The sequence below is a fragment of the Rhipicephalus sanguineus genome, chromosome 3 (assembly GCF_013339695.2).
Source record: "Rhipicephalus sanguineus isolate Rsan-2018 chromosome 3, BIME_Rsan_1.4, whole genome shotgun sequence".
In the NCBI taxonomy this organism is placed as follows: Eukaryota; Metazoa; Arthropoda; class Arachnida; order Ixodida; family Ixodidae; genus Rhipicephalus; species Rhipicephalus sanguineus.
In genome coordinates, this window is record NC_051178.1 from 87,842,325 (window position 1) to 87,914,413 (window position 72,089).

The window sequence follows — 72,089 nt, forward strand, 5'->3', positions numbered from 1 at the left end:
ACTGACACGGTCATTACTCCGAAGCAGACCAAGCATACTGAGTAGACGAACCACGTAAAAAGCTGGAAGAAGCTAGGTATCACAAGCTCCTCCGATGGCTCCAGCCTTGCACAAGTAGTGCAAGCTGACCAAATTATTTTATGTGCAAAGAAGCTGCTGAGTAGCGTCCACCGCATGAAACACTTGACAGGCACACCGGTTGAACTGGGGCCTTTTCAGAATCAACGAGTTTGTGCCCGAGTACGCGCGTCAATCAATTTGATTGACAGACGCCCGCGGCGAAGATCGGGTCCGCCCAGCGCGTTTCCTCTTGCCGAGGAGCAGTACTCACGCCGCAACGCCAGCGAGCGGCACGATTCATATATGAGCTTAATCGCACAAACTATGCACACACGCACGAAGAACTAAAGGTTACATCATCACGTGGCTACGATGTCTCGCATTCACTTTCACCGCTCTCACGACGTACCATTCACAGCTATGAAGCAAGCGCTCCTGGTGGGATTTGCGGCGAGAAATGTTACTATTTACTTGTTTGTGGAGACATTGTTTCTACCGGTTCGCTACTACAGAAAAATCTTTAGACGTGTAATGTAAGTATAGCAGTAACCTGTCCATTTATTTATCTGTAATATTCCAGAGAAGCGAAACGAGCTGCACCAGAGTGCTGCATGTGCGCTCTTGTTGCCTTCGAGAGTGGAAATTTCCATGCTGCAGGTGGAACGAAAGAATTTTCTGAAAGAGGACAAACGCCCACGAACACGCCCGTGGGAGGCGCCATGATCAGTTGGCAAAAGATAGCGCGACAATCACGCTGACATCGCTGCACTGCCAAAATGTTGACTGAGTGACGGCGCTGACGCGTTCGCACGCGGTGTTCCTTTGATAACCGCCGCAAATGCCGCACATACGTTTGTGACGCCATTATCGTTCTTGTAGCCGTTTTTATCAACGCTGCTATCGCGTGCTCCGCACTGTCTTCCTGTCATGAGCGCCCTAATGCAAGCTCGGAGCAAACTCGTGTGCCCGAGAAGTTCGGGCCATCCTGCATAGCACCCCTGCTGAGGTAAGTCATGACTCGATCCGATGTGCATTACACTTATACGTAAGAAGTATTTTAGTTAACACAGCTTCTCTTTGATAAGAAGCTGTCGAGATAACGCGAAATTTGAGGGGCATGTTTCTTGTGGTCAGCAGAAAAAAAGGTGGCGTGATCAAGCTCTGGTAGTTCAGTCATCCTGGTAGTGTGAGTGTTTGCCTGGAAATGCAATTTGTAGCGAGCAGCGAATATTTGTATATTCCAGATCTCATGTATACGGAAGTAAATGTGCGCTGGTTCAATTTAATTGTCGCCCAACCTTTAGCTTTATTTCAACCCCTCGAGAACGCGTTGACGAAAAAAATAGACTTCGTTTCGCCGCAGAGGTGAAGCATGAGCAACAAATTGGAATGTTATACGAAGTAAGGCTGGCATCTCACTACTTCAGCATGTGACCTAGTGTAATTCAACAAAACGCTGGTGTAAGGAAATGCGGCCGCTGCAGCGAGCGAAGCGACCTTTGTGCTTGCTGTCGCTTCAACGCGAGCAGAACGTACAAAGGCATGAGCCGTCTGCTGATCCCTGTCAAGATAGTGCGCACGACAGAAGCTATTGCTTAACTACCTGCAATTTGCCGTTTATTGCTCGCGCAAGATGGAGTAAATTGAAGATCGCTAAAATAGCCCTTCGTCCTGCAGTGGACAAAAAGAGACTATTGCTGCTGCTGCTGATGATGATGATAATGCTGAGTTCTCTTTTTTTCTTTTTTTTTTGTAGCTTGTGATGCGGCTTCTTACGAGGACACATCGACAAGATGAGGATCAGGATTTGTCGACCCGTTATCTCGCTAAGACTAACAGCTCTCTTCATATAGTTGGTTTTGTTTTGCGCTGTATTTTGCCTTTTCTGGTTATCCATGTACAAGTCCCCGGACAAGCTTCCGTTTCCACTGCAGAAAGGCTGGTCGATATGGCTTTCATTATTTCGGGTGAGTGTATGCACGCAGTGTCAAATGCATTTCGCCGCAGGAGGCTCCTTTATTAATGCATAAGGGCAGCGTATGCTATATCCACTTTGTTCGCTTGAAATGCCTTAAAATGATTAATTTACAGAAATTCGATATAATCCTTTATTGCCGAGTCATTCTGTTGCAAACATGGCACTCCAATCTGTTCATGTTCGTGTAAGTTCTGCGGGGTCATTGTACAACTGACAGCCTTAAAAAATTTGGCAGACAAGTCAAACATTCAATTGAAATTGAATGAAGACAATATTCCGTTTGTGATAGCCAACACTAGCCAAAAATAGCCATTATGCTGTTAGTCAGCACCATATAGCAATAGCCAACACGAGTGTCCGAGAGCATCGTATGCATTACGGCATATGGAACGAATTTGTGCACGCTGTCGTGTCACGTGTGCTGTTGCCTCGAACTCAGCAGCGTGGTGCCGTAACCACTAGCATACCGCAGGTTGTATGGTCCAATAAGGAGTTATGTATGCACCATCGCTAAGACTGGAATCCTTGTCTTGCAACAAGCTGGCACTTTGATGCGCCTCTCTACTGAAATTTTCCGTATGCCGTTCAAATAATTCCGTGTGTTTTCTTATGGAATCCATACGGTGCCTGATCAACCGCAAAAATTGATCGTCGGAATGAGTATGCGTGATGCAAGAAGTAAAATGACGTCACAGATTGCCAGAATTTGTGCCTTCATCATGACGTCACTATGACGTCACATAACTTTGACATCCCGCAGACAGTGCAAGACTTCGTAATGTGCAGAGGGCTTTCGGGGGGATCTGTACACTCAGATGAAAAACAAGATGGCTTTCGCCTTCGAGTCGTCTTAGGCGAATGCATAAGGGACCATTTGGGACCATGTTTAAATACGCATGCGCTTCAATAGAGCTTGAAAACTTGTCGTAATTGGCAGCAGCTTTTGTTCGTAATACCACCCCTGAAAACGACGTTGTGTCTTATTATGACGAACTCAATGAGAGACGGTGAGAATAGCTTGGTCACTTAAGCTCCTCAGATTTTGGTTCGCATAAAAATGACAAGACAACGTAGCACATCTAATTTCGCGCGGAATAGCGAGCCCTTTATCGCTTCGCACTACGCGCCTTAATTAGCTTTTGTGCAACTATACGGAAGCAACGCGCCAAGAATAGGTAGCTCGTCCCGACAAATACACGACCACAAATGAAGTCATCGACCTGTTACTCTGAGGCATCTAATGGATTTTCGCAAACATGATGTCTCTGACTTCTCATCCTCTTGCGTTTCATGAAGATTTTAGATAATTAAAGTCAGAGTGGTAGTACGGGAAAGCTACAGAGTTATCTAAATAACTTCGTTTAATGTTTGTAGGGCTTTGCGGCTGCAGCCAGCCCTGAACCCTTTAGGGATGTGGCCGAGACCCGAAGAGACACGTCTTTACTGGTGTAAGGCTCGCCCGCAACTGCTCGCTGCCAGCGGCTGCCGCGTGACACGAGCGCACATGCAATCGTCTTTGTCTTCTACGCACTCACAGCCGCCGAGCGCCCACATACTGCCCCCTCCCCTCGGGAAAAGCGGGAAAGAAGGACGTGGGCTACTTAGCGCCGGTAGCCCGCACAACTGTCCTGGCTACCCTTGGCCACGGCGGACAGCACGTGGCGTACACGACCACATGCCGGCACGGGTCGTCCACCACGTCACCAAGCTCCCGGAGTTGTCCATGGCAACTGGAGACTCCGCTTCCACTTTTGGGTCAGTGGTCGTCGTGGCAGTCGTCTAGCTGCCACTGTCTGTGGTTGGCTCATCTTGCGTGTTGTTGACCTCCGGTTGCGCCTTGCAATCGGCGTTGGCATCCTCAGAATCTTCTTGCCGTGCCTCGCCTGTATCCTCGACGTTAATCACCCTGTCCTTCTCGTCCTTCTCTATGCTGCCTGCTGACCCGTCCTCGTAGACGGCTGTCGTCAAGGCCTCCTCAGCATAGGCTGCCTCTTCTTCCTCCTCCTCTTCACTCTTTCTTCTTACTACGCTTGGAGGCCGCACCCTTCTTGGCACCGCGTGCTGGCTTGGCAGGGGTCTTCCGTGCAGGCTGCCGTGCAGCGGGAGCAGCCGTGGTGCAGCGCGTCTGCGAGCGTGTCCACCTGCAACCACTTTCTGGGACGCTGCTCTCCTTGTGGCTGAGTTTCCTGAGAAGGGCCTCGCCCTCCTTGGCGGCTGCCTCCAGGCTGCGCACGCGACGCGCACCCGCTGAGTTGGTCTCACACTGGAGACGCGTCCTGGCCGGTTCAGCCTTGGCCTTCTTGGCGCACGGAACAGCATCCCCCTTTGTCTCTTCCTCCTCAGAGTCTGCGACAGGCTTCTCCACCTCGGCCTTCTTTGTCTCTTCCTCAGTGGGATCTTCCCTCTCGCTGTCCGGGTTGGGTTCAGACATATTTTCGCGAACGTGTACCACTGCGTCCACAATGAACGCCTCGTCCACGATCGTCTTGTTCTCCTTGTCCCCCACACCACCGCGCTGTTCGTCGTGGTTTCTCTTTTTCTTCCTTTTCCGCCTCTGTCTCGTCTTCTCCGCCTTTCCATCTTGTGCTTCTCGCCCTGCAAGATCTTTTGTCGCACCGTCCAGTGCCCGCATGCTGGCGTCGTCCCGGAAATCAACCAGCGCAAAAGCAGAGCCCACCTTGTCGTCAGCTGGCTCGTCTCCTTCCTCGCCAAACTCCTCAGCGATCTCCTCGTCCGCCTTCGGTGCCGTGTCGTGACACGCTCCTTCTGAAGGGGACGCGCCATGCGGGTTCTCTTCGACGCCGACCTCGAAATTTCCTCCGGCGCACTCTCTTTCGCCGTCCTGGGAGTCCTCGGCCTCGTTCTCGGCGATCTCCTCGTCCATCGCTGTGTACTCCTCGCCGATCACGTTCCTTTCGCCCTCGTTGGCGGACGACGCGTTGCCACCGCGTCGCTTGTCGTCCCGCGGAGCCGGCCCGCCGCACGAGCCCGCACGAGCCTCGACGCCGACCTCGTCAGCGCACGCATCGTCGCCGCCTTCGTTGTCAGGCACAGGTTCCACCTCGCCGCACGAGCGCGCCACAGCCTCCATGGCCTGCGCGGGCAGCGGGACGCCGAGGTAAGCACAGAGGTGCTCGAGGGCGATGATGGCACGCCGCTGCTCGTCGGAGGTCATTCTCCCGGAAAGGCAGAGGCGCATGAGGGTCTGGACCGGCTGAAGTAAGAGGACGAGGTCGTAGACTCCGTAGGCGGCCATGTCCAGGAACGCCCGTTTCAGCGCCCATAGCTCCGCGAAGGCGATATCGCCGCGCAGGGGGCCGAAATCAGGAGCTGCTGGGATCCGGCGTACGTTGGTCGGGCAGAACATGTCGGGGCGGGGTCCTTCCCGTTGGGCGCCAGATGTAGGGTTTTGCGGCTGCAGCCAGCCCTGAACCCTTTAGGGATGAGGTCGAGACCCGAAGAGACACGTCTTTACTGGTGTAAGGCTCGGCTGCAACTGCTCGCTGCCAGCGGCTGCCGCGTGACACGAGCGCACATGCAATCGTCTTTGTCGTCTACGCGCTCACTAGTGTGCCTCGATGTGTGCGCGCAACAAAACGCGCATCAAGGCACCCTAGCGTTCACAGCCGCCGAGCGCCCCCGTATGTTTTAACACACAGTTTGACTTCGATTCCTTTTATATCGTGATGTCGTGACGCATAATTATAGGGGGTCACGTGTTCGCAACATAGTACGACGTTTTAAGTGCGTAGCACTTTGGTGGTCCGGCTTGTAGTCCATCCGTAGATATCATGTAGCGTGACCACGCTTAAAATAAATGGTGAATGCAGGCCTACGCCAAGGCTAGCAGTGCTTAAAACCAGGTTAAAATAAACTAAAAAAGTCCAAAATAATATAAATATTAGAAATAACCAAGAAGTAATCGCAACGTTTCACTTCAAATCGCTAAACTCTTCGGAAACATGTGGCTGACAACCGCGCCGCGCAATAAAGGGCACCACCGCCTCGCCAAGCACGCTAGTGCGCCTCCCACCGGCGCTTCGCCGGTGCCTTCGTCGCTACATCTGGAGGAGGAAACAATCTGAGGGAGCTCTCTGCAGACGGCCCTAACAACTGCCGTAACAAGCAGGAATTCGATCAAGCGCAGCAAAAAGTAGCGTGATGTCACACACCGAGTATGCGAATCAAGGGCGATTCTGCTAACAAGATTCCACTCCTGAAGGGGAAAGTCTGCATGCTTACCTCAAACATTGACGTCATCGACGGATTGGTGAACGGAGCAGTGGGAACTCTACGAACGGAAATCGCTGGGTGCCCGTGCTGTGCACTTCCTCAGGTTCCACAGTAGTGGAAGGTGCGTTTAGCGCGGGATTTAGAACATACACCAATCGCTGCATGAGAACAACATCAGCGCAGATTTTCTAAAAAACATTACACCATTTCCCGCTAAAGGGGACCATGAGGCGATGCGAAGCCGGAGCACTTGCACGATCGCGTTCCGTTGGCGTTCTTTGGGCATGCTACCGACCTCGCGTCGTGGAACGCGAAGAGGAACACTACGCGCGTCGTGTCTTCCCTCTAGCCTGGCCGTTAATTCTCACAGGGCGAGTGGGGAACGCGGTCGACAGGCGCGCGCGAGGGGGGCAGTGTAGGAGAGGAGAGAGAGGGGGAGGGGACGCGCATGCGTTGGCGCTCATCGCGGCGTTGCGCAGGAGAGAATTTCGTCATGTCGAGCCCGCATTTCAGAGGAGTCAACCGAAGCAAGCGCTGGACAACGCGCGCAGCGCTCTACCCGCTTTATATTCACACTCGAAGGAGAGGAGAGTACAGAAGGAGAGTAGCGCATGCGCCGCGAGAGCAGAAGCGGGAACGCAGGAGCAGAGCAAGCAGGTGCTGGGAGAGAAGTGGAGAGAGTAACGCGCAGCTGTTGGACAGAGGGAACGAGGGGAGTTGCGCATGCGTAGTGTGAGTGCGGACGCCAACGCCAACGCCGTGGGACATACCCCCGAGCAAGAGATGTTTCGCATTTAAAAATTTGATCCTCAAAAGTGTGGGAATCGAGCGCGCCCTTCCCTTTGGCGCCTCGTTCCCCAGCTAGCGCGCGTGTTGGCCCCGCGCGGCTCGAGCGCCGGGAACCGCCGTTATTCGACAGACCACGGCGGCAGCGCCAGGCCTCTTTGTCTGGTGCGAGCCATGCGTCAGCTTCCTGGCGCGCGGGCACGCGTCCGGGCATGCCTCGACATGCTCACGCCACCAAGCTAGTTTACGTCACTGCACAACGCCTGTCTTCATTGGCCGCCAGTGACAACCCCCTTCCCCCTTGAGCTCGCTTCTGTCTCGCGCGGGCTTGCCCGCGTCAGATGCTCTCAGGCTAGCACGAGAGGTTGACGCGCTGCTGAGCAGGCGGCTTCTCGTTCGTGCGTTCGACTTCGGCCCTCGTGCGTGAGTCGTCGCGCCGTAGGCAAGCGTACTTGCTCGGTCTTGCGGAGTTCCCTATACGGGATGCAAGCCCGTGAGTGTCGCACTGTGCTGCATCTTGGGTTAATAAACCCGTTGTTGTTGTTACCCCGCCTCGTGCGTGGTTTCTGCGCCGTGTCGGAGAAAACGACGAACCCGGCCGCAGCGTCGTCGCACGCAGCGGCAGTGGAGAACGTCGCGTCCCTACACGGCCGCGCTCGTAGGTAAGCCTAGTGCAAACCTATCTCCACAAAAGATTCATGTGTGTACACACATGGAAGCTAATTGTGTGCTGGCAAAAACGTGAATACCGTACACGACGCGATTATGTGTGTGTGTGTGTGTGTGTGTTGAGAAATAGTGTTTGACGATTTACCTAATGACTTACCGTACTTGGTACTCTACAAAGGGATATGGACCTTTTCACTGTTTACAAACCCAGCTACTGGATGGCTTCTGGTTTTGTGCGCCGGCGTAGCCTAGTAGCATTGGCGGGGAAAAACGCCTTAGCGAGTAGCGCGCACATTTCCAACACTTTTCTCCCTGTGTCCCGCCTAATAATTTAAATACATATTCTTCTAAGCTGCACACACAACTTTATAAGAGTTCATCCTCCACTTTAAGCGCCTTCCTTTTACCTGAAAGCGGAAAAGAAGTGAAATGAAGGAGTCCCAGTGCACACTATCGATGGAGCCAATAAAGGAGGGCACGCCTAGCTGAAGTCATGCCGAAAAGCCTCCGTACACGATCTGGCTATGCTGCAGAGTTCTGCTGCCTATCCAAATAACTTCACTGATAACCTGCGCAATAAAAAAGTACTGCAAAAAAGAAACTGCGCTTGCATTTTATTCTTTAACCAAACGACTGCAAAATTGCTCGTGAGGCCCACGAGTGGAAAAGCAGGCGCCACCTTCGGCGTGACGTGCTAGGCGGGATCAGCGGCAGCGTCGTCGTCTTCGGGTGCACCAACGCGCGCTGAAAAGGCAGTTTTAGAATGCCATCTGTCCAGTAATTCTGATTAAGGTGGCGGTTCCACTACCACCATCTTGCCAATAGTTCGAAAAACGACAACAGACGACGCCACTCATCCACGTTTGCAGAAAGCGAGAAAATTGCGCGCGCAGGTATGGTCAGCGTCGCCTCGCGCGTGTTTTATATGTTATATGTCGCGCTAGGTGACGGAAATCGGCCGACAAAAAGCAAGGAGCACAAACGCGGACGGCGTCTTTCACCTACAATCGGGGCCAACAGTTGGCGTCGTTTCAACCACATGACGATAAGTGCCCCAGTTTGTAAGGACAAACGCTCGCTTCCTATTGCAGCCCTTGAGAAAGGACAGTCTAAATACAATCGCTTGAGAACAAAAGAAAAAAAAAAACACGCACACACACGCACACTGGTGCGTACAACAGCGTGCACTCACACACGCACACACGCACGCTCTCACCCGCACGCACGCGCTACGCTCTCACTAACGCACTCACTCACATAATATAATGTGCCTCAGTGAAATAGTATTGAACAAAACATCAATCAAACGCTTCGCAGCGTTTCAGTGGAATTGCACGGCCGCTACTAAAACAATCATTTTGGTTCATTTTAGCGACCGTGCCAGTGACTTTTATAGCATCGCGCGAGCGCATGTCTGTTGTGTGTGTGGGAGGGGGGGGGCGTGCTTTTGCTTATTACAATTGGAGGAGGAAAGAATGGACCGACAGATTTCAGCAAATTATAATTCGAGAGTTATCTGCGAAATTTCATCCTCTCAAACTGCAATAAACGGTTACCAAAATAAAGTACATCTTGATGATCAGTTGAACACATGACTACCACTAATTACCGTAGTTAGAACCTCCTAGAACACATGCTTCTGCGAGTGAGACGTCTGACAATGAATGCGTTTGCGTGAGGAAGAAGACAATGATTTTTCCATGTGAGGCGTGATTTTTTTTCTCTTGGGAACAGTAATAAACCAAGATGGTTTGTGCGTTGGAGGGCAAGACACCCCGTTATTTTCGTCTCTTTGTTCTGATTTGTAACCTTTCGCGACGCTGTGCAGGCGCGTTCGTGGTCGTCTCGCACGAGCGTTTACAACGATGAAAGCCAGGCGCAAGACGCGCGTAGTCACACATACTGCTGACTGAACTTCTTGTATAGCTTCCACAGCGTTGCATATATTGTATGAAACATAGTATAGGTACATCGGCCAGCGTAGGCGTGCACACGAGGGGGCTGCCCCCCCCCCCCTTTGGAGGGAGAGAATACAACATTTATTGGTAGAAATAAGTCGCTATTGGGGGTGGGCCTCCTAGCCCGGAAGACCATTGGCTCTTGCCGCCGCCCGGGCACGACGGTCGACCAGGGCTTGTTGCTGCACTGGGTCAGAGCTGGACAGGTTCGCCTTGGGGGCTTACATGACCGGTCATGTAGGCTTTTACATAATCCAGTTTTTATTTATGCTTGTTCTATAAAAGCATGAATACACTTATTTGTTGTGGAAAGCTGTGGTTTTCCTTTATTTTGACTTACAGGCACCATCGACAAGTTTTCCATTTAGGTTGCCGCAAAAGTTTTTCAACAAAATGTTCGTCAGTAGCATATGTATCGGCACTATTTTGTTAATGTGGCCACTCTCACGTGCGTCTAAGTCAGGTTATTCTTCGTTGACAAGACATTGCACTGTCCGCCTTGTACTTTGCTGCGAACTAGTTGTGATCCGATCATTAGTAGTAGTTCTGGCTACGCAGCAAGCCGCTTTACGACAAAGTAGCAGTGCGCAACAGCGTTATCCCCACTAGGTAGAGTAGTCCTCCTCAGTCGAACTGTTTCCTGACACCGTAGCCCTCATTAGTGGCAAAGACAGTGATCGTCTTATCCGAAGTGAGTGCGTCTTTTCACAAAGCACAATATAACTTTTCCAGGGTCCCGTACATTGAATATTCTGCCACGTTGACTAGAACGTTCTGCATCTTCAACAAAGTCTCGCTTCTGTCGCATCGTTGCAACTAGGACGTAATTACCTGATTGGGTACAACTTACCACTACTGGTCAGTGGAAGTTGTCGGCACAGTGCTCGACAGGCATACTTTGAAAATTCCGGCAATGACAAGCTTTCATACGTTCACCATCGTGTCCCCTTTGAAGCGGCGCTACATACGTATCATTCACACGGCATGTCAGCGTCCTTCCTTTCACAATTTCGAACCTCACAGGCACGAAAACACTCAAAGGAACGCGCAAAACACAAGCAGCTGAACCACAAAGAGATGCACATTACTAAAGACGTGCCGGGGAACACCGGTTCTAAGAACGCGTGACGAACGCGCAATCTTCCTGCATACCGAAACCATTTTCCGCTTGATGAAACCGCCCACCTGCTGACGTGGGGCGAGTGGAAAGGGTTTATCACTAAGCCCTCCTCCTTTTACGGTTGATGTTTGTTACGCGCGGCGACTAGACTTAGCTAGTGAAGCAAACTATGAGGCCTAGAGATATAATTCGTGCCTGTTATACCCGTTTTATTATGTTTAATTGCGCCACTTTTGGCGAACGCTTGAACTCGCATAAAAGCAACTTGATGTTTCATTTCATAGATGGAGCTACCACCAAAAAACGCCTGTGAGACTTATGATTCATTGAAAATATTTTGTTTTGAAGCACTGAGTGGTCAAGTTAGTGAGCACAAGTAGATAAAAGACACAATATGCATCTACTAATGTGCAATACTCGTTGGCAATTAGCGTCTAAAAGAAAAAAAGCGAGTTTCTACGGGACTGGTCAGCAGGAAAATTACGTAAATTCACTGCTTTCTTGCAGCTTGCCTAATAAAGATAAAGGAATTTTCTCTTCATAGAATCATAGAAAGGGCCTTGCTTCTTCATTATGTAGAAGTTCACAGTAGCAGCTTGTATAGTTTTGTCGCTTCATCGGTAATGCGTGACCAAGTACAGCCATAAACTGCCGCATTGACACAATAATAATTCATCAAGTTTTCGTCAGAACACAAAGCAACTTCGCATGGAAAATAAGTGTAATGTAGTCTACGTAGCCACTAAATAATATTGTTCTGCTTTGAAAAGTAAAAAAGATATTCTCACAAAAGCTTTTAATATTTTGCCCATATTCATTGGAGCGTAAATAAATTACTAATTATTTTATGGCTAATATCGCTTCATACAAACCCTAAATAGCACTTATTCTAAAGGCACGGTAAATTTGGTCTTGTTATGTTGAACAGTTTCGCCGTACTGGCCGTACAACGGAGGCTTGTACAACGAAAATGCCTTTTGTTGCTCCAACTATTTTCATTGCTATTAGGTAACGCTTCCGAACAGGCATTAACACCAGGTGTCATTAGAAAGCGGAGATCATAAGCTTTCTGAATTATTACAATTAATGTTTATTTGTCAAGCGCAGCGAGCATAGTGTGTCCGCAAACAATGCGTAAAATGCGGAGGGGGGTTCGCCGGAGTGGGACCGCCACCTTAAATGGGGAGGTCTTCCCGCTTCGGCTGGGCGCTTGACAACACTTGAAAGCATTGCCATATGCAGTGGCTGTCTTTGAAGGCGTCTGATACGGTATGCAAGTACTGGGTGCTGCAGTGCAAGACGTGGGCAACGGAGCCCGGTGTCTGCCTTCACACGTGTCTGCAGGGCAAGAAGCTGCGTGAAGCTTTGATCCTGAAACTTCGAAATGGTAAACAACCTTCGGCTACTACACGCGCGTGTAGCCAGCACTTCCACGAGGAAGATTTCTGCTTCGGCGTTCGGTGAGTAGCGCTCAACGAAACGCTCGCCCGTACACACTGGCCAGCTAATGACACCTTGCTCCTGTAAACTGGCCCATATCACGCCCACCTTCGCACCAACCGCAAAATTAGTTTGATCCAAGCCCATATTCAAGTTCACCCATCCCAACGTGATTTGATTTCTACGAAGCCATATATAACCATGTCGGAAAGGTGATGCACTTTTTGCGTTACGTACACGATTTTTGGCGCTCGCTCGGTTGTCTGTACTCCTACTACCCGTGAAGGCCGATGTAAATTTGACACTGAACGAAGAGAACCCCTTCTGCTATTCCTCTCGTAGGTTCTTCTGTATTAGCGCTTAATTTAAAAAAAAAGTTACTTGTTCTACAAAGTTTACTCGTACTTGTGATTGATTGATTGATTGATTGATTGATTGATTGATTGATTGATTGATTGATTGATTGATTGATTGATTGATTGATTGATTGATTGATTGATTGATTGATTGATTGATTGATTGATATAACCTGACATACAGAAGCAACCTGCGTACGGGTTGAGGCACTACAGTAGGAGGGAGGGCTTTCTGAATATTAAGACGAAAGCCTCGAATGCCTCATCAAACGCTGAAATTGATCGTTGACGTCGGTGTTTTCGAGATTTGGCAGGCTCTGGCTATCCTTTGCGAGGCCGGCGTCGATGTCAACACGAGTATACGAAAAACGTGACGTAACCGAATGTGACGTTATCGCATGACGTCACAGGTCGACGAAATGTGTGAAGTTCCCATGACGCCATTGTGACGCCACACAGCGCGACTTTGCGTGATTGCGTCATCTCATGAGCGTCGCTCGGTCACAGGTGGGCCGATCCCGGAGGTACGTCAGGTGCAGAAATCTTGCAATGCATCCAATACCGGAGGCAGTGCAAAACCGTGTTAAGCGAAGAGAGCTTTCATCGGGCGAGGCAGATCAATACAGTAGACGTAGAAGAAAAGATGGCCTTCGCCTTTGAGTCATTTTCGGCGAATGCATAAAGGACCCTATGAGTTCTTTTTTTTTTCGAATGGAACCACGTGGCGTTGTTTTCTGAAAACACAAAAACACGGTACACTGGCGTTCTTGCACTTGGCTGTCATCAATGCCTGGTCACACCAGCGTAAGGGGTTCATAATCGTGGCTTGCAGTTTAGCATCTGGTTGCCATGTAGCCGTCGAGACACATGCGGCAAATGTGCCTGCTTGTGCGTTTTTGTTTGGTTTTTTTTTTTCTCACTAATGAACCCACCGCAAAATGGCGGTTTGCTGTGAAGGTACAGAACATACGTCTAGATTACCCTAGTCATCTCACAAGTTTCGACGCTTAAACCGACTTTCGACAATTTTATAGTAACACATACTCCCGAAATCGGACTTTGACTCGTCTTCTACACTTCTAGAGTGCCGGCGCTGTGGTAAGGTACTCGCATTGTATAATGGAACGGTTTCATCAGCATCACCCTTGACTTGCCGCTTCAAAACCCACTTTGAAGTTGAGAAACAAAAATGTGCTCAGATAAATGTTTACTGCGGTTGTTCATGCAAATTTTTTCTGCCTTCTCTGGTAGTTTACACCACATTCAGTGGAAGTGTGCTATCTGCCACAGCCGACATTCAAAACTTGCTAATAATCGGACAGAAACCACGGGGATGATGATTACCAAAGGAGAGCGAAAGATATCAGGTACAGCTGCTGAGATGTGCCGCTGAATGTGGTTGTGGGTTAGCCTTACTGTGTAATACAGGGAGGCGCGTGAGGCGTTCCGTTACCTTCAACCATGTCCCGTGGCAAGCCACCCTAAAACCTGACCGAACTGAGCCACATATAGTTGACTTGTATCAATAAAGACGTAGTTTGCTCTGTCAGACAGCCGTTCATACAGACAACGTTTCCCTTAAAGGGCCCCTCACCAGGCCACATAGCAAATTTTAGTTAGACGTTGGAAGTTGTTGTGGGCCGAATGAATAGCAGTATGCCGCAAGAATTTTTCAAATCGGTTCATTACGAGCTGAGAAAAACAATAATTTGTAGCGGCGCGAAACCATGATGCGAGGAGGCGAGTTTTAAACCCTCGCCACTCGCCCCGTATAGCCTTCGCAAGCCAAATCCCTTCCATGCCCTCTTCACTTGACACATACGCATGAACACGTCATGCGCATGCATGGTCACGTGCGCATGACGTGCCCGAGCCAGCCCGAGCACGCGAGCGGCGTTGCACGGTCGCTACCTTTTTTTTATGTAGCGGCCATGGGCGTTTTGTCGGCGTTCTCTGTGGTGTACTGCCTGTTTCTGCGGGACGGGCATGAAAGTTGAGACATTTGTACGGGCACGAGAGCGGCGGTATCATGAGCCAGTGCTGCATTAACGTTTACTAGGACGCGGTAGAGTAGAGGAGCATAATGAGTGCTCGAACGCGCCAGAACATTACTTTCGTTTCCAGGGCTGGCGTCTGTTCGATGCGCGAACCGCGGGGACACGAACGCATGGGAAAGGGAGGCACATTAGCCCCCCATCTCGCTGCGATTCACGAAAAAAAAAATGAAAAAGACGCACACATTCCCTTTGTGTGTCTCATTATTTCTCTCAAGTTTTATTAATCTATTCAAGCAAAAAATTACACAAACTACACATGTCGTGTCAAATAATTATCGCAGCGTCACGTGCTACTGTTGGCGACGTCACAGCACTACCATCTACGTAGGGCCATTTTCTCATGTACGTCATCCCCTCATTCTCTAAAGCGCGCGCTCGCGAGAGGAAAGTCAAGCAGCGTTCACCTTGAAATTTGACCCATTTCCGCGGCGCGTAGCGTTGCAAATTTTGGCAGACGTGATCGTGAACGCCCAGTGTATGCATTGCGCTCGTTAGCTCAAAATTGTTAAACCTGGTGAGGGGCCCTTTAAAGGAGTACTGACACAATTTTGAGACATCGCAAAAGGGGCATTTTTCTTTTTTCATTGGTATGCTGTGTCAACGCTCTCCACACACCACAGCCAGTGAACACGTATGAAATATTTTAATCTGACTTTGAAGTTTTCGTCGCTGAGCATCTGCAAGCCAGCCCCACTGCAATGGACATTATCCCGAAGAGTCAACACAGTTCTCCAGAGTTTGCGAGCGCTGCGTCCTGCATGCAGCCTAGATCGCCCAAATCACTGTCAGTGGACGACAATTCACTCATAGCTGTTTATGTGCACCACTAACAGATGACGGACTTGCCACTAGTACGTCGCGAGTTTCTTCACCCCCGTGACGTCGCACTGCTATAAAACGTCACCCAGAAGCCGCTCCCTAGATATCAAGACCGAAAGCTTCTTTTTAAGGTAGCGGTAATTAAAATATATTCCATGTATTCCCAGGCACCACAATACTCCTTTTTGGTTTCTCGACACCCGTATTTTAGGGGCGAAGCTCCTTAAGGCGGCACCCGTTCGTCCCTCGTAGTCATCGTGGTCGTAGTAGTAGTCTTACGCTTTGACCTCCAAGGTGGTGCCGGTGGGAGATTTCTCCTGTGCGTTGTTGAACAATAAAAAATTCGCAGCGTGCGCGTTAACTAAAAGCCGAATTCTTCTGTCTCTCATTCCCCATTAGCAGTCATTGGCATGTTCCAGTAGGAAACGTTAGTAGAAGTAGAAGTGTAAGTGTTAGCTAAAAGCCGACTTCTTCTGTCTCTCATTGCCATTAACAGCCATTGTTTACCTCCAAGGTAGTGCCTGGTGAGATTTCTCCTGTGCGTGATTAAACAATAAAAATTTTGTTCAAAACGCCGTTGATTGATGAAATAAACCAACGAAAGACGCCAGATGTTTTGTAAAAGCAGAACGAAAGAACGCCAGATGTTTTTCTTAAAGTGTAGTAGTAGTAGTTATATGTAGCCACCTCGCCCGATCGTCAACGGGCGAGGTGGACCGGCAACGGCGCGAGGACCCTGCCGTACGAGAGTTAAATCACACTAAAAGACATACTTTGCGGGCGATACACTCTAGTGAGCTTTCAACTTTTCGTCTTAATGTACATGATAAAGAAATTATTTCTACGAAAAACGCAAGGCACACCTTGAGCAATATGTTTGGTTTTGGGACGCTAAATGGAACCATGAGGCGATGCGAAGCCGGAGCACTTGCACGATCGCGTTCCGTTGGCTTTCGTTGGGCATGCTACCGACCTCGCGTCGTGGAACGCGCGTCCTGTCTTCCCTCTAGCCTTGCCTTTAATTCGCACAGGGCGAGCGGGGAATGCGGTCGCTCTTGGCGCTCTTTCGCTCGGGGGCGGACTTCTTCCTTGCATTTCACCGATCGCAAGTGATAATGAAGGGACCACGTAAACCAACAGTACAATAAAAGTTTGATGTTTAATATATACACGATGTTTCACACTCTTTATATTATGTACTGGGCGCATTTCACGGAAGAGTTTCACGGTTTACAGATGATTCACTCCGTAGCTTCGCCCCACTCATCATCATTCACCCCGTGGATATGCTGTGATTTTTTTATTTAGAGCAACAATCCGAAAATTTTTAAAATTCGTGTCAATGCTCCCTATCTATGCTCCAATGGCGCCTATTCCGAATCCCATAATTGTGCGCCTCTTCGCAGCCTTTTTGACAGTGGCCATTATTTCGCTATGCGCTCTGCTGGCGCTACTGTACCGGTTCGTGTGGTTCTCCGGGAGCGAACTGGCTCCCCTGGCAGACAGCCTGGGAGGCGTCGTGAAGAGGGTCGACCACTGCGAGAGCTTCCCCGGCGGCAGCGCCGTCGGCAACGTGACCGAGTACCTCGGCATCCCGTTCGACCACGTCGGGAAGTCGGAGCGCTTCGCGGAGGCCGCCTTCGTCGAGTACCGACCGGGCATGGCGCTACGCCCTGGAGGCATGCCTTCGTGTCCGCAATACCCGTGGAGACCCCTGCCCAGACTGCCGACAGTCACCACGACCGACTCGGACGACTGCCTCTACCTCAACATCTGGAGACCCGGACGCAAGGGTAAGCGTTGCTGCTGTGAGAGAGGGGTGTAGCGACGGGAACGAAGAAATTACTCCATCCAGTTAACTACAGTTACCGCTGAAGCCACCGCTCAAGCGGGTCTAAAACGCTCGTGTTTTTATAAAAGTTAAAGCATGACTTGTTTGGCGGAGTGGTATTTCGTGGTGCACGAGAGCGCTTTCGGCGCGCCACTTCATCGACTTATTATTACAGCATAGCTGTTATGCTCGAGGTTTGCCGTGTGTCGTAGATAGAAAATTATCACCATCATGAGCCGGCACGCGCTCTCCTCGTCCGCTTATTCCTCTTATTCTTCGTCCTCTTCGTCCTCTTATAATGCATATTTGAAGCGGGCGGCGCCAAGGACAAAAGGAAAGTGCGACACACCACGATGCATAACCAATTCCAACTTGCCCAGACAACAATTCTTCTGCGGATGCAATACCTCTGACGGGCAACAGAACGAGTACTGAGAGAGAAAGAATGAGAGAAAAAAGAGGGAAAGATAGATAGAGAAAGAGAGAAATTCTTGGCAAAAAAAATCACAGCATATCCACGGAGTGAATGATGATGAGTGGGCGAAGCTGCGGAGGTTCATCGGTAAACCATGAATCTTCCGTGAATTCTGCCCAGTACATCATCACCGACGTGAGATCGGGCGCGTTTATACTGAAGGTTCGATGAGAGTTATGACGACTTGCAGCTCACTTTAATTTTACATGTACGCTGTGAATTTTCATTGTTTAATCACGCACAGGAGAAATCGCACACATGCACTACCTTGGAGGTCAAAATTCAGTGCCTCTGTATACGGGGTGGTCAGTGAACGGTTGTGCAGCGCGAGCGGTCGGTTTTTTCAATCAAGACGCTGCCTCGCGACGCTGCCTGCGTCGGTGCCGCTGCGCCGCGGGGCAAGATAGGGGTGGGGGGGTGGACCGTAGGAGAGGAGAAACATCTGGCGTCTTTCGTTAAGCAGCCGGCGTCTTTTCGTTTTGCTTTAGAAACATCTGGCGTCTTTTCGTTTTGCTTTTAGAAAACATCTGGCGTCTTTCGTTGGTCTATTTCATCAATCAACTGCGTTTTGAACAAAATTTTTATTGTTTAATCACGCACAGGAGAAATCTCACCAGGCACTACCTTGGAGGTAAACAATGGCTGCTAATGGGAATGAGAGACAGAAGAAGTCGGCTTTTAGGTAACACTTACACTTCTACTTCTACTAACGTTTCCTACTGGAACATGCCAATGGCTGCTAATGGGGAATGAAAGACAGAAGAATTCGGCTTTTAGTTAACGCGCACGCTGCGAATTTTTTATTGTTCAACAACGCACAGGAGAAATCTCCCACCGGCACCACCTTGGAGGTCAAGATCTGGTACTAGAGTTAAGACTGGTTACGCACTACGACGGGGACGAACTGGTGCCGCTTTAAGGAGCTTCGCCCCTAAAAAAAATTTCTTGGCGGAAGTCTCGCGTCCCCACGATCCGAAGGTTCCACTCGGCTATGAAGGCACGCTAGGGGATGGGGATGGGAAAGGGAAGTGAGGGAAAGCAGGACGGGTGAAACAGTACATATATATATATATATATATATATATATATATATATATATATATATATATATATATATATATATATATATATATATATGTACAAGGAGACAGAGAGAAATAGAAAGAAAGGGAAGAAAGAGTGAAAAGGATAGAAGGCGAGAGAAAGTAGAAAGAATACACAGAGAGGGAGAGAGATTAAGAAAGACATAAAAAGAAAGGGATAGAAAAAGACATAGAGAAAGAAAGGGAAGAAAGATGAAAAAAAAACACATAGAAACAAATAGACGTAGAGAGAAAGGTATAGAAAGACAGCATAAAAATATAAAAAAACAGAGCAAGCATAGCCATGTATAGCATAGTATAGCAAGGAGTGGGAAAAAGACAGGTCAGAGGATAAATATTCAGCCAAGCCAGGACCAGCTAGGTGTCCACCAGCTCTGCCCTGACCCAGCATTGCGCGACTTAGCGCAAGCTCAGCTAATCTTTTTAATCGGCAGAAACGGGACTCAGTTCGGTGAAATCGTCCGTGGATGCGACCTGAAGCCGACTGCGTTCGCGAAGTTGCGAATGGGCGCCAACAGAAGTGGCGACCAAAGATGGAAAGCGCTGGGACGGTGAAGTGGTGCGTAATTATATGAATAAATTAACAAATCAAACCTCGCCGACGGCGGCATTTGAGATTCAACCATTCCAGTGCCGGAGCCCGATGCTGAGACCACTACGCCGAGGCACGAGAGTCACCTGGTGGAACAAACACCTTTAGGAATGCTCCGGAATTTAGGAATTTTTTCCCGACTATACACATTTCGTAAATTCAAATTCCGCAGTGAAGCAATTTGACCATCTGGGTAAGATATCAACAGCGGATCTGTTTAAGCTCGGCAAACCCCCGATTCGCCTTCGCAAAAACTATCAACATGCCAGCTCGCTCTCCAGCTGCACCGGCTTGAACGGCGTCGGATGCATTAGCTCGGATGAGCCAGAGAACGAGTGCAGAGATAGAGAGAGAGAAATAAAAAAAGCAAAGCAAGAGACATATAAAGAAAGAAAGGGAAGAAAGAGAAAGAAGGTAAAAAGATAAAGAATGAAATAGAGGACGATATAGAGAGGAACAGACAAAAAAAAGAGATATAAAAGACAGATCTAGATAGAAGCAGAAAGAGAGAAAGAAAGATACAGGGATCGAGAAAGAGATAGAAAGAAAGAGGAACTGAGAAATACAGAGAAAGAAGTAGAGAGAAAGGGAAGGAAGACAAAAAGTGTAGAAAGATAGAAGAAAATACATATAAACAGAAAAAAAAACACGGTTGATCCCTCCGTCATGGGAATCTGAATAACACGAAAGTAAAGCGTGCCCTTATAGAAGTAACTGAATGCTTACTGTACATTGATATAAGAGAGTTTGCACAATGTATATTGATGTGTGGTAGCTAATGGCGCCTTTTAAAGCGTATGCGCCCACTTTGATGATTGGTGGTAGATCTCCATCCCGACGACTACCGTCCATCTTAAATGATTAAACAAACCCTTGTGGTAGCTGTAGTAGTTAACGGTGAAAGCGTAATCAGAGAACGAGGTGTGATAGCCAGAAGAGCGTCGCATATTGGACGCAGAACTTGGTCGCCATCCCGCGGCATGTTTAAATGTGATTGAATACCACGGCTGGACTAGAGGGAGACGCAAAGCGCGTCGTGCCGCCCCGGTAGCCCGGCCGCGAGTTTTCTCGGGGCGAGCGCGTGAGCATGGAACGCGGTGTTACAGTCAGGTGAGGCAGGCGCGCGTTTCAGAGCTATTCTTGGTTTGTATTAGCGTGATGCTGAGCGATGCCGACGCTTTTACGACGCTTGGGCAAAGGTCGCCACCTCGCGGTGTGTTAAGGCATTGACAAAATTGAACTTCTATTGAAAACGCGCCGAATGGGACGGACGCGTAACGCGTTGCAGGTGCTAGTCGCGGAGGCCACAGCAATGACGAATTACTTTACCTTACCAGCCCCAAAGGTCAACACCACCCAGCCGACCGGGAGAGTGGTAGATATAAAAGGCGCGTTCGTAAGGCCTCCAGAGTCTGTGATCGTGGCGCAGGGGACGTTCATAAAATAATTTGGCGTGAGCTCCCAATCTCCATGAAAACTGAAGCCCTGCAATAAAGACAAAAAAAAAAAAAGATCGTGGCGCAGTGGATGGAGTGTCCGGCATCTGTTGTTGCGGAACGAGTGGTCGTGGGTTCGATGCCCGTTGACGGTACCTTTTTTTCTTTGCCATCTGATTGTGTATATTTTTTCCGTCACCGTATTTCCGGTGACGGAAATACGTCACCGAAGTCTTGGTGGACCTCGGCATAAAACACTTTTGTGTTAAAACTGAAAACAGAGACAAAAAAGAGATAAAGAACGGAGAGAAAGAAAGAATTAAAAGAGTGAAAAAGGAAAGACAACAAACAGAAAGTGCGACAAAGAGAGAGAAAGAAATCGACATCGAGAGAAAGAACGAAATAGAAAGAAACAGAACAGAGAAAGAAGATGAAAGAAAGAAAAAAAATCACAGCATATCCACGGAGTGAATGATGATGAGTGGGCGAAGCTGCGGAGGTTCATCGGTAAACCGTGAATCTTCCGTGAATTCTGCCCAGTACATCATCACCGACGCGAGATCGGGCGCGTTTATACTAAAGGTTCGATGAGTTATGACGACTTGCAGCTCACTTTAATTTTACATGTACGCTGTGAATTTTCATTGTTTAGAAAACCATTGCTTTAGCAAACATCTGGCGTCTTTCGTTAAGCAGCTGGCGCCTTTTCGTTTTGCTTTAGAAACATCTGGCGTTCTTTCGTTTTGCTTTTACAGAACATCTGGCGTCTTTCGTTGGTTTATTTCATCAATCAACGGCGTTTTGAACAAAATTTTTATTGTTTAATCACGCACAGGAGAAATCTCACCAGGCACTACCTTGGAGGTAAAGAATGACTGCTAATGGGAATGAGAGACAGAAGAAGTCGGCTTTTAGCTAACGCTGCGAATTTTTTATTGTTCAACAACGCACAGGAAAAATCGCCCACCGGCACCACCTTGGAGGTCAAAGCGTAAGACTGGTTACTCACTACGACTACGACTACGAGGGACGAACGGGTGCCGCCTTAAGGAGCTTCGCTCCTAAAAAAAACTCGAAGGACGCTTGAGCTTCGCCTTCAAGCGTAGAACGCGTTGCGTAATCGGCCCCGTTCCAATCGCCTTCTCAATGCCTAGCCTGGCATCCCGTCTCGGTAGACCCCGCAACCGTGCCGCTAGCAAAGGAGCGCCTGTGCGCATAACGTTGGCCGTTTCAAACTATCCTGGAATGCTTACTGCAACTTCAGTTGCGAAGTGCCGATTACGCCATAATTCCTCCTTTTTCGATTTGGCGAAGTACCCACCACGCGTCCGTAAGGTAACACGCGCATCTATGAAGCTGCAGACTTTCTTGATAATGTTGCTATAATTATGATCAATTACTCCCGTGCGCTTTGTAAATTGGGGCCTTTAAACCAACCAATCGTTGCACAATTCACTTCTTTTGACGCCTGGCGCGATTCTACGCTTCTGCCACGCAATATTACGTGCGTTAAGGAGAATTGTCGCGCTACATGACATTCGTATACCGTTTCTTCAAGAAAATGTTTCAAGCAGCACTGGCGTGGCTCTGGAGTAGAAGACTTGCTTTCCACGCTAAAGTCCTGGGTTTGATTCTCACTCTAACTGAAGATTTTTAATATTTAATAAGGCGAAAGCTTCAGATGCCTCATCAAACGCGAAAATTAACCGACGGCGTTGGCGTCCGGTGGCGTCGGGGACGAGTGATGCGAGAAATCATCACACGACAACGTCGCCATATCACGTCATAATGACGTCACAGATCGCCAAAATACTTGATGTTATCATGACGCCACTGTGACGTAACGTCACGTGATAACATCACATGATCTCGTAACTTCGTCAAAGGTGGGCCGATCACGGAGGCAGTGCAAAATTATGTGAGGGGCCTCCGATCCTGGAGGCACTGCATAACCACGTCAGGTGCAGAAAGCGTTCAGTGGGTGGTGGTGTAGGATCAGCAATCGACTGAGAAGAAAGAGTAGATGGCTTTCGCATTCGCGTCGGCTTAGGTGAATGCATAAGGGGCTTTTTGAGGTTTTTATTTGGATCTAGTTCGAATTTTCGCTCACAATCAACGCTGATTTTTTACTCACAAAGAACGACGCCAACGCCGGGATTTCTGTAAATCCAACTCTTTCAGCTTATCGCGTTAAAATATAATGAAACAAGGAAGGCCGCCCAGCTTCGCTGTCGGTTGCGTCCTTGCCTTACTATAGTACAAGCAGCTCTATTTTCATTTTTCGAAAAAAATCGACCCTTAAAAGGTTAACTTGTGTACACACGGGAATGTTCACTGGGTGTGCTTAGGAGAAAGACTGACGATTCAAAGTGCTGTGTACTCTCCCTACGGGAGAGCCAAAAGCCATCCCTACACACAGCCCGCGTACGACGTATGTGGCAATAATAGCGCTGTCGATGGAGCCAATAAATATGGGCACGCTTAGCTAAAGCCATCATCAATAGCCACCGTACACGACCTTGTTATGGAGCAGTGTTCTGCTGCCTATCCAAATAGGTTCACTCATAACCTGCACAATATAATGTGCTGCAAAATAGGAACTATGTTTTCTTTTTATCCTGTAACCAAACGACCGCAAGATAATGAAGATGCCTGAAGTGGTGCCGTTTAAATGTTTCATGCATTTAAATTCTTAGCGGCTACGAATGCCGCACCCAACGCCTCCTTGGCCCACCAAGCAAGGGGCAAGTTCAACCAAGAGACAACTGATAGCCATCACAATCAGTCCATCAATCAATTACTCAATCAATCAATCAACCAATCAATCATAAACAGAATACATAATCGTGCTCCGGCCGAAGTGTGTGTTACCTGCGCCCAATTTAAACGGCGAGACCACTCAAGCCTATAATATGCCACGTCGTCATATGGCTCGTATGCCTCACGTGTACGATACGATAGCCATTTTTAGATGCGAAGCTTCTTATGGCGGAGTTCAATCTGGTGGTGTGCATCCGGACCACCCTTACTGCGCATGCTCAAACCCTCTCCACTTCGCCTCTCCCCCCTCTACACTCATGGTTCCCTTTAGCGGGAGATGGTGCAACGCCGCGATGAGTGACAGTGCCTGCGCGCCCCTCGCCCTCTCTCTCTCCTCTCCTACGCTCACCCCTCTCGCGCGCCTGTCGACTGCGTTCCCCGCTCGCCCTGTGAGAATTAACGGCCAAGCTAGAGGAAGACACGACGCGCGTAGCGTTCCTCTTCGCGTTCCACGCAGGGCTGGGCAAAGATACTTTGAAATTGTATCGCGATACGATACAAGATACTCAGGCAAGAAGTATTTGGGATACAGATACAAGATACTGCAACACTGATTGTATCCGATACGTTACATTCCAATTGTATCTTAAGATACTTCGATGCATTATCAAATGTTTTAATATATATGTATATCTATACAATGCAGCATTAAACACCTATGCACATAATTGTTCGCTTGAAAATTTATTAACTGCGACCAATTGTGCTTCATTTGAATGAAAACTCTCTTAGTATATCAAAAACTTTCCAATTCTTGCTGAAGGTAATCAGTTTCATTCCGAAACAACTTATTGGCATTGTTTCAGCTGCTTAACATGACAGCTCTATACATTTCGCTGATAGCGGTTCTTTCTTGTAGCTTTTGTAACTGATGGGAGCTAGTTACTGCTCTGATTGCTGACCAGCAAGCGGGTTGCCAAGTAACCATATGAACTTCTATAAGAAGCCTGCGCACGATGGTGCAAATACCGCTGTGGAGTTCTGCCTTGCCGGTAAACATATTACGGTTTTCGCAATAACGGATCACCGGACAGGTGTACGTCACCAAGAACATGTGCAACACAGAAACGTTTCAGACGCATTGTACAGTTGCGCAAAGCGCTGCAGGACACCGCCGCTATTCGCATTATTGACACTTATAGATCCGATTACCTACCGATTAGCAACACTAAAAGGATTTAGGGAAGCCTAAACAACGAAAACGAATATATCCAAGTAAAATAAAAAAAGTGGTTCCGTATCAAACACAGCGAATAAGTAGAGAAACACTATACAGGAGACACCCTTAAGAGCTAATAATAATTGTTGCGTTTTACGTCGAAAAACCACGATATGATTATGAAAGACGCTGTATGGAGGGCTCCGGAAATGTTAACCACCTGAAGTTCTAAAACCCACATATAAGCACACGGGCCTCTACCATTTTCCCGCCATCGAAATCCGGCTACCGTGACCTTCGGCCCAGCAGTCAAGCGCCATAAGCACTGGACCACCGCGGCGGGTAACCCCTAATAGCTACGATAATTAAAATCAGTGCCTATGGAAAATGGCGTAAAACGACTCTTTGGGACGCTCACGAGAAAAACGGAGCATTTGGCATAACAGTGTTTCTCGAATATCTTTGCCAACGTATTTAGGATGGCGCCTAATCATTTACGTTATTATAATGCAAACTCATATTTGCTAATTTAGTTAGCAATAAGCAGAATTATCGTTACTGTATACTCCAGGCACGCTCAGATTATTACATATTTGTTCTCAACATCACCTTTGCATAACAGCAAATTCAAGTGGAATATAAGTATATAAACTTATATTCCACTTGAAGAAGAACAGCGGCAGAAATGACGCAGACAGTTAAAACTAGGAATAAAGCAGAGAGCTTACATTGGCAGCACGTTAAAGGCATATTGCAGTAAGCAGACCGGCAGAAAAACAACAACATAGAGACATAGGTAATATACGGGACAGAAAAGAATGACAGCTAAGAAATAACTTCTGCTAACAATGAAATTATGATTTTAAAAACTCTTTGAATAAAAAAAACAGACGTAAGCCAAGATAGCGTCTGTTAAGTGAATGCTTGTTCTGTTAAATCCAGCATCGGTACCGCTGGTGCTATAACCGTTGCAACTGCTGGACACAATCACTCCAGTTCTCGCAAGCCTTCAGAGGTCCGTTGCTTGAGAACACTAGCAGCACCACCATGACTTCACCGTCGAGTTATCCGCTGAGATGGCACACACGGTCAACATAGCGTCGATAGTCCCGTAAGTACATGGGCTGCAAGCATTTGGGTAATTAGCTGATGAAAACAAGAAAAGTTACCCCACGTTGTTCCAGTGTCTCGTTCCTTGGAGCACTTTTCGGCATTGCTGATTATTCAAAAAATATTCCGAAAATATTCGGTATTTCGAATATGCACTATTCGATTCGAATAACAAATCGAATACAACGGTATTCGACTCGTTATTCGAAATTTTCAAATATTCGCACACCCCTAGTGCTGACGTACAGTACTCACGGATTGAAGCAGGACACTCGTAACCTGTGACCGCCGGTTCATGCATCGCCGCTCGTGGGTGCTCATGGAGCCAAGGTGCTGCGTTGTGGTATAGAGTGAGGGCGAGAACATATATGCAGCAGAAAGTCCCCTTCCGGTTGTCAAAGAGTTCCTGTAGTTCACCGCACTGTCGGCGGGGCGCTGCAAGACATGCGCGCTTTCGTATACCGACCGAAAAGGCTCGCCTGTGCACACCTCCTACATTGCGGTGCTAGCAGTGGACGCCCTCGTTACACGCGCTTTGGCGATGCGGCACGCATCCTGTGCAAATACCTTACGGAGCGAGCGCCGAAAATCGTGTATCTCACGCAGAAGGCGTAGCACCTTTCCGACAAGATTACATATGACTCCGTACAAAGCATATCACGTTAGGATGGGTCAACTTCAATTTGGGAGTGAATCAAACTAACTGTGTGGTCGGTGTTCACTGAAGGTGGGCAATATATGGGCCAGTTTACAGGCGAAAGGCGCCATTAGCCGGCCAGCGTGCACGGGCGAGCGTCTCAGTGAGCGCTTTCTGCTACTCACCGAACAGCGAAGCAGAAATCTTCCTCACGGAAGTGCTGGCTACAGCGCGTGTTGTAGCCGAAGGCGGTTTACCAATGCTAAGTTTCAGGATCGAAGCTTCACGCAGCTTCTTGCCCTGCGGACACGTGTGAAGGCAGACACCGGTATCCGTTGCGCACGTCTTGCACTCTGGCACAGAGTACTGGCACACCGTATCAGAAACGCCTTCAGAGGCAGCAACTGCATATTGCAATGCATTCAAGTGTTCTCAAGCGCTCAGCCAAAGCGGAAAAACGGCCCCATTTATACAGAATTACCGGACAGATGTCCTAAAATTTCGTTTTGAGCGCCCTACGGTGGTACCGAAGCAGACGACTCGTCGCTGATCCTGCCCAGCACATCGCGCCGACGGTAGCGCTAGCTATTCTATTGGTGGGTTTCGCGCCCAATTTTGCAGTCGTTTGGGTAAAGAATAAAATGGAAACGCAATTTCTTTTTTGCAGTACCTTTTTATTGTGCAGGTTATCAGTAAAGCTGTTCGTATCGGCAGTAGAACTCTGCAGCTTAGCCAGATCATGTACCGAGGCTTTTCGGCATGACTTCAGCTAGGCGTGCCCTCATTAAATGGCTCCATCGACAATCACGACCCTTGCTGCGTTAATTCCATGAAAGATTTCGAAGCACTCTAAATCGTGACACTTTTAACAGCGAAGCTGTTCAGCAAATCATTCCTTGTTCGGTGAACCAAAACCTATCATCATCACAAACGGGTATGTTCCACAGAAATTCGGTAAATCCCACTAGTCTCCACCAGTCCACTAAAAATGATGAAGGCAACAGTTAGCCCAACAAATGGCTGCAAAGCGACGGCGGCGAACCGAAGATCCCGAGCGCGTACAACGATAGTATACTAGAGAACGGGAAAGGCAACGGCAGCTGCAAGAAGACCCCGAAGCGATGGAAGGCCTAAGCCAACGACGACGTGCCCGTAGATCTATGAGAGGTGCGAACGGCTGGTTTCAGCGCGAGGTTCTGTTTCTGCAGTTTGGACATCCGTGTCGTGTCTGTGGTTTAACTTGAACCTCTCTTTGCTGAGAACAAACGTCGCAACAACCTAGCATCGCCTAGCTAAAGCCTAGCAACGGCCTAGAAGCAACCTAGAAAGACCCTGCTTAGAGTACTTGTTGCTGGGCTAGTTGGTTCATCATAATGAGGTTCATCATAACCCTGCTTCACCTAGCTAAGGCCTAGAAATAACCTAGAAGCAACCAGATTTGTCTTCAGAATCGTCTAGTTTCGCTCTCTTTCAAGCAATGCGCGGCTTAATGCAAGCTTCGCCATTCATTTTTAACACGAAAGTGTTTTATGCCGGGGTCCACCAAAACTTCAGTGACGTATTTCCGTCACGGAAATGACGTCGAAAAAATGTACACTATCAGATGGCAAAGAAAAAAGGTTCCGTCAACGGGCATCGAACCCACGACCGGTCGGTCCGCAACAACAGATGCCGGGCACGCTATCCACTGCGCCACGGTCACAGCCTCGAAAGACTTTACAAACGCGCCTTTTATATCTACCACTCTCCGGTCGGCGGTGTGGTGTTGCCCTCTGGGAGCGGTAAGGTAAAATAATTCGTCATTACTGTGGCCTCCGCGATTAGCACCTGCAACGCGTTACACGTCCGTCGCTTTCGGCGCGTTTTCCATAGAAGTTCAATTTGGTCAGTGCCTTAACACACCGCGAGGTGGCGACCTTAGCTCAAGCGTCGTAAAAGCGCCGGCCTCGCTCATAGCGTCGCGCTAATCCAAACCAAAAATAGTTCTGCGACGCGCGCCTGCCTCACCTGGCTGTAACACCGCGTTCCCCACTCACGCGTTCGCCCCGAGAAAAATCGCGGCCCGGCTACCGGGGCGGCTCGACGCGCTTTGCATTTCCCTCTAGTCCGGCCGTGGTGTTCAATCACATTTTAACACGCCGCGGGATGGCGACCAAATTCAGCGTCCAATATGCGATGCTCTTCTGGCTATCACACCTCGTGCTCTGATTACGCTTTCACCGTTAACTACTACAGTTACCACAAGGGTTTGTTTAATCATTTAACATGGACGTTAGTCGTCGGGATGGAGATGTACCACCAATCATCAAAGTCGGTGCATACACGTTAAACGGTGCCATTAGCTGCCAGACATCAATATACATTGTGCAAACTCTCTTATATCAATGTACAGTAAACATTCAGTTACTTTCGCCCCGCCACGGTGGTCTAGTGGTTATGGCGCTCGGCTGCTGACCCGAAGGTCGCGGCATCGAATCCCGGCCGCGGCGGCTGCATTTTCGATGGAGGCGAAAATGGTTGAGGCCCGTGTGCTGTATCGCGCCAATTGCGGAACTGCGGCTGAGCGCATCTGCACGGCGCGTGCACATAGGTCTGAGTAGACTGAGGAAGACGACGATCGCAGGTCTTTGGAATAAACCTTGTTTTACTTGTGGTTCTGGCCTGTGTCAGCTACGTTACTTCAGTGGCGACGAAGATGGGATATTACTCCGGTATAATGTTCGGCTGAAGGCGGACGACAAGAAGACATGGAATCTCGCCCACCAGCTTTCGATGGAGCAGCGGGAAGCTGGGGTACGTACCGCATACGTCTTGAAGCCTTCTTCGAGGGACATGAAGTAACGGATCCCGGGAAGCGCCGCGCCTTGCTGATTTCTTCGCTGTGCGACAGCGTTGTACGGATATTACAAGGACGTAATCCAAGCCCCCCGGTCAACACCTTAAGCTACGACCAGGTTGTGGAATGTTTGGAAGATCAGTACAACCCACAAGCTAATGAAATTGCAGGCAGTTATGCGTTTTTCATGCGGAAGCAAAAGGAAGGCGAGAGTGTGCGAGATTTCATCGCGGAACTCAGGAGGGTAGCCGAAAGCTGCAACTTCGGTAGTACGATGGACCGTATGTTACGAGATCGCATCGTTTGCGGTATTCGGGACGACGACGCACGGCGTTCTTTGTTGACGCGAGCTACGCTGATCATGAAAGAGGCCGAGGACTTCGCCAGGGCTTCCGAGAAGGCAGGAGACTGGCGTGGGCAACGGAAGTGGTACCATGAACGCCCTGCTGCGACTACGACGACGTGAGTCCCGGGCGCCGAGCAGCAACCTGGAAAGCAGTCGTCCACTGTGCGAACGTTGCGACGGGCCGCATGATTCCAACGTGTGCCGCCATCGAAACACCAAATGCCGTATGTGCGGGAGGAAAGGTCATCTGGCCAGGGTATGCCGCAGGAGTCGTTCCCGGACGTCAGGTGCATATGTCGTGGAAGAAGATGAAAGTGAGAGCGAAGAATTTATGCTTGCCTTGGTGGCACACAGTGTGACCCACAGGGACGTCTCGCGGCCTCTCGAGAAGGTTTTGACGTGGGGAGGGCAGGACACAATATTGGTGGTGGTGGACACAATATGCAGTGAATGCATTCCGGTACCGGAAGAAAACGTTTTGAGAGAAATGAACAAGATGCAATTGGATACGCAAGCTCTCTCTCTGCAAGGAGTTGAAGACAAACAGGTTGCGGTCCTAATTGGTTCATACTATTATTGGGATTTAGTAACTGGTACCGTGAAGCCTGTGCACGAAAAGCTGAAAGCTGTCGAGACAAGACTGGGATGGACTGTTCAAGGGCCGTTGTCTGCTACAACCAACGTAATACAGAGTGCCAGTGTCGTAGTCCTTCGAGCCACGGTGACAGAGGAAGATATCTCGAAACTTCTGACTCGGTTTTGGGATCTTGAAAGTATCGGGATCAAGGCCGAACACGAAGAAACGAAGGTCGCCGATTCAGTGCTGGAAAACATCGAGAACGACATCAAGAAGAAAGACAATCGGTACGAAGTCGCGCTACCGTGGAAGGAAAGGGTCGACTTGGCAGAGAACTATGCAGTTGCAACCAAACGTCTGCATAGTTTGATGAAGAAACTTAACAAGGACAGCGAGCTCTTGAAAAGATACGATGAGACTATTAGACTGTACCTCGATGAAGGATCTGCTGAAAGAGTACCGGAAACAGGAGAGCATCCACTTGGACCCCTGTATTATATGCCACATCGAGCTGTAATACGAGAGGACCGATCTACTACGAAGGTACGCATCGTATCCTCTCACGAATCTGGTTCAAAATCCTTGAAGAATAACCTGGAAGCTGGCCCAAATCTAAATCCTGACGTAGTGACCCTACTGCTTCGTTTCCGACGCTACAAGGTAGCGATGAATGCCGATGTCGAGAAGGCGTTCCTACAGATTGGCCTGAGAGAACCAGACAGAGATGCGCTCCGCTTTTTGTGGTTCAAAACTTCCCCAAAAGTGAACAGCCCAATGCCGGAAATAGAAGTTTGGAGAATGACTAGAGTGCCCTTCGGAGCTACTTCAAGTCCTTTCTTACTGACTGCTACTTTGAAGCACCGTTTCAGGTCCGTAGAAACTCTCTATCCTGTGACAGCTCGACGATTGCAAAGCTCCATATATATGGACGATCTTCTCATTGGAGCCGACACAGCTGAAGAAGCTATCCAGATGCACAAACAAATAATTGAGATCTTCAGGCAAGCTTCCATGAACATTCGCAAGTGGGCCAGCAACGATCCTCTAGTATCTGCCGCGTTCGAACAAGGAATCACTTCACAGGAAAAATCTCTTTGCTCATCTTCTGGACCTCTGAATGTACTGGGACTTCATTGGAACAAGAAGACGGATACCTTTTCGTTCAAGCCCCAGGATATCCTCCAGTTCATACAGGAGCATCGGATTACAAAACGCTTTGTGCTTCAGGCTGTTGCAAGGATCTACGACCCTTTGGGGTTTATTTCACCTTTCTTAGTACGGGCGAAAATCTTCTTACAAGATCTATGGAAGGAAAACCTCGACTGGGATGAAACACTGCCACCCAAATTGTCTGCTGTCTGGCTGAAATGGAGCAAGGAGGTAACCATGCTTAGTGACCTCAGTATTCCAAGGTTCCTAGCAGCCGGCGGAGAAGGCCCGTACCAAACGACAGCACTCCACATCTTCTGTGATGCAAGCGAGTCGGCATACGGGGCTGCAGCCTACCTTCGTACGGCCGACTACAGTGGCACCGTCCGGACTATGCTACTGATGGCAAAGACCAGAGTTGCGCCGTTAAAGACGGTCACTCTAGCGAGGCTGGAATTGATGGCAGCATTGCTTGCAGCCCGAATGTACGCCTACATCGTGAAGAATTGCGACCTTGGAATTGGTGAAGCAACATTTTGGTCCGATTCCCAGATTACACTTTGCTGGATTAACAAGGATCCCGTTACCTGGAAGGAGTTTGTGCGGAACCGGACGCAAGAAATCAGAACTTTGACTGAGTATACCAGATGGCGATTTTGTCCTGGAAAAGAAAACCCCGCCGATTTGCTCACTCGAGGCTTGTCTGCACTCAAACTGAGCCAGTCGCAGTTGTGGTGGTTTGGACCTAGATGGCTTGCAATGTCTGATACGTGCTGGCCTGTGTACGGGGGAAGGATTGAATTCGAAAACGGAAAGCTCGAGGCAGCTGAGAGAGAACTAAAGGTCAGTACCCATGCTGTTAATACGAGACCATTGCTGCCATCGCTGATTGAAACTGAACGATTCAGCAGCCTCACCAAACTTTTAAGAGTAACGGCATGGGTCTTCCGTTATGCCAAAAGGTTGAAGAAGGAAAATGACAGGTCTGGGGAGCTGTCTGCTGAGGAAATTCAGCAAGCGGAGTGCTATTTGCTCGACGTTAAACGTTGACGTTAAATATTGACGTTAAACCCCAGATATTATTATTATTCAGTTACTTCTGTAAGGCAACGCTTTACTTTCGTGTTATTCCGATTCCTAGGACGGAGGAATCAACCATGTATTTTTATTTTAGATGCGAAGTATCTTAAGGCGGAGCTCAATCCGGTGGTGGTGGTGTGCGGCGTGACCACCCTTACTGCGCATGCGCATACACTCTCCACACACCCCCTCTCCACTCACCCTCTCCCCTTCCCCTCTCCACTTTCCCTCTCCCGTACACCTCTCCCCTCTCTTTCCACTCTTCCTCTGAAACGCGGGCTAGACATGCCGAAATTCTCTCCAGCGCAACGCCGCCAAGAGCTCCAGCGCATGCGCGTCCCCTCCCCTTCTCTCTCCTTTCCTACGCTGCCCCCCTCTCGCCCGCCTGTCGACCTCGTTCCCCGCTCGTCCTGTGAGAATTAACAGCCAGACTAGATGGAAGATACGACGCGCGTAGCGTCCCTCTTCGCGTTCCACGACGCGAGGTCGGTAGCATGCTCTACGAACGCCAACGGAACGCGATCGTGCAAGTGCTCCGGCTTTTTTTAATGAGCGCCTCGTGTATGCTACTCACGTTGTTAACAGTGCTAAGCTTCTCCATGTGTGCACACGTTTATCCTTTAAGGGTCAATTTTTTTTTCTAACATCTGCGCAAATGTTCGTGTGTAGCGATTGGTTTAGTTCTAAATCCTGCGCTAAGTGCACCTGCACTACTGTGGAACCTGAGGAAGTGCGTAGCACGGGCGTCCAGCGATTTCCGTTTGTAGAGTTCGCACTGCTCCGTTCACCAATCCGTCGATGACGTCAGTGTTTGAGGTAAGCCTGGAGACTTTCCCTGGCCCGAACAGAAGCTTGTTAGGCAGATTCGCAAACTCGGTGTGCGACATGTGTGCGTGCTACTTTTCGCTCCGTTTTATCGACTTCCTGATTGTTACGGCAGTTCAGATACGCGTCGTCTCCAGCGTATACTGTCAGGTTGTTTATTCCTTCAGATGTCGCGACAAAGGCACCGGAGAAGCGCCGGTAGAAGGAGCAATAGCATGCTTGGCGAGGCGGTGGCGCCCTCTATTGCGCGGCGCGGTTGTCAGCCACATGTTCGCGAAGAGTTTTTAACGATTTCAAGTTAATTATTGCGATTACTTCTTGGTTATTTCTGTTAATTATATTATTTTAGACCTTGTCCTTTTTTAACAACCGGGTTTTTAGCATTGCTAGCCTTCGTTTGGGCCCGTACTCACCACTTAATTTTGAGCGTGATCTACGATCTACAGGTAGCCGACAAGCCGGACCCCTAAAGTGCTACGCACTCATAGCGTGGCATTATGTTGCGAACACGTGACCCCCCCTCCTTTAATTCTGCGTCACGACGTCCTTATATGAAAGGAATCGAAGTCAATCTGCGTGTTAAAATATTAAACCAAATTTTTACAGAACTCTGTAGCTTTCCCGTACTACTACTCGGACTTTGATTATCTAGAGCCTTCATGAAACGCAAGATGATATGTCAGAAATGTCATGTTTGCACGAATCCATCAGACGCCTTGGAGTAACAGGTCGATGACTCCATTTGTGGTCGTATATTTGTTGAGACGAGCTATCCATTCTGGCGCGTTCCTTCCGTGTGGCTGGACAAAGCCTAATCAGGGCGCGTAGTGCGAAGCGATAAATCTATAAAACATGTCCGCTAGTGCTAATTCAGTCAACAAAACCCCGCGCTCATAATTCAGAGAAAGCAAACCGTTTAACTTTTAGCGCGGTGTTGAAATGCCCGATACCTTGCGGGTGAGCCTCAGTTGTTAAGCTAGAGATGGCGGCACCGATCCATTGGTACGCTTGCTGGATGAGAATCGTCCTCTTATATTTCGGTGGAGTAGGTATTAAATGCGAAGTATTTCTTAGTGAACCCCAGGCACTTTGAGCGTTTCTATATACGTATCTATCTATCTATCTATCTATCTATCTATCTATCTATCTATCTATCTATCTATCTATCTATCTATCTATCTATCTATCTATCTATCTATCTATCTATCTATCTATCTATCTATCTAGCCGCGTACGTCTGGGTGTTCTTGTGATCGCCTCCTTACCTTGGTGTAGACCAAAATTAGCGTGGGAGGGTAAGAGGGCTTGACGAATATGGCTGTCTGGTCATGGCCTGAATAACGTGAAAATCCTGTCGCGTACGTCACTAAACCCTTTCCTCCAAACACGTGTGGCACATACCCGTTTATCACGGTTATGTGCCACACGGGTATGCGCCACAGGGGATAGTTTATATCTACCCAAGAACGGCGACAAGAGAGATTGGTAAAAACCGATACCTGCAGCGTTGGTCCAGCGAATGCAAAGAATAAAAATCAGGATCTAAGCAGGAATGGAACCCAAGTATTCTGCGTGGCAGTCAGGCATTCTATCACAGAGCCATTCCAGGTCTGACAACTGCTTTGGGAAAACACGCTATGCAAGCGTAATGTCGATGCAGCGTCAATTGTGGTTGTGGTGCTAGGTATCTAATTTTGTAAAAAAGCAACAAGTGCTAGATATGTACTCCTACGATGCAGGCGTGATGTCGAATTAACGTCTGTGGTTCCAGTGTTGGTTCCGCTTTTGCAGTAGTCTAATAAACATCACATTTGAATTACATTACACTTACTAAAACACGTCGACCCACCTCGTAATGCTTGACTCAAAGCAAAAAAATGTTGCATAGAACTATTCGCCGACTGCTTCCCAGGAAACCGATTCCCACAAGGTGTGGGGTCTGTCGATTTTTAGATGCGAAGCATCTTATAGCGAAGTTCAAACCGGTGGTGGTGGTGGTGGTGGTGTGCGGTGTGACCACCCTTACTACGCATACCGATCCATCTCCACACACCTCTCCACTCCCACTCACCACTCCTCCTCTATACTTGCCCTCTCCATATCCCCCTCTCCCCTTACCCTCTCCCTACCCCTCCCCAATCCCCCTCCCCATTTCTCCCTCTTCTCTTTTTCCCTCCGCCTTTCCCCCTCTCCATTTCCCCTCTCCCCCAACATTCTTCCTCTGAAAGGCGGGCTAGACATGCCGAAATCCTGCGCAACGCCGCGATGAGCGCCAGCGCATGCGCGTCCCCTCCCCCTCTTCTCCCCTCCTACACTGCCCCCTCTCGCGCGCCTGTCGACCGCGTTCACCGCTCGCCCTGTGAGAATTAACGGCCAGGCGAGAGGGAAGACAAGACACGCGTAGCGTTCCTCTTCGCGTTCCACGACGCGAGGTCGGTAGCATGCCCAACGAACGCCAACGGAACGCTATCGCGCAAGTGCTCAGGCTTCGCATCGCCTCATGTTCCCCTTTAGCGGGAAACGGTGTAACTTTTTTTGTTTAGATAGCCATGAAATAGAGATAAATCGGCAAAAAATAATCAACACGCTTCATCTATTATTTTCGGCATAAAACAAGGCAAGCCAATGATCTCGTTCACAGTTAGAGAAAACAATATGGCTGGAAAAGCCACGCAATGTGCATGTCAGATTAACGGTGGCTTGTTGGACGAGCCTAGTCAATTAATATTTTTAATCGATTATCCATTAGTCGTTCCCCACCTCAGTCATTAAGCGATGAGTCCCTATCAATGAGACTTTTTTTCGTCGATTAAATCGAATCATTGATATTTTTGGCGGCTGTATTCAAAAAGGCTGAAAAGTACTCACTGGATCGCGTATGCACTCGACTATAAAGACTTCGACGGCGAGTCACTTACTTACCTTTCTGCTCAGTCAACGTTTCAGACTCTCCCGCCCCCCACTGTGAAAGTTTTTGCAGCTAATGTGGTTTTTGCAGTGCCTCCAGGATCGGAGCCATTGCAAGCTTTCTGCACCTCACCTGGCCTTGCGCTCCTTCCGTGATCGGCACATATTTGTCCAAGCGACGATGTCCTGTGCGGACGTCATCATCTGACGTCAAGTTATGTGACGTCGTAGTGATGTCATGGGGACATCACAAATTTTGACGATTCGTGGCGTCGTGATGACGCCATCATGTGATGATGGTTCTAACACGCAAGTGTTTTATGCCGGGGTCCACCAAGGTTCTCATGACGTATTTCCGTCACGGAAATACGTCAGCAAAATGCACACGATCAAATGGCAAAACAAAAACTAGAAAAAGTTCCGTTGCCGCGAATTGCAACCCACGCCCTCTCGGTCCACGGCGATAGCTGACGGGTGCCTTGCTCACTGGCTTCACGAACGCGCCTTTATCTGTCACACTTTGCTCTCGCAATGCTCTTCGTTCGTGGCGTGGTGTCGCCATCTGGGAGTGGTAGAGTGAAATATTGCGTGGCCTCCGCGATTTGCTCCGGCGACGCGCCTTTCCTACGGCTGTCCCATTCGGCGCTTTTCCAAAAGGAGAAGTGCAATTTTGTCAACGCCTTAAACTCCGAGAACTGGCGGCTTTAGCCCATGCCTCGCTCATAGCATCCATCCATATTTTCAAAAAAGCTCTGTGACACTCGCCTGGCTGGCACACCGCGTTTCCCGGTCGAACCGTGCGAAATCGCGGCCAGGCTATAGGGAGGAGACGACGCGCATTGCGTTTCCTGTCGCGCTTCTACCCCTGCCGTGGTGTGGTCTTCCTGTTAACTCTTTAACATTCCACGTGATGGCGACCTTATCCCAAGATCAGCGTCCACTCAACAATGCTCTTCTGGCTGTCACACCGCTTTCTCTCTGATCACGCTTTCCCCGTGCGAACGGTACAGCCTAGGCTAATCTGCGCGTTGCCGGAGACACTCTCAAGGGTCACAAGTATTGAGTGAGTGAAGAAACTTTATTTCCCTTTTTAAGAAAGGGGAGGAGCCGGAGGGGAGAGAGGGAGGTCTGTGATCCAGTCCCAGTAAGCGTCCGTCACCACTTCGTGCGGCATAACGTCAGACTACCAGTCGTGGTAGGCCTCCGCTTTCTCCTCAGCCCACCTCAGGACTCTGTCCTGGAGAGTGGGATCGGAGCTGCGCAGGGCAGTCTCCCACAGTTCCTCACTACTAATTAATGGCTTGAGAGTGCGGGCGGGAGATTTCATGGGACACCGCCACATGATATGCGAGAGATGTGCTATCTGGACAGGGCAGAAGCGACATTTGGGTGACTGGTATGTGGCAGGAAAAAATAAGTGCAGAGTTCGCGGTGTAAGAAATGTGCGAGTTTGTAGTTGCCGCCACAATATTTCTATCTGGCGCGTGCTAGGCAGGGAAAGAGGTGGATATGTTAAGCGTTGGTGTCTGTAATGTGTGCAAATTTCGTGAAATGTGATCAGCGAGTCTTTATGGGTGTCTTGTGAGGAGTTATTGGGCCCTAGAGGTTGGCGCACATTTGCGGCCACTCGGTCTGTGAATCCTCGAGCAGCTGCATGAGCCATTTCGTTTCCTCGGGGTCCTTGATGTGCTGGAGTCCAGACTAGGGCGATGTTGTTTTGTGGTGGGTGAGCGACGAGTAAGGAATGTGCGGTATTGGTAATATAACCACTACTGAAGTTCCGGATAGCTGTCTTAGAGTCGCTAATTATGACATCGCAATCAGGTAGCCCCTGATGCGAGTGCGATGGCGGCTTCTTCCGCGTCGCCTGCCGAGGTGGTCTTGATTGACGCTGAACGAACAATGTTGCCCTGGTTGTCCACGACCGCTAGGACATAGCGGTGTTTAGTGGTGTAGGCGGCGGCGTCCACATAGTATACTCCTTCTGCTTGGCCGTAACTGCGTTCTAGCTTCTTGGCTCGAAGTTTCCGGCGTTCGATATGAAATTCGGGGTGCATGTTTCTCGGTAGTGGTGGGATGTTGTACTGATCGTGTATGTTCGGAGGAATTTGATGTCGTTTGTTCTCGTTGAATGGCGGAGCGTAGTGGAGCTGTCTGAGGATGTCACGGCCAGCTTCAGTGGTGGTAAGTCTGTGGTATTGGGATGATAAATGAGCCTCAGTACAAGTAATGCATCATGACACTAACGAGCGCCGACTGCGAGCATTTTGGTAGTCTCAGCACGGCGGAGGCTTGCGCTGCAATAGTGTAGAAAACTCTATGGTTGGTGAAATGCGGCGTACATGGAGATTCGACTCGCTGATGACGCAGTTACGTGATTCGCCTCTCGCATCAGCGTGTCACACTTCCTCGCCAGTATAGGGCCGATTCTAATTGGACCGACGGTGTTTATCCGCCGCTTACTGCTTCAAGTGCAGTAGAACCGACTAATAAAACGACTGCAATAAGCGCCGCAGAGAAGCAACGACGTCGACGGGCGAATGTCGTGCAAGTAGGTGCTTTGGTGTTGAGAGACACGCCAGCGGGCTAAACTCTGCCTCTCGAGTTCCTGAAGCGCTGTGTGGTAGTTTATCGATGAGCACAGGCGTAGGTTACCATACTACTAGGGAGCGCACACCTTGCCGTTTCTTTCCTGAAATTACGACGCTTTGAAAGATTACATGTGGAGTACCAGTGCTTATGATGTGCATGTTTGACGGCATCGTTGCGCGCGATTCACCATACGCTGTTCCCAGGTGTATGCTAACTGCTGCAGCTACCACAAAGGTTTAATTACATCCATAGAAGTTAGTTGTCAGTATGAAGATGTGCCACCAGACGTCAACATAGGTGCGTCCACATCTAGTGGTGTTATAGCTGCCAAACACCAACAGACATTGTACAAAATCTCGTATTTCAATGTACAATGAACATTCAACTACGTCTTTGAGGACACATTCCACTTTTGTGTTATACCTATTCTTATAGCGGAGGGATCAACCTTTTTTTGCATCACCCGTGTTGACGCCAACTCCACGAGTCGATGGTCAATTTTCGCGTTTGACTAGGCGTCTATGGCTTTCGCCTTTACGGGTTATACTCATACACAGTTTATACTGTTCCACCTTCCAAAGAGATGGCTGATATCGGCATCAACAAGCACGTAATCAACATGATACGCAATATGCACTCCTTCAAATCGTCGTGAAACGCGTTGAGAAACGCTACGCGCGTCGTGTATTCCCTCTAATCTGGCTGTTAATTCTGACAGGGCGAGCGGGGAACGCGGTGCGACAGCCACACGAGCGTCAGAGAGCTATTCTTCGATATGGATGGATGCTATGAGTGAGACTTGAGCTAAAGGCACCACCTCGCAATGTGTTAAAGCGTTGACGAAATTACACTTGAAAATCCCCAAATGGGACGGTCGTAGCAACGGCACGTTTTCTTTTCTTTTTTTCGAGCCTGGTTGCACACGTGACCACCCCGTTATAAAGGGGACGCTTATAGCATCTATCCATCCATCCAAGAGCACTGTGAGAGGAAAGGGTGGAAGATAAAAGGCGCGTTCATGTAGCCTCCGTTATGTGTTTGGCGGTAGCTCAGTCGGCTAAACGTTTGTCAGCCATCGTCGCGGACCGAGAGGTGATGGGTTCGACTCTTGTCAACGGAACTTTTTCTTATAGTTTGTGTCCTTTGCCATCTGATGGCTTTCATTTTGCTGAAGTATTTCCGTGACGGAAATACGTCATGAATGTCTTGAAGGACCCCGGCATAAAACACTTGTAGCGCTTATTCTGCTTAATCCAGCCCCAGTTCTGCGGGTAATGTTGCGCTAATGTCGTTCTTGTATAGTTCTTGGTGTAGTTTTAATTCCTGCGCTCAATGCGACTCCATGGACTACCGCAAAATCTGAGGAAGTGCATTCCACGAGCAACCCAGCAATTCCCTTGGCAAATTGCGCTCTTGCCGAGGCGGTGGCGCCCTCTCTTGCGGGGCGTTGGTATCGGCGGCATGTTTCTGAATCGTTTTTCACGATTTCAGATCAATTATTTCGATGAATTCTTCTTTATTTCTGTAGCTTATTTTATTTTAGACCTTATTAGTTTACCTTTCACTGGTCTTGAGCATTGTTAGCCTTGTTTTGGGCCTGCACTGACAACTGCGTGATCATGCGACACGAGAGAGTGGGTGGACGACAAGCCGGGCCCTAATGTGCTACGCACTTAAAATTAAGAGAGCTTGGCCTCTATTTATTTGTACGGAAAGTGGAATATAGTTGAAAAACACGACAGCTTAGCGGCTTTAAAATTATATATATTTTGACAAGTGCTGCGTATAACTGGTGGTAATGAATATTCAAGCGATTAACAAAATGTGATGCAAAGCCAAAGAAGACAATGTCCGGGGATGATGGAGACTTGGAGTCATGAGAAATCATCCATCAAGGAGTGTTCCTGGAGTGCAGTGTAAGAACGAGTGCCGCTATGACATGGAACCTATTGAGTGCATACGTTGAGTTTAAAAGCCTGGGCTTAAACCCATGGCAACACCAAAAAAGATTATTTAGTTGTATACCTTCACTTCTTCACACCGATGATCGTCTTACGTGACAAAGGGACCGTTTTCTCTTTGAGTCGACGTACAAATGCTTACGCATTTGAAAGCCTTCTCTAGGACAGGTTGTAAAGCCGACCTGGAGGTTTTTTACACGTCAGGAAAATTTATTACCTTGCAAACATTTAATGCCAAGCTCGCGCTTCAGTGGTCGGGAGACGCACCTTCTGTGGCGCTGTTCCACACGCTGACCAACGTTGGAAAAAAGATGAGAGATATCGCGTTGATAACTCCCGAAAGTAGCGTTTAAGGGAAGGCCGCAAGCTCCAATAAAAATCTATTTACGAATCACTTAGACAACTCCCAGGCAAGATCGCGCGTAGATTTTACAGAAAAGATATTTACTTCTAGTCCATGCGTTCCCAGGGCGCATACTCTGGGCGGCTCGAGTCCGTATCGGCTTTGACGTCTACAGGAATGGAGACAGGTAGGAAAGAAGGGCAAAGAGTGCGGCGGCGCTTGCCTCGACGTAGAGCGGTGGCGCTGCTGCAGTATGACGTAGAGCACTGCGCAACACCGCAGGTAGCGGGAATGCGCAGCGCACTCACACCGCAGGAACTAGCGCAAGAACGAGCGTAGAGGCGTGGACAGCAGCAACGCGAACACAGACAGCGAAAAATTGAAGAATGCGGACAATTTATTTCATGGGGTTTTACGTCCCAAAACGACCATATGATTATGGGGGACGCCGTAGTAGAGGGCTCCGGAAATTGCGACCACCTGGGGTTCATTAACGTGCACCTAAATGTAAGTACATGGGCCTCAAGCATTTTCACCTCCATCGAAAGTGCGGTCGCCGTGGCCGAGATTCGATCCCACGACCTTCGGGTCAGCAGTCGAGCACCATAACCACTAGACCTCCGTGGCGCGTAAGAAAGATCCCGCCGTCTGCAGTCGCTCACGCCGGAGGAACGAGCGGAGAGGCACCTACAGCAGAAGCGCGAATACAAAAGCGAATACAAACGTCATTTGAGGAGAGAACGCCAAGCTGTGCGCTCCCCAGTAATAGGGTAAACAACACCTGTGCTCACGCGTATTGGCCTCGAGGAGTTACGGAGTCGCCCTCTATCGGACGCGGCTCGATTGCGTGCTAGGCAGGATACCGCCGGCGCGCTCCCCATAGGTTTTGCTGTCGGCGCTCTACAAAAACACCTCGCGGAAGCCCTCCAGGGCATTTCTGTAAGTACTTTCGAAATGAACTGTGTTCTTTAATGTCAAAATAATCATTTTCGACGAACTGAAAGCACAAGATAGTCTACAGTCGCTGTCTCTTTGCAGAAAACCGAGCACCCGCTTCACGCTGTCACCGCGTTGCAGACCCCTGAACCGGCTTCTTGCGTGAAAGGTAGTTACTCGCTGAGTGCAAACTATGTGAAATATCTCGTTAGAGTAGACTGCCTGTATAACAAACGGAGCATAACAGAAAGAAGCCCCAAGCCAGCGATCGCACGGGTTCGCGACGACTGACGGTGCCTCGAATGAGCGTCTGCATGTATGTTCGTACTGATGGTTTCGCTTTTGCTACGAGCGCATTTTGGCACCGCGCTGTGAACTTTAGGCCGCAAAATATGAGAATTTTTGAGTAAACAAACAACTACTGTTGCGCGGACGCTATCAGAGCAGTTCAAAAACGATTTCCTTACAACTGCGGCTTCGGTGCGCATGGCAACTTTGTGATCTGCCGTCCCGGCGATTCAGTGTTTTAACGCGGTAGCGTTAGAGAGCTCGTGTCGCAGAAATTCCGCTGTCGGCGTCGGCACCGTTGGTTGTGAGCGAAAAATCATCCGTGAGCGAAAAATCGAGAAAGTAGCAAATAAAATAAACGATAAAATCTTCGGTCCCAATGAGGATCGAACCCGGGCCGTTCGCGTGGCAAGCAGGTGTCTTACCACAAAGCCACGATGTTGCTTGCAGTTACTTCGGACAAAAACACTACATAAATGTCATGTAGTGAAAGGAGTCTCGACGCATTTTGTTCGGCAGGTGTCACGACGAAAACGAGCCCATACGGTAGCGCATTCGCGAGGCCATCAAACTACCGTCGAAAAACGCCAGGATAGTGAGCCATCGCCGCTAAATACACACACGAACTTTCAAACAGCTCTAAAAATGGACAACTATGTCCATCTAGAGGAAAACACATCAGCAAACGCAGCAACGCTAGATAATGTGCGCCATCTGTGAGACATTGTGAGAAATATGTCTCACTTTTATGCATCCGAGAGGGCGCGGCGCGCGGCGTATATCTTGGAGGCCATGCGACTCTTGCTTTAGATCGAAGAGCCTGTAAAATTCGCGCGCGTGTGTGCGTGTGTGTGTGTAACAATACACATTAATAAGTATGCACTTAGTGGTTGAAGTGCGCACTAGGGGCCGGATTTCGCTATCGCGTTCAACTCTTAAAGGCGAAGCTTAAGGGTCCCCCAATTTTTTTTTTTTCTTTTTTGGTCTAAATTCGGGTACGTTTCAATGTCATTTGACAAGTTGTCTCGCACTGCGTATTGATCGGTCTTCTCAGCGGGCAAATGCCGCTGCTTATGTTTCTTTATTCCGCGCATTCGTTTCGTTTGGTGCTCACACAAAACGTGAGCAAATGCGATGCCTTTTTTTAATGCTCCTTAATTATCGTTCCGTTTGCATTCCAGTGAACTTGCCGCTCTCTGTCATCAACAAATTCATAGACCAAAGCTTCACCACTTCGAGATTGCTGGTGGAAGAAGAACCAGTCTACGAGACCGAGCATGTAGTAGCATGCGACGCCTAGGAAAAGAAAGAAAATACAGTAACGTTTGCGGACTTGTTCTGCAAACGTCGGCTGTGAACTAGGACCCACATGAACTTGAAATAGCGGTGAATAAAATAGAAGTTATTGCAGCAACCAACAGCCGCAAAACAGGATAGTAATTATTTGGCATGTACCCCAGCAATTTTGGCAGCAGTGTCGTGTCTAACGCCAACAGGGTGGCATCTTTCCCACGTAAATAAATGAGGCTCCAAGAAAATAGATGGGGTTGGCCGGTGGGCCGATCACGGAGGCAATGCAAAATTTATGTAGCTTATGAAGCAATGCATGCCTCATCAAATAGGAAGGTTGCCCGACGGCGGCGTCAACACGAGTGATGCAAAAAATAATCGTCACGTGATGGTGTCACCATATGACGTCATCATGACGTCACAGATCGCCAAAATATGTAGCGTCATTATGACGTCACATAATGTGACGTCACATAATGACGTATTCACACGTCATGGTCGCTTTGCATTGCCTCCGTGATCGGTCACGGAGGCCCTGCAAAACCGCGTTAGGCGCAGAACTACGCAGAACCCTTTTGGAGGGGGGCGCGGGAGAATCAGTACATCGACTGACAAGAAGAAGATGGCTTTCGCCTTCTAGTCATCTTTAACGAATGCATAAGGTACCCTGTGCGTTTTTTAATTTAACGTATCTAAACAATTACTTGCGCATCTGCAGCCGATTTTGTGGACGCTGAGAACGGGGCCGACGATCAAGAGGTCGCACTGGAGGGTTCCGAGATGGCATCGCACGTGGTAAAAGGTAGCGCTTTTACCATCCTGTGGCAGATAAGCATCATTTGCCGGCGGGAAGCGCGCGCGAGCCATCGTCTCAGTGCGCGCTGTCTGCTACTCACCGAACATCGCAGGCCCGAAGCAGTAACACGTCTTGGTCGCGGAAGTGCTTGTTGCACACAAGACTCGTAGCGGATGGCTACTTGCCGGTTCTAGCTTTACAACCCATGCTTCACGCTGTTTCTTGTCCCGCGGTTACCAGTGCAGGCTGACACTGGGCTCCTTTGCGTAAGCGCGGCACTGCGGCACCGAGCGGTAGAGCCCCATGTTCGTCGCCTTCGGAGGCAGCCACTCTATCACAATGGTTTCAATTGAGTAGAAAATGAGAGAAAACTTCCGAATTTGAACAGACAGCAGCGCATGTGGGACTTGAAACTCGTTTTCAAAGCACGCGGCAGTGCGCCACAAGCAGCCGACGCGGCCGCCGAGACCACGTGATCCTGCCAAGCACGTCACGCCGACGGTGGCGCCGGCGTTTCCAGTGGTGGGCCTCGAGGCCAATACCACACAGCGCATCTGGAACGTGAGAATCAGAGTTCGCAGCTTGAGCCGTGAACGCGGGAACGCGTTCCACTTCTCGCTGGTGCCTCTCTCTGCACCGAAGGCTGAAACTACCGAAGCGCTCCCTGTCGCCGCTCGTTAGTGTCATGGTGCAGTACTTGAAATTAAAAGGTCGCGCGAAAAAAAAAGGAGGCGTTCACACGGAAGACTACAGGGCACGTACAGGGAGAAGAGCAGTACTTCACCTATCCCAGACGGCGACACCGCCTCCCGCCAACCACTGTCACTGGGAAAGATATACGGCACGTTTGTGAAGCCCCATGCATGAGCGTCTGTAGCGCAGTGGGTATAGCGCCCTGCTACTATCGGCGCGGACAGAGAGGTCGTGGGCTCGACTCCCAGGTCATCCATATGAACGGAACTTCTGGTTTTTTTTCTTTGTTATCTGTTCGTGTGCATTTTACCGACGTGTCATCCTTGAGAGAAGTGATGTCAGCGAAGTCTTGGTGGACACCGGCATGAAACACTTTCTTGCTAAAAAGGTTTTCGTATCATACAGGTGAGGCATCCGGACTATTAGTTCACTGTAATCCGAACCGTATAACGACGTGGCATATTATACGCTTGAGGGATGTGCCCATGTCACTTGGGTGCCCGTAACATATACAGTTCGGCTGGAGCACATGTAAAAACTGTTTTAGAGCGCAGCTCTTAGGCGTCCGTTCCTGCGTTGAGCGGCGTCGCCGTCAGCGTAACCGATAGAGCAAACTAGGACGAAAGAGAGCGAACGTGGAGCGCAGCGCGCCGCTGTGCGAGTCTTTGCAATGCCTCGTACTTGCTCGCGCTTCTGGTGACAGCGCAACGCATGCCTCTCGCGCACGGGTCTGAGAAAGTGGGTTGACCTGCGAGGCTTGCAAGAAGAAGACGTGCGTTGGTCGAAGAGACACTTGGTGCGTGGAACGCTCTAGCAGCTCCTAGGTTTTGTATTTAGTTTTCCGGGCACAAATTGGACCATAATAAACAAGTTTTAGAGCGCAGCTCTTAGGCGCCTGTTCCTGCGTTGAGTGGCTTCGGCGTCGTCGTAACCAGCAGAGCGAACGAGGACGAGAGACAGCGAACGGTGAGCGCAGCGGATGATGAAAGACGGCGATAGCCAGGAGAGCGCGAGGAGCAGGGAACGACGGCGGCCACCCGCGGCGCCACAGCAGTACCCGCCGCCGTGCGGTCGCCGAGGGCGTCCACAGATACAATATATGGAAATAAAGCGCTGCATGAAGGCAGGGCAGTCCGCGGCGGCTGTTGTGGAACGCGCCCACGCGCTGCTTTCAGTGGCTTCCCAGTTAGCGAGGCAGTCAGGCCTCAACTTATCGCAAAATCAAAACACCTAAACAGCTGCGCTCAGAATTCGAATTAGGCAGTATCGTAATCGTCGGTGAATTTTTTATTTATTCTTTAATTCAGTCACTGTTATGGCTATCAGTACTTCTTTCGGTTTTTTAAACCTCCTTGGTTGATACTGTCCCTTGCCTGATGCGCGATTCGTAGCCGCTACGAACTTAAATGTATGAAATATTTAAACGGCACCGTCCAGGAATTTTCATTATCATGCAGTCGTTTGGTTTAAAGATAAAATGGAAGCGTTCTTTCCTTTTTTGCAGTACTTTTTTATTGTGCATGTCATGAGCAAGACTTTTGGATAGGCAGAAGAAATCCGCGACATAGCCAGATCGTGTCCAGTGACTTTCCGGGATGACTTCAGCTGGGCGTGCCCTCATTTATTCGGTGTATTTGGCTGCAGTTGATGGCTGCGACGTGTTAGGACGGCTCACTGCTCTCTCATTGTAGAGCTGGTATTTCCACGATATATATGTCGGTGTATATCCGGGAGAGCTCCACACAGCTGTCCCATAATAGAGTGTGCTCTGAATCGTTCATTTTTTCCGAACACCGTTATACAAAGCGTTTTAGGGGCGAAGCTCCTTAAGGCGGCACCCGTTCGTCCCTCGTAGTCGTCGTAGTATTCCGTAACATGTCTTACGCTTTGACCTCCAAGGTGGTGCCGGTGGGAGATTTCTCCTGTGCGTTGTTGAACAATAAAAAATTCGCAGCGTGCGCGTTAACTAAAAGCCGAATTCTTCTGTCTCTCATTCCCCATTAGCAGCCATTGGCATGTTCCAGTAGGAAACGTTAGTAGAAGTAGAAGTGTAAGTGTTAGCTAAAAGCCGACTTCTTCTGTCTCTCATTCCCATTAGCAGCCATTGTTTACCTCCAAGGTAGTGCCTGGTGAGATTTCTCTTGTGCGTAATTAAACAATAAAAATTTTGTTCAAAACGCCGTTGATTGATGAAATAAACCAACGAAAGACGCCAGATGGTTTGTAAAAGCAGAACGAAAGAACGCCAGATGTTTTTCTTAAAGTGTAGTAGTAGTAGTTGTATGTAGCCACCTCGCCCGATCGTCAACGGGCGAGGTGGACCGGCAACGGCGCGAGGACCCTGCCGTACGAGAGTTAAATCACACTAAAAGACATACTTTGCGGGCGATACACTCTAGTGCGCTTTCAACTTTTCGTCTTAATGTACATGATAAAGAAATTATTTCTACGAAAAACGCAAGGCACACCTTGAGCAATATATTTGGTTTTGGGACGCTAAATGGAACCATGAGGCGATGCGAAGCCGGAGCACTTGCACGATCGCGTTCCGTTGGTTTTCGTTGGGCATGCTACCGACCTCGCGTCGTGGAACGCGCGTCCTGTCTTCCCTCTAGCCTTGCCTTTAATTCGCACAGGGCGAGCGGAGAATGCGGTCGCTCTTGGCGCTCTTTCGCTCGGGAGCGGACTTCTTCCTTGCATTTCACCGATCACAAGTGATAATGAAGGGACCACGTAAACCAACAGTACAATAAAAGTTTGATGTTTAACATATACACGATGTTTCACACTCTTTATATTATGTACTGGGCGCATTTCACGGAAGAGTTTCACGGTTTACAGATGATTCCCTCCGTAGCTTCGCCCCACTCATCATCATTCACCCCGTGGATATGCTGTGATTTTTTTTAGGGGCGAAGCACCCCAAGGCCGAGGCTTGTCTGTCCATCTGTTTGGCGTCCGTGTAAGTTTAACAATAGACTAATATTATTCATAATTGTGACAGAGTAATATAAAACACCTGCAAGCACAAACCCTTTATACTAGTAGGCGACTTCAACGTACACATTATAGATCTTAGGACCTAGATTTGTCGCGGACTCTCACTGTCCGCTTTCACGGTATATAGAAAACTGTTATATGTGTGTATGTGAATAAAAAAATCACCGCATCTCCACTACTGTGAATCACGACGAGTGTCGAAGCACTGGGTTTCGTACCGGTATGTCACCGTACGTCCCCCTCGCGTTGCCACTGCAAATGTAAACTGAATGACATAAAGTATATATATATACAAATGTATTTACTTGGTTCCTCTTTAATGCTCTTCTATTTTAATCCTCTTGTTATAATTCGTATATCGTCTTGAGTTCTGGATTCCGTGTTTTCTTCATTATTACTCCTTTATGGTCTGTGAAATGGAGAGCCAATGGTTCTTCGAGTGGACCTAATCTAAAGTTGGCAAAGACGAGGTCCACGCATGTTCCTCGAGCGGTTGTTGGTTGTTTCCAGTCATATGAAATGCATCGTAGAGCGTAACGAGACATCATATACTGAGTGATGTGCCCATGTCACGCGGGCTACAAGAATCCGTCCAGGAAAAGACGGCGACGACGAAGCTACCAGCACGAGACGGTTGCGCGTGTTCTTGTTTTCGTCTGCGTAAAATGATTCCAGACGCAATATATATTATTGCGATAGCAATTATATGGGCGCTCTCGGCTGGTTTTTGCACTCGCCGTCATGTTCCGCAAATGTATATGTATGTATATATAAATAAAAGTCACAAAGAAAAATAAATTCGAAGAACAAATTTCCGAAGCGCGCCGCCGGGATTCGAACCTGCGACCCCTCGCTCCGCAGCGCGCAGCTTCAAACTCGGTCACGCGCCACCAGCTGTTCAGCATAACAACGCCGAGTTATTAGAGAGTTTGAGAATTGGGGACCCAAGACGCCGGGCCCCGAAGCTGCGTTGCGTTGGGTCAAGCGCACGGAGCGCCACGCGTGACGAAATTTAAAATCATGCGAGACGCGGGCCATACTGCGCCGTGGCCCGCACTGCGTCTGTGTCTTTTCGCTGGTGACACTAGACGCCTTGGGGGCCGACGCTAGATTTCGATTTTTGCGTCTTGGGTCAACGCGAGCGCAACAGCCCAAGAGTGGCTTGGGTTCTGCACATGCGCCCTGGTGGCTCGCAAGCTTCTTGGGTCCCCAAGCTCCTTGGGGCCCCAATTCTCAAACTTTCTATAAAGTAACAACGGCGCGCGTCGTGCGGCGATCGCAGCGGGTATATATCGGTGAGAAGACGCAACTTAAAGAGAAAAAAAACATGGTTGATCCCTCCATCATAGGAATCGGAATAACACGAAAGTAAAGCATGCCCTTACAGAAGTAACTGAATGTTTACTGTACATTGATATGACAGAGTTGACGCAATGTATATTGATGTCTGGCAGCTATAGCACCGTTTAACGTGGATGTGCCCACTTTGATGATTGGTGGTACATCTCCATCCCGATGACTGACGTTCCTGCTAAATGATTAAACAAACCCTTGTGGTAGCTGTAGTAGTTAACGGTGAAAGCGTAATCAGAGAACAAGTTGTGATAGCCAGAAGAGCGTTGCATATCGGACGCAGAACTTGGTCGCCATCATGCGGCATGTTAAAATGTGATTGAACAGCGCGGCCGGACCACTGGGCCGGACTCGAGGGAAACGCAAAGCGCGTCATGCCGCCCCGGTAGCCCTGCCGCGTTTTTTCTAGGGGCGAGCGCGTGAGCGGGGAACGCGGTGTTACAGCCAGGTGAGGCAGGCGCGCGTCGCAGAGCTTTGAGCGAGGACGATGCTTTTACGACGCTTGGCCAAGGTCGCCACCTCGCGGTGTGTTAAGGCATTGACAAAATTGAATTGAAAACGCGCCGAATGGGAGGCACGTGTAACACGTTGCACGTGCTAATCGCGGAGGACAGAGCAATGACGAATTACTTTACCACTCCCAGAGGGCAACACCACCCATATCTACCGGGAGAGTAGTAGATATAAAAGGCGCGTTTGTAAAGCTTCCAGAGTCTGTGATTGTGGCGCAGTGGATAGCGTGCCCGGCATCTGTTGTTGCGCACCCAGCGGTCGTGGGTTCGATGCCCGCTGACGGAACTGTTTTTCTTTGCCATCTCATCATGTATATTTTTTCGACTTCATTTCCGTGACGGAAATACGTCACTGAAATCTTGGTGGACCCTGGCATAAAACACTTCTGTGTTAAAATTAGGGGTGTGCGAATATTCGAAAGTTTCGAATATTCGTCGAATATTACATTCGAAATATTCGTATTCGATTCGAAAATCGTGTATTCGAAAAGTTTCGAATATTCGACCACATCGAATATTCGAAAAATTCGAATATGCGATTCGATTATCATGCATAAAATAACTCGTCTTCCACATTTCTGCTGCGTTCGTATAGCTAAAAACGTTGCCGAGAGGAGCGATAAACATCGTAAGTACACGGAGGCACGATATCTGCCTGCGACGAGCGCCCTAATACGTATGATTTATTGCTGGTGCATCTCCGACGTGCGGCGCTGTTGGCGATCATGTAACCGTACATTTTCAATATTATGCGGCCGTAACGTGCCGCACTACCACTCGTTCACTATGCGGAACCACTTCTGAAGGAAGACAGTGACCTATGTGACTGGTGGCGGACTGTAGGCACCTGCAGATACCCCAGTCTGGCAAAGCTTTGCCCCATGTACCTCCCTATATTAGCCACTTCTGTTCCAAGCCAGCGTGCCTTTTCAGTGGCAGGGGGGGGTTGTCTCTGTTAGAAGGGAGCGCCTGCTGCCTGATCATGTGGAGCAACTCATATTTCTTCATGATAACATCTAGTCATTACTTTCATTGTGCCGTGACATTTGCTTGTGTTGTGATGTGCATTGTGCTAGCCTGGACATTGTGTTCTGGAGATAGCAGTGTATGTTGTGTTGCCAATCAGGCTTTTAATGTTGTTTTTTTTTTCAAATAGCTACATGTTAAATAAAATATTGTTACTGAGGAGGCATTTTTCCTTTGATATTCGATATTCGATTCGATATTCGAAGGTGGATATTCGTATTCGATTCGTATTCGAAAAATTTGATATTCGCACACCCCTAGTTAAAATGCTTTCTGCACCGTTGCTATAGCAACCAACGTGGTCGGCGGCAACGCCGGCGTCCGCCGCATGTCTCGTATTTCGCTCGTGAAAAACGCGGTATGCGTTTCCAACTTTACTAGCTGACGTACCATGGCCGCGTTCGCTGACTAGGAAATTCAGATTTCCCGCGAAGGGCCAGTTGCTACGGGAACGCGTTTTTACGTTGAAGTTGCGTGAACCCGCCGATAGGTATCCGCTGCCGTCAGCGGACCGACGGGTGCTCAGCGTTGTTACTTTATCTGGTCGATGGCGTCTCGCGAGTGTCCTCACATAAGGAGTATATATCTTACACCGTGCCCGCGAGATTGCCCGCAGGGCGCGCTTTAACCCAACGCTCCTGCATTTTCCTTCAGTTTGAAAGCTGCCCTTGAAACGCGCACTAAAATGTGGCCCATTTCTGTACCCACTGACGATGTAGAACGCCGAGTAAACAATGCGTCGAATGCCGCCGCGCGGCAGGAGACGCGGAGGGGTCACTCCACGCGCCGCAGTAAGAGCGTTGGGTTGTAGCGCGCTTCTCAAACAGGAAGTAACAACCGTAACAGTTAGTTCGCGCTCGTCCTGTGTGTACCTGTGCGTTCTTTTCGAGTGTCATTCTTTGTGTTTGAGCAGTGCACTGCAAGTGTCGAGCTGTCACCGTTGTTAGTTCGCGGTCGTCGTGTGTGTGTTCTTTTCGTCAGTCCTTTGCGCTCGAGCGGCGCGTCGCAAGTATGGAGCTCCTTGCCGTTCTTCGTGTAACATTCTAATTTGTTGCTATTGCATTCATTCCTTCGCCGTTGCGGCGAAACCGTGACTTTTTTGTGGTCTCACAGAATCGACATCTGTCTGTCTGTTCCCACAAATTGGTGACTCGGACTTCGCCGGATCACTCTCGCTTCTTGATTTGCGCTCGCCTCACCCGCTTCGCTTCGCCGACAGCTGCCAAGAACTCGAGCACCGCAGCCGTCCCCGAAGCGGACAGTCATCGAAATCCCTGAGTGCTGGTCGTCGGACTCGAAACTTTGGTTCATCACCGCGGAGTCATTGTTCCGTCGAGGAGTCTTTCATGTTTTGCACTCGGTAGCTCACCCTGGCATTCGCGCCACACAGCGACTTATCACTTCACGTTATGTGTGGCCGAGCATTAACTTAGACGTCCGTCGTTGGTCACATGCTTGCCTCAGGTGCCAACAGTCTAAAGTGCATCGTCACACTGTCACTCCTCTTGGCACGTTCCCGTCCCCGTACGCTCGCTTCAGCCACCCACACGTCGACGTTGTTGGTCCACATTCTCCATGCGGGAACCATCGCCACCTATTAACCTGCATTGACAGATTCACAAGATGGCTTGAAGCGATGCCTCTTCAAAACATAACTGCGGAATCGACAGCCCGAGCGCTTGGCGCTCTGTGGATTAGCCGCTGCGGTATCCCTTCCACCATTACGACTGACGGTGGTCGCCAGTTCGACTCAACATTGTTCGCCAATCTATCTCGGCTCCTCGGTGTCAACCACATCAAGACTACCTCGTACCATCCCTTCGCCAATTGAACGCTTTCATCGCCAGCTGAAAGCGTCACTCATGGCTTCCACTTTTCCTTCATCATGGATGGAACGCCTTCCTTTCGTTATGATTGGCATCCGCACGTCTCATCGTAGCACCTCCTCCATAAGCGCCGCTGAGCTGACATTTGGCACCACTCTTCGAGTTCCTGGTGAATTCTTCAGTGACCCGCCGACGGGATCTTCAGACGTTTCTGATTATGCATACCATCTACGCAACGCTATGCGTACCGTGGTTCCGCCTCTGCAACGACGAACATCTCGTATTATATATGTCAGTCCCGACCTCCAACACTGCACGCACGTTTTTGTGCGACAGGATGCCGTGCGACCTCCTTTACAGCCCCAGTATGAGGGCGCGTTTAAGGTTGTCAACCGCACACCTAAACACTTCCGTCTGCTCATCAACGGCCGGGAAAGTGCTGTTTCCGTCGACCGTCTCAAGCCTGCGTACTTGGACACCGACACTTCAAGAAAGTCGCATCTTAAAACCACTCCGGACTGCCATACTCGCCGCGTGCATTTTGCGGCTCAACGGTCCGCCCCTGGCCACCTGCAACAAACCCGCGACTTCCTCACTAGAAGGGGGCCCTGTAGCGCACGAGCGCGGGCTACAAGAATCCGACCAAGAAAAGACGACGACGACGAAGCTACGTACCAGTGTTCTTCTTCGCGTCTGTGTAAAATGGTTCCAGACAAAATATATATTTTGTGGTCTCACAGCATCGACATCTGTCTGCCTGTTCCCACAGATAGATAGATAGATAGATAGATAGATAGATAGATAGATAGATAGATAGATAGATAGATAGATAGATAGATAGATAGATAGATAGATAGATAGATAGATAGATAGATAGATAGATAGATAGATAGATAGATAGATAGATAGATAGATAGATAGATAGATAGATAGATAGATAGATAGATAGATAGATAGATAGATAGATAGATAGATAGATAGATAGATAGATAGAATCCGTCTGCGCAGCCAAAACCAGCCGTTGCGGCAGCTGCCGAACCCGACCTGTGGTGGTGGTGTTGCATGGAGGCCGCTTCCAGTTTGGCGGCGGGGGTACGTACGCCTTCTACGGGGGCCGTCAAGCAGCTGCACTATGGGACGCCGTCGTGGTCGTGCCCGCGTACAGGGTGGGCGCCTTCGGTTTCCTCAACATGCTCGTGCACGAGGCGCCCGGCAACGTCGGCCTGCTCGACCAGGCGCTTGCCATCCGATGGGTGCACAGGTGCGCGCACTGTCGTACCTATAGTGTTCCTGCATAAACACGAGCACGACAGTGCCTTTGTGTGTCTTTTACGCATGACGCATATTTTCTCAAGAGCGACCAACGCCGGTCTCAAAATGAAGTTCTGTAGTTGATAAGGAACCATGTTGCTTCTAAACTACAAAGAAAACATGGGTGATTCCTCTGTCATAGGAATCGGTATAACACGAATGTGAAACGTGGCTTCACATACGTAGTTGAGAGGTTGTTGTGCTTTCTTTCGCCCCAAGGGCGAAGGAATGAATGCTATAGCAGCAAATTGTAATATCACGCAAAGAACGGCAAGCAGCCCGAAACTTGCAACGCGCTGTTCCAGCAGAAGAGACACACGGAACGAATATGCACAGAATGAGCGCGAACTAAGTGTCACAATTGTAACTTATTTCCGCGCTCCTTTCGCAAAAGCGGCCGCTGCAGTGAGCGAAGTGACCTTCGTGCTCACAACGCAAACTTGCGATGGGAGCACAAGACGTACAAACCACCGCCGTCACGAGATAAGCTCGCTCGCAAGAGTGACCACGCCCCGTAGAGGCGCGCGCTCATCGCAACGTGCGGGGCGACAACCTTTAAAGCGTCCTTCGAGCCCTTCGCGCGACCTCGCTAGTGATAACGAAAACACGCTGATGTACCACCGATCTCTGAGTACCGCCACCGGCAAATGGTCTATATAAATAGCTCGCGTAGAAGAACGTGCCGTCTGTTGCCGAATCTTTCGCGCCGCGCGCTGCGGGATGAGGGGCCGTAAGTTGGACTCCCGGTGACGGAACTTTTTCTTATAGGTTTTTCATTGTCATCTTTTAATCTGTATATTCTACAACGTCATATCCGTGACGGAAATACTTTAGTGTAGCCGTGGTAAAGCCCGGCATAAAACACTTTCGTGTTAAAATGGCATGACGTTCGCTTCTTGTGCAAGTGATCACATCTCTGTGGCAAAATTATTTACGTCATTCTTTCTTGTCGGTGAAATCTCACACCTTTATGTTTACCTTTACGTGACGTCCACGTTTTCGACGCAAGAACACCGGATTAGTCGAGTGAATCGGCCAGCCGAAAATTATTTTTTTCTACGCGTCTTCTGTCTGCGTACGCGATCCGTCAGAACCTAGCCATATGCAGTTTCGTCGTGAAAATAAAATTTTTTTCTCATAGTGCCCGTAACGATGACCTATGCCTCCCTAGTTAATTGTCCGTCATAATCGATAGCGTCGTCACTGAGTGAGAAGAAGCGCCACTGTATTCTGCTATCAAAGAAAGGTAGCGTTAAGGAAACCCATGCAGTCTGAATAAGTACATTCACTACAAGCCGTATAATATTGCCTTCGGACGTTACAACACAGCAGTCGACCAGGGGATACAACTATAAAGTAGACAGTAAGCCAATGTCTTCGCATATTCGACGTGGCAGACCTCCAGATTACGTTACTGCGTTTTAAGGTGAAAGCCTTAGGCCTGTGTTTCCAGGTCGTGCTCTGGGGTACAGAAAACATCATGGGAGCGCGTGATATAGCGCGTCCACTTCGTCTTGGCGGCGTTGGCGTGAGTGAAAAAAAAATTGTACTGGTTTAGCTCGGCTATGTCAGGATATGCGTCGTGTGAGGTAAGGTTCAGCTATTATTCTTAGCTCTCCTGGTTGTCTAGGATTAGCTTGATTATCACGCTTACTGCAGCTTCAATGACACACACACGGTATACGCATTATGCGACACATGTATATTTATTTTTTGCTCAACGTCATTTCTCTATTGCCACAAAAACGGCTCGGTGGTCATTGTAGTAACACGCTGCTGTCTCTATGGCCCCAACGCCCGGCACAGCGTGAGACTTGGCTACTGCGCAACGGAGGCGCACAGCTGGGCACGCACCGGCACCAGTGCGTCTGCCGCGGCTATGACGTCACTCCTCTGTAAAGTGCGAGACAGACGGTACGATTTTCCATGCGATGTGATGGCCGACGCGGCGGTGGGAGAGAGGGAATGGTGGCTGTCCGATGCTATGAAAGGTCACCATTCCGGTTCCCTACCGCCGTGTCGGACGTCGCATCGCATGGAAAATCGTACCGTCTGTCTCGCCCTTAATACGCAGACCCGCGCGGCGGCTCCGGCGCGGCAGCTGGGCACGCGCCGGCGCCAGTGCGTCTGCCGTGGCCATGACGTCACTCCCCTGGAATGCGCAGACCCACGAGGCCCGCGCGGCGGCAGCGGCGCCAGCTGTGCGCCGTGACGTCACTGCCCTTCGCGCATGCGCAACACGTCTCTCGAAAGTGCTCAACCTCGTCCAGTGTAGCTAACGCTACAAAAAAAAGAAAAAAAAAGCGCAGAAGTCACCTGAATAGGCCCTATAGTTGTGGGTGGCGAAGATAGAGAAAGTACTCGACAGCGGACGAGGCTAAAGCAGCTTTAAGAGCCGCTCGTCGCAATCGCCGTCGGCGGGAAGCCGCTAAGAATGAAGCTGCGGCAGCGGCACCGCGAGAGCAACATGCGGCTCTAATGCAACGCAGGCGTTCTGGGAATGCAGAGTTTGGGGTGAGTAAGGCCACCGCCGTCACTGTACATCATCGAGAAGTTCAACAGGAAATATTCAACAGTTTCCTCTAGCGTATATGCATTTGCACAAACGTACAGAGCACAAATCAGCCGTAACGGATAACGCCATGAAATTGCACAGAATCTCGCTAAACGAGAATTATTCAAGATGTGCGTGGCGTTATGTTCGTTCGTCGTGCTTCTGCTTTTGAGGTTGTTTTGCATCGTGTTGTGGGAACAGTGATGTTTGTGTACGAGTATGTCACCAATGACTCGGGGGCTTCGTTGGCGTACGTTTATTACCTAAGGAAGTGTACACAAGGATACAAATGTCATAATGCACATATGTAAATAGTCCCCCCCCCCCCGTTATCCTCTCTCGTTGTCTCTCCCTAACCTTTATCTCCGTCATGCACCGATCTATTACAATGTTTTCCTTCCCCCGCCCCTTTATTGCGTACAGTTCCTCAAATCAACAACCACTTACTACCTCGACTATACACGCAGAAACCAACATGTTACAACATCCGACCTGGTGCCTGTAGGCATCAGCGCGAGTATGCCGTGTTTGTTTATTATTATTTTTTGTATCCTTGTGTTATTACACATATCCGTGGTAGGTCGTATACGTCCGCAATCGGACGATTGCTCGAGGATACAAGTTACCGCCGAGTGAAATCTCGCGTCCGCGTGTACACTTCGCTACTTTTGATAATGTGTCATGCGACAACATTTAATTGATACCGTAACTTTACACCACAACGGGAACAAGTAAAGAATCAAGGAGCAGGACAATTTCACTGACACCACTCCAGATGAAAGGAAGTGCTCAATCGGTGCAGTTGAGAAGGAATCTGGAACAAACAAAGCACGTTTTATAATCTCTTTACGTTATTGAAATTCTATACGGAAAAATGCTTATTCAAAAGCATCGCGCTCCGTCCATTGCAGTCGCGGGTTTTCAAGAAGCTGTGTTGCAGGGTCCCTCGGGCTGTCACTTCAGACTTCTAGTGTAATTTACAAGACTCTAGCAGCTTGAATAGTGAAATTGCACCTGAGGCTTGTCATAGCCCTCACCACCACCGCACAAACATTTCAGGTACATCCAACATTTCGGTGGCGACAACCAACGCATCACATTGCTGGGCCAGGACGCTGGCGCCACATCCATCGGCTACCACCTGGCACGCAACGACACGCCGCCTATACAACGCGCCATACTAATGAGCGGCTCGCCTTTCGTGCCGCAGCCCGACAATACGGGTCAGCGTGCCCTGCTGAACGGCAACGCACTGGCCGACGTGCTCGGCTGCGGCAGCAGGCGAAGCTTGCAGGACGCCTCGGAGCGACGACGGGTCGTGGAGTGCCTCAGGAAGCGCAGCGCATACGCCACGGTGTTGGCCGCCGACGAGTTGGCCACCAGCAGCGACACTGTCGTGTTTGGTCCCAGCAAGAACCGCGACTTTCCGTGGAAGTTAGCGAGCGCCGTCCTCTCCGAGACGATGCTCAAGCGCGTCGACTTCCTAGTGGGCGTCTCCAAGGACGAAGGCACGTCGCACGTATCCGAATTGATGCAGGCGTTCGGCTTATCTGCCGACCAAACCCTGACACCAAGAAGGTAACGTACTCTTGCGCTAGACTTGCGGGGCCACGGGCAAATCCGCATTTGCACTTCAAATAATTCAGTTATGTGATTAGCCGTCCTCCTACCAACGCCTAAGCGCACAGCGTAGTGATGCTGTTGGGTGTCTTCTACTGTTTCGCGCGAGGAGGACACTTGAGATATATCGAAGCAGACGGAACGTCTTCGGTGCTCTTCATTCTTTAGACGAATGCCTTGTGCACCTAGATGCTCTGTACCAATGTTATTATGCAATATATCAACTATATGCTCTATATCTGTATTGTTACGATTTGTGTTTTATATCTGCAGTGATGCTTCATTTGCACATGCCTTCACTTATGCACGTACTGCTCTGTTGTAATAAACCCACTCCTGTAACAGCCCCAAGAGGCTTTACAGTATTCATAGATAAATAATAAGTACATAAATTAAATAAATAAATAAATAAATGTTCATATTAGCAAGGAGTTAGCGAGGCAAATACTGCATAGCTTCGGAAATTTGAGAAAAACGGGTCATTCAGCTTGGTATGGCCGACGGCACAACGTTGAATCCTGCCCGACGTATGTCGAGCAGCGCTTTACGCCCTACTCGCGTTCGAGTCATCGGCGTCTGTGCTGTCCCCTATTAACTTCGCGCATCTTAACTCGACCCCATTCAAAGTTCCTCTACAGAGCGCTTGTCATTTCTATTCCGAGCACTCGTATAGCGAGACCAGAGCACATAAGGTTATCGGTTGCGTGCTACACTGAGTCTCAAAACCGTGCATAAGACTCAAGATGCGTTATTACGTCGAAAGCGAAAATGTCCATCGGCGTTGGCGTCAACGCCAACGGCCCAGGAAGTATCACTTGACCACAACGGACGTCATCTAGTGATCTGTGGAGTCATGATGGCGCCACTGATCGCCGCAATTTGCGACGTCATCATGGCTGCACCATGACGTCAAGTGATGACTTCATCACATGCGCTTGGTCAAAGGTGGGGCGATCCTGGAGCTTGTCCAACACCACGCGGGACGCAAAAGGCGTTCACCTGCAAGTGCTACAGAGTGTGTAATATGCTGTCAACTTTCTAGACCTTTCTTTTACAGAGTTCCCAGTAATGATATTAATTTAAAGGACACGCGAAGAGAGGAGAATTGTTTGCCACTGTTATTGTCGTTCTGTGACTAAGCACTTACCTAACATGTATTAAAGAGAAGACTCGCACGTCCGGTAGGGTTACCACTGAAGGTTATGCAAGACGGTGTGCACAAAAGCGTGGTTCAAAGGCTTCGGCTCTATAGCAAATGTCGCTTGTTTCAATCGGGACAGATGTACTATAGTAGAATACTCGGCGCTCTGCATCATTCTCCATTTGCTCTAAAGACATGGTAAGAAGCTTATTCACAGCTGCGGCTGCCACCGGTCGCGCGACCAAATTAGTCACCAAGCGACTGGTCGCAGATGGCCGCCATTGCGTGCGCGGGGTAAACCAGGCCCTCGGTCTTCCAAGGACTTCTCCAAGGATTTCTTTGTTGGGGACTTCCACACACACATATCCCATAGTCGAGCATACAGCGTTCCTAATTTCTACAGCGAAGATGTACGTGACTATGATTCCGGTGTTTATTCCTGTCCATCACTGTCGACCGAAAACCATTCGATTAATTGAAGTGAAATGTGTCTATCGCTTTAGAAATGACAGATACGCAACGTCATTTCGCTCAGTTTCCTTAAAGGCTTGGCTAATTACAGAATAAAAGCTTCATATTCCCGCCGAAAGTGCGCACCTCGGCCCACAGCATTCTTGACGTCAACTACACATAATTCAGCCATGATATTCAAGGTTTCATCCTAAAGCCAGGAACACGAAGACGCGCGTGCGCTACTACTTCTGCACTCGTCCCAAATGCTTGTGGCAAGGGCGGCGAACGCCGCACGCGTTTCCCATGCGGAGTCCATCTTCATTAGGAACAGCTTACAGCTCTCCCATAGTTGAGCACGCAGCTGTCTTAATCGTCTCCATTTTCTCCATAAGCACAACCCGTCTTACTAATTCTACGTTTTGTGAACGTGCTCAGGCTACACATAGTTACATACGAGACCGGAAGTGCATCGTAGACACAATGGTATACAGTGCACATAATTTTCTTCCTGTCAGTCTTTCATGTAGCGTATTGTTCAATCGCTCAAGGTTACGTCAAATTGGTCTATATGATCAGGTGACACCACAGCTTCGCTGGACAGAAACAGCGTACATTGGAACACATCCTTCTTGTACAAAAATGAATATGTTTTAACAGCGGAGCTTTTTAAGTTCGAGCTTGGTCCTATGGTGTTCGCAAAATCCGACGATCGATGACGTCACCATGCGCTGCCTAGCAACACGATGGAGGAAGGAAAAGAGGAGGTGAGGAGAGGAGGAGGGGAAGAAATAAGGAACAAAATTTCTTGGTGAGGTGGGACTCGAACGCGGGTAGTCACGGCCCGAGCGCCAGCGTCGTAACCACTCGGTTATCCATACGAGCGCCCTCTAGAATTGTTAATTTTCTAGGTGGCGCTGTCTAGACACGCTATGTAGCAGGACAAGCGTTTATGGGAACCATATGATTTTGTTTCCATGGGCGAAAGAATGAGAAAGAAAAGATAGAAGGAAAATAAAATTTCTTGACGAGGCGTGATTCGAACCCGGGTACCCACGGTCCGAAGGCGAGATTCGTAATCATTCTGCTATCCTGGCACGCTAGCAGGACAAGCGTTTATGGGAACCATATGATTGCGGGCGAGAGAACGAGGAAAGGATAGCGAGAAATGGAGAGGGAAAAAAAGAAAGAGAACGAAATAAAGAAAGCGATAGAAAGAAGGAGAACGAGAGAGAAATAGATTGGGAGAGAGAGAAAGAGCCTCCACTTGGCTTTCCCATGCCTCACTGCCCCTCTCTATGCTCATGTGGCTATATCTAGGATTAGCTAGCTATCTCTTGGCTAGGCTTGGCTGGTACACTAAGGAAGGTCGTCCAGCTCCGCAGTTCCCTCAGGCTTGGCACCACCAGTGCGAAACTGCCCTAAAGTTTTTCCTTCTCTTTCTTTTATTTTTCTATGTCTACTCTCTTGCGACTCCGTATTTAGGAACAGCTTATTAGACTCTCATTGTAGAGTGCATGAACTGTTCACGCTTTCAGTGGCACGAGCGCCGGGTGACACTCTTGTTTCTCTGCCAAGCACTTCCGGTTGAGCGCTTATTTCCGGTTCTCTGAATACTCGGAAGTCTTCTAAAGAATGAGACTGGTGCGAAATCGATGGTTCTCGTTCAAGTTAAGAGTTACATTTGACGCATATGATATGGGAGCATAATTTTACCTAAGGGCGAATTAAGAGTGAGGATAATTCATTAAATTACCTGAATGAGTTCATTGAAAGAGCAGGCGGTTTTCTTGTGAGAGCACGGAATCGTCGCGGCACGCCGACGCGCGAACGCCGACGTGCGAGTGCCACAACTTGACGCCTCCGTCAAGAATTAGGCTCGCCTCGAGATTTCAAATGCGAAGCATTTCTTAACGAAACCAACACACTTTCAGCGTTTCTATCTATCTATCTATCTATCTATCTATCTATCTATCTATCTATCTAACCGCCTACGTCTTGGTGCTCTCGTGATCGCCTCCTTAACTTGGTGTAGACCAACATTGGTAGGAGAGGGTAAGAGGCTATCACGAACACGTCTGTCTGCTCATGACATGAATAACCTGAAAATCCTGTCGCGTACGTCGTCAAACCCTTTCTTACAGACACGTGTGGCACATACCCGTCTACCAAGGACAGCGGTATGCGGGTATGCGCCACAGGCGTTTGAGATATCTACCCAAGAACGGCGAGAACAGACATTGGTAACTTAAATGCGAGAGCTTTAAGAAAAACCGACATCGAAAGCGTTGACCCGACGAATGCAACGAGTAAAAATTATGATCCCAGCAGGAATCGAACCCATGCTTTCTGCGTGGCGGTCAGGTATTCTACCACAGAGCCACGCCAGGTCTATAAACTCGCTTGGGAAAGCAGCCTGTGCAGGCGTTTTCGGTGCAACGTCAATAGTGGTTGTGGTGCTGGCTATCTAATTTTATAACAAAACAAGGAACATTACTCTACACATGTACTACTCCTATGACGCAGGCGTCATATCAGATTAACGTCTGTGGTTCCAGTGTTGGCTCCGCTTTTATAGCAGTCTAATAAACATTAGATTTGTATTCCTATGATTCAGTAAGCTATATTCAAGCGTTCCTCTACCCCGGAAGAAAACGCTAAAGAAAGTCACGTATGATATTCACATCATCGCACCGTAACGTGCTCTTCGTTTCGACCATATTGACGTCTGTGCACTAACGTAAGTGCTGAGTCTGCTGACGTTACGTCAGGCCATAATTTACCCTTTAAACGCCTGCGTTGTCGACGTGCCTGGTAAGCCCACGATGTGCGCCCAACTGCTACACTTACAAAGATGCGTCGATCCACCTCATAACGCTTGGCTCAAGGCCAATAAATGGAGCGTAGAACTACTCGCCGACTGCTCCGCATGAAACCAATTCCCACCAGGCGTTGGATCTGCCGATTTTTTTTTAAATACTGGCACTTTCATAAGCTGCATGCGCTAATGTACATGTATACGCTTTTTTCGTGGCAAAATGATGATCGCCTAACCACGTCGCCGTGTCCGTGGATCTCATTATCGAGGACCCTGATATTACATTACGCGGCGTTTAAGCGCAGGCTGCTGTCGATGTTCCTGGCCTTCCTCGAGTCTTACGGCATCCAAGACGTGGAGTCGGTGTTGCACCACTACGGATTCGACGAGCCGAGCGTGCTGGACGAGACGCTGGGCCTACTGTTCCTGCTGGAGCTGGCGCGTCCCGTGGGCGACTTTCTGATATACTGCCCCACGCTCTTCTTCCTGGAAGAAACTGCCAGCGTTGGTGGGAGGGCGTTCTTCTACGAGTTGGCGTACAGCCCGAGCTACAGGACGTGGCCCGCTTGGCAGGGAGTGCCGCAGTTCGTCGATCTCGTCTTAGCCACGGGTCTCCTGGCCGAGCTGGACGCCTCGGCGCGGGACATGGTGATCGCCCGGGACTTTTCCAGGATGATCGCTGGATTTGTCAGGAGCGGGTACGTTCGAATCCACATCTTCGCCCCTCTTCACAAAAGGCTCCGATTCTGGAATAGTTCGTAATATAAAATTAAGCCAGTCCTGATTCTGGGCATATTCATTCATTTTTAACACGAAAGTGTTTTATGCCGGGGTACACCAAGACTTCAGCGACGTATTTCCGTCACGGAAATGACGTCAAAAGATGCACATGATCAGATGGCAAAGAAAAACTTAAAGAAAAAAAGTTCCATCAACGGGGGTCGAGGCTACTACCTCTCGGTCCGCAACAACAGACGCCGGGCACCATATTCATTGCGCCACCATTACACATCCTGGAGTTGTTTACAAACGCACCCCTTATATCTCACACTTCACTCTCGCAGTACCCTTGTTCGGCGGGATGGTGTCGTCGTCTGGGAGTGGTACAGTGAAGTAATGCATCATAACCGTGACCTTCGCGATGAGCCGTCCCTTCGGCGCGTTTCCAATAGGAGAAATGCCATTTTGTGAACGCCTTACAGACTGCGAGGTGGCGACCTTATCCCAAGCCTTGGCCTCGCTCACAGCATTTATCCATAATAAAGATAGCTCTGCGACACCCGCCTACCTCGCCTGGCTGTAACGCCGCGTTTCCCGCTTACGCTCGCACCGAGGAAAATCGAATCCGGGCTAGGGGGGAGACATGATGCGCTTTGCGTTTCCCTCTAGTCCGGCCATGGTGTTCTGTCTACTCGTTAATATGCCGCGGGACGGCGACCTTGGGCGACGCTCTTGTGGCTGTCGCGCCGCTACTGGCTGTCACACATGGACGTTAGACATCGGGATGGAGATGTGCCACCGATCGTCAACGTGGGTGCATCCACGTCAAACGCTGCTATATCTGCCAAACACCAATAGACATTGAGCAAGCTATCTTATATCAATGTACAGTAAACATTCAATTATTTCTACTAGAGAGCTCTAGATCAAGGTGAAGTTATTAGAGAGCTCTAGAACTGGGCCTATACCAACACCTTCAGCTCTTTGGTTGAGCGCGCTATTTTTGAAAAATAGTGTGACTACCCAGCAAGTTTACGGTTGACGCATGCGCGTTGGCGACAACCCAAAGCGATTCTGCACGTGAAACTTTGTGCAATCTGTTCTAAACTCGATCGATAAAACCTGAGTCGTTATACAGGCGTCGGTAGCAATAAATTAAAGGAATAATAATTAAAATAATGATAATAATAATAACAATAATAATAATGATAATGATAATAATAATAATAATAATAATAATAATAATAATAATAATAATAATAATAATAATGATGATGATAATAGTAATATTAATAATAATATGTGGGGTTTAACGTCCCAAAACCACGATATGATTATCAGGGACGCCATAGTGGAGGGCTCCGGAAATTTTGACCAGCTGGGGTTCTTTAACGTGCACAAGTACACGGGCCTCTAACATTTTCGCCTCCATCGAAAATGTAGCCGCCGCGGCCAAAAATTGCAGAAATAGAGGCTCGTATTAAGAGCGAAGAATAAATACATTAAAGAGAGATAGCTGAGATGCCTGACTGTGATTGATGAAATTACATCTGGTTACAACAGTCGCGTTAGATTTCTGCACGCCACCGCCCCGTTTCAAAGGGGATGCCAGAAAGGATCATCACGTGAGAGCAATGACTTTATTACAGCCTGATCGGTAACACTGTTGCCCTGACTGCAGGAACCCCAACGTTCTTCCCGATATGATGTGGCACCGTTGGGAACCTTCGTCCGACGGTGCTCTTATCTTGGATTACGACGTGGACAGCGCATACAAGCAAGCACCGAGTTTCCCTGAAAAAGCCAACTGCGACTTCTGGAGAAGACACTTCGCGTCGAAAGAATGACTGTCGCTGTGTCGCATACATATTGAGTAAAAGTTGTGGTTCTGTTTGTCGTTCCGATAGAACTATAACGAATAAACATATAGAACGTGCCTGGTGTTTCTTCAACGAAGTTCGACATGTCCACGTACTGACGTCGTCCACCAGATACGCAGCCACAAGCCAAATCTTGACCTCTGTCTCTGTTCGTCAAAAACAGTTTTTAAATACGAAGCATTTCTTAGCGAACCTCAGGCACTTTGTGCGTTTCTATCTACGTATCTATCTATCTATCTATCTATCTAGCCGCCTACGTCTGGGCGCTCTCCTGGTAGTCTCCATAACTTGTAATATACCAAAATTGGCCTAGCAGGGGATCCGTGTATGGCGAACAAGATTCACTGGTCATGACATGAATAACGCAAAATACCTGTCGCGTACGTCATGAAACCCTTGCTCTCAGTCACATGTGGCACATACCCGCATACCAGAGTTCATGTTATGCGGGTCTGTGCCACAGGAGAGACAAAGTCTCAAACAACACATTAATCGCAAGCACACACACTGACAAGCAAGGAAAGGGATAATAATTGTTGGGGTTTTATGTCCCAAAACCACGATATGATAACGAGAGAAGTCGTATCGAAGGGCTCCGGAAGTGCGAGCATGTGGTATTCTTTAACGTACACCGATATCGCACAGTACACGGGCATCTAGCATTTTGCCTCCATCGAAATGCGGCCGCCGCGGCCGGGATCGAACCCGCGACCTTTGGGTCAGCAGCCGAGCACCATAACCGCTACACCACCGCGGCAGACGCAAGGAAAGTGACAAAGCTGAAGACAGAACACCCCTGGAAGACGCTGAACTACCATGCACTCGTTCACGTGGTCCACAACGTGGATCACGTCGATTACGCAAAAACCTGGGTCAGTGCTTCCTGCAGTAAATCTGCCGAAAGAGCCGGACCTCTCATTATTACCGGTGACTTCTACATTGATTTATCAAGACCCAACATCGCCTGGTCTTTATACTGCGTCAAAGAGGGCTTGCATGTGGACAGGGCACCAATAGACCTCGATGCCACGTCCAGGACAGGGGGCGTCATAGATCATTTCAACGTAAGAGGCATCCAGAATTTCCACCAGCTGCAGCTATACCTCGCACTTCACTACACTCAAGATCCCTCGTAGCCGCAATCGCGATCGGATCCGATTAACAAGTACGATACAGCTGCTGGTGCTCACTGATCATGGTAATGATGACCTTGTTCAAGAACTGTCAAGAACCCCTTCTACGCATACACATCGGTCCGTGAAACGTGCGGGCGTTCTCCGTCATAACGGACAAGTATAAGCATAACAACTTTAACGCAACTTTAATAACTGCTACTGTGACTGCAACGTACGTGCAGTGCGCCTGCGCGTGCCACTCGGCTGTGTGTATATCCAGGGGAACTTTCCTGAATGAAGCTTCGTTTCGAGTAACGCCTGTCCTGTGCATTTGTGTTTCTTCTTTGTGCTGTTCAGATTAGCGCTATCCAGTATTGATGAATATAAGCACCACATATCAGCTTACCGCATCTGGTGTTGGTAACACCCATGTTGCTCTTGGCATCGTTAGGCAACTGTAAACAACTGGTTATATAATACATATGCGACTCGTCAGCATATGAGTGTGTGTGTACCACTTCCACATTTCTCTAGCGTCATTCCGTAACGTTTCGCTTAATATGAAAAATTACGCCACAGTCACCATCGCGCGCATGCTTCGCATAGCATCGATTCCCACGGTACGTGGGATCTGCCGATTTTAACATGCGGGATTCCTTAACGTGCACGTAAGTATAAATTCGCAAGCGTTTTTGCATTTCGCCCCCATCGAGAGGTAGCCACCGCGGAGGCGAATCGAAGCCGTGCTCTCGTGCTTAGCAGCGTAGTACCATAGCTGCTGAATAACCACGGCAGGTGACCGCCTATTGCAGCTGAACGCATGTCAATATTTTGATCGCAACTTCTACGATTTATGGAAATTTCCAGCAGTTAAAACGCTCCAGTGACTTCGAATGGCTCGTCTAGTCCGTGCAGTAGATTACGTCTCGACCGTATGCCCGAAGACGAGAATGAGTGGACAAACACAGTTGTAGGCCAAGCTGTTGATGCCCGCGTGTGGGTGGCCAGCTGATTCGAGGTAGTCGTAGACTCGCGCTGATAGCCTAGTTCTGTTCACCAGCTGTAGATGACCCATGGGACTTGCGCTTGCCAGCTGTCCCTCCCACTGGGCGTTCTGTTAACAATTGAATAGGTGCTGTCTCTGGGTGACATGTGAATTTCGCAACGAGGGGGTGCTTAAAGGGGTCTGAAGCACCCCTTGGGCTGATTGAAAAAACACATCCTGCGGAAAGCTGACACGGCTATGAAGCTCTGCCAAATATTACAGTCGTGCGCGCCGCGATGGCCACAAGCGGAGCGCGAGTTGCCGTTTCCCCAGGCACCCTCTTTTCAAACAGAGGCCGGTTCTCACTCTCGTCGGTGGGCGGGGCGTCTGTCCGCTGTACGTCGCAAGAGCATAGCAGCTTATTGGCCGTAGCCGACGTAAATCGAGAGCGGCGTTCGGATCAGATGCGCTTCTTGCCGGGCGCCGCACTCCTCAGTACACGGTAGCCGCACTTGCGCAAGCGAATCACAGCGGGAAGCGATCGCGTTTCATGACGCGCGCTGGCGTAACTTCTTTCCCCCATGCCATCCCTAAAGGCCACCCATTTCACACTATTTATCATCATCAGCAGCAAAGCACAAACAAAGTAAGCAGCTGCGTAGGTTCTCGTGTTGCCTTACGGACGCGCCCTTCGCTGATTCGCAAAAGGAATAATTATCGCGTAGTGGGCACTGTGCAACTGTAGTTGCAGTAGGCATTCCATGAGAGTTTGTAACGGCCAATGTTACGCGCACAGACGTTCGTTTCTTTGCGGCGCGGTTGAGGCATGCACAGAGAACAGAAGTCAGGCTAGCAATTCAGAAGGCGATGCACACGGGGCTCGATTACGCTATCGCGTTCTACTCTTGAAGGCGAAGCTCGAGCGTCCTCCATGCATTTTTAAACAGCTAAGCTGTTAAGGCTATAGCCGTAATTTGTGCGGCCAATAGGGCATGTGCCATGCGGCCTACGCGAGAACTATCATCATCATGAACGGGTATGTGCCACAGAAATTGGATAAATCCCTCTACTCACCACTGGTCCACTCAAAATGCAGGGGAAAACTATCGTCATCAAACGGGTATGTGGAAAGAAGCCAAACCAAGCTCGACATGTAAACCTGACAAGCTGCCGAGTTCTACCGACTCTACCGACAACCTAGCTACAACCATGTTCTGCCTACCTACAACTAGAATAAGCAGCAGCCTGTAGATCTGTGAGAGGGGCGAACACTGGATATCAGCGCGAGGTTCTGTCGCTGGAGTTCGGACATCCATGTCCTGTCGGTGACTGTCTGTGGTTTAACTCAATCCTCTATGCGCTGAGAATCAACGCAGAAACAACCTAGCATCACCTAGCTAAAGCCCAGCAACGATCTATAAGCAACCTAGAAAAAACCTGCATCGCCTAGCTAAGGCCTAGAAACAACCTAGAAGCAACCAGATTAGTCTTCAGATTTCGTCCAGTTTCGCTGTTTCAAGCCTTGCGCGGCTTAGTGCAAGCTGCGCCAATTTTTTGTCTCCGTTTCTTTGCGCCGCGCATGCTTGGTATTTCAAGAGTTCCCTGGATGAAATCGAATGTCATAACTGCGTTTGGGTGCACGTGTGTGCACATGCGTGTGAAGGCTGGCTGAGGCAATCAAGGAATACGGCGCCACGTGATCAAACATGACTGCGCCCAATGTAGCGTGGTGTAAAGGGTCTAGCAGTGTGGTTTTCTGGACTTGAAAACGGGGTACCAGCGAAAACGCAGAAACACGTACACAAGAAGAAGGCGTTACACACGCACGAACGCTGGACTTTCAACTCTGCTTTATTGGAAATTGCATTGCCGCACAAGGCTACATAATGCTTCAAGGCTTCAAGTTCATAATGCACCAACTGGCCCAACAGCTAACGCTAATGGTTTTTTGGGCCCGTCTTCGATTGTGCGTTTATTTTCTTGCGTCGCGTCGTAATCTGCTCTAACCTTACACGCTCTTAAAAACGGTCTATTGTCTAGGAAGAACTCATGGAGGAAGTAAAACGTCGGGGGGAGCTCCTCGCTACCCGACTGAGGGAAAACGAAAAACATTTCTGCCTAAGCCCCTGGCCACACACCCCTTTTAGCGGTAAAAGACACCCGTCATCCGAAATACGTAAAGTCCGCAAAAAGAATGCACCTTCCAAAGCTAATATGAAGCTTAGACAAAACAATAGGCGTAAACTTAATGAAACAGGAGCGGTGTGGAGGCTGGCCCCCTGCAGGTCCCGTCGCACAGCATCGCGGGGAAGCGAGTGCGAAGCGACGCTTCTGCAGGGCTGCAACGACCCGGTTGCGCTACGACCAGAGTTCAGACTACATCGATCGTTGCTGCAGTCGACACAACTGGCGGACACTTTACCGTCTCGAGTAGCTGGCATTCGAGCGAGCAGCCCTCGGGCAGGCCTGGATCGCTCCTCTGGCCCCGGGCCATCAACCGCCACTTCGCAGGCACAGCGGTGGGCGCTCACACGACTCCATCGGCGGTGGTCACGTTCGGACGACGGTACGACGCAACCGTCTTCCAGGATTCGAACCCATAACGCCTTCCATACTCACCAACGAATGTGATCCGTGCCACGTAGACAGTTCTGACCTCATCGTCACTGGTCTGGTGATAGCATGCTGATAAAAGTGACAAATATACCTGTACATACAGCGGGTATCTATGTTCGCTTAGAATGTACTTAAGCCAGGTAGCACAGCCCAATCCAAACGTACCATACAGCCACTTTCCACCAGGGCGTTTGGATCTGCCGAATTTTTTAGGGGGCGAAGCTCCTTATGGGTGTTGGTTCTGGTTTGTCCCCCCCTTCCTTCTGTAGTAGGTAATAGTAGGTTACACAACTTCGATGTCTTTAGCAGTGCTGCACTAGATGGCGCTGTCGTAGCCACCTCTACTTCTCAGAAAGCTCTCTAGATGGCGCGGAGGCGCTAGCTGCGTTCCAGATGCGTGCTCTAGTCCCCCACCTCACCCCCTCTCTGGGCTCCCGATGCCGATGCAGGCAGCGGTCTGCTAGCGAGTTCCTTGATTGAAAAAAATTCGGCAGGTCCCACGAACCGTGGGAGTCGATGTCATGCGAAGCACGCGGCGGGAAGGTGACCGTGGCGTAATTTTTTTTACTGGCGAAACGTCAACAAAATGACGCTGAAGGTTTATATAAATTTTAACGCACACATTTACGTTGAAGGGCCGCATATGTGTTATATAATCAGTGTGTACAGTTGGGTAACGCTGCCAACGGCAACGTGGGTATTTCCAACACCAGAAGCGGTAAGCTGATATGAAGTGCTTATATTTGTCCCATAGATGGATAACACACGCACGTTTCACGAGCCTGTGTGAAAAGCTTGTGCGAGAACAAGGTGCGAGTACAGCTGGTCATGACTTGTTATCGGTTACCGGTTATGATCGCGGGACGAGGAGTCCATGTGTAATGAAGTATGAGGTAAAGTACAGTTTTTGGAATTCGTGGATGCCTCGGCCATTTCGTCGACATATTGTCTGTCGATAGAGCTGGCGAGATGTCGGAACCTGAAGTCATCTTTTGCGTTGGTGAGGTATAGGCCATGGAGGCTCGTAGGCCTGGATAGTGCTACGTAGACCAACATCAGTGGATGGCGCTTGTCGTATTCGTAGACTACCTGGGCGTATGTGGCCTACTAGCCTAGTCTACAAAGCGGTTGTCAGTCAGTCTGCCAACATGCTCAGTCATCATGAGGCCATCGCCCAGCCTCGCAAGGAATGAAGAAGACACTGCGTCGTTCTGGCGGACTAAGTGCACTTTACGGTGCGGTGATGTGAGTATCATACGTAACTTTCGTTAATGTATCTATCCGGGGTCGAGCAATGCTTCGATATAGCTTGCTGAATCATAAGCATACAAATGTAATGTTTATTAGAGTGCTATAAAAGTGGAGTCAACACTGGAACCCCAGACGTTAAAGGGACACTGAAACGGTTTTTTGAGGTTTTGTCCGCATTTAGGCAGGGGCGTCCCCAAATCATTCGCACCAGAAATTAAGCGACGCACTGTCTACCAAGGCCGCTACAGAATTTATATCTATACCCTCCTCCTCACCACTGCCTTGCACCCTCAACTCACAGACACCCTGACATCGCCGGCGATCGCAGCGCTCTCATGAGCGCACTCGACGGTTTGAGCTTCGCCCAGTCATGGCTGTGCGCCGACGGGTTGCGCGCAATTTCGGAGGCCCAACAAAGACGAAGCTCGCGGAGTGGTTGATATCTGCTCCGACAGGTGCCGCCACACTACCAACAGATCTTATTTTATTCTCCTGTACGGCGACAATCTGCAAAAGCCTGCGGACAAACAAAAGTAATTCGAGAACGATCACCGATAAGCGTAAACTCGGGCAAGGTGGTTGTGTCTTCAGGGATGAAGTTACAGCCAAAAAAACGCGGATCGTGGCGTTGAACGGATAGCGGGAGCGCGACG

General features: G+C 49.2%; 2 protein-coding genes across 2 annotated transcripts; one reads left to right on the forward strand and one right to left on the reverse strand.

Annotated features, from left to right (window-relative positions):
• Positions 1-3,817: 3,817 nt before the first annotated feature.
• Positions 3,818-4,922, reverse strand: LOC119385641 (uncharacterized). Its single transcript, XM_037653045.1, has 2 exons — positions 4,064-4,922; positions 3,818-3,996 (listed from the first exon to the last, which is right to left on the reverse strand). Exons 1-2 carry the CDS (start codon positions 4,920-4,922, stop codon positions 3,818-3,820), a joined length of 1,038 nt encoding a protein of 345 aa, XP_037508973.1.
• An 11,917-nt stretch (positions 4,923-16,839) lies between these two features.
• On the forward strand, positions 16,840-58,422 carry LOC119385643 (cholinesterase). Its single transcript, XM_037653046.2, has 3 exons — positions 16,840-17,269; positions 54,044-54,236; positions 57,900-58,422. The coding sequence occupies exons 1-3, from the start codon at positions 16,840-16,842 to the stop codon at positions 58,420-58,422; spliced, it is 1,146 nt and encodes a 381-aa protein (XP_037508974.2).
• Positions 58,423-72,089: the final 13,667 nt, after the last annotated feature.

Bases quoted from the DNA above. Each gene is read 5' to 3' on its own strand.
- LOC119385641 (XM_037653045.1), bottom strand. From the start codon at position 4,922: ATGGACGAGGAGATCGCCGAGAACGAGGCCGAGGACTCCCAGGACGGC. The intron at 3,997-4,063 runs GTAAGAAGAAAG...CCTTGACGACAG, and splicing joins GGGTGCGGCCTCCAAGCGTA to CCGTCTACGAGGACGGGTCA.
- LOC119385643 (XM_037653046.2), top strand. From the start codon at position 16,840: ATGGCGCCTATTCCGAATCCCATAATTGTGCGCCTCTTCGCAGCCTTT. The intron at 17,270-54,043 runs GTAAGCGTTGCT...TGTTGCATGGAG, and splicing joins CTGGAGACCCGGACGCAAGG to GCCGCTTCCAGTTTGGCGGC. The intron at 54,237-57,899 runs GTGCGCGCACTG...CAAACATTTCAG, and splicing joins GCCATCCGATGGGTGCACAG to GTACATCCAACATTTCGGTG.